At 42.1% G+C, this 70,100-nt stretch overlaps 5 protein-coding genes across 8 annotated transcripts in view; 2 read left to right on the top strand and 3 right to left on the bottom strand.

Annotated features, from left to right (window-relative positions):
- Positions 1-17,375, top strand: part of sec24b (SEC24 homolog B, COPII coat complex component) — a 21,443-nt gene extending 4,068 nt beyond the window's left edge. Inside the window, exons 4-24 of one of the 3 annotated variants that reach the window (XM_019255268.2) lie at positions 650-796; positions 4,419-4,502; positions 5,002-5,168; positions 6,165-6,349; positions 6,465-6,567; positions 8,465-8,591; positions 8,692-8,801; positions 9,031-9,143; positions 9,247-9,365; positions 9,653-9,708; positions 9,800-10,006; positions 10,740-10,863; positions 11,150-11,308; positions 11,412-11,585; positions 11,765-11,875; positions 11,961-12,136; positions 12,486-12,623; positions 12,754-12,858; positions 13,399-13,491; positions 14,051-14,154; positions 16,371-17,375. In XM_019255268.2, the coding sequence (XP_019110813.2) occupies positions 650-796; positions 4,419-4,502; positions 5,002-5,168; positions 6,165-6,349; positions 6,465-6,567; positions 8,465-8,591; positions 8,692-8,801; positions 9,031-9,143; positions 9,247-9,365; positions 9,653-9,708; positions 9,800-10,006; positions 10,740-10,863; positions 11,150-11,308; positions 11,412-11,585; positions 11,765-11,875; positions 11,961-12,136; positions 12,486-12,623; positions 12,754-12,858; positions 13,399-13,491; positions 14,051-14,154; positions 16,371-16,485 (2,717 nt within the window). In that variant the 3' untranslated portion in view covers positions 16,486-17,375. Of the gene's footprint in view, positions 1-649; positions 797-4,418; positions 4,503-5,001; positions 5,169-6,161; positions 6,350-6,464; positions 6,568-8,464; positions 8,592-8,691; positions 8,802-9,030; positions 9,144-9,246; positions 9,366-9,652; positions 9,709-9,799; positions 10,007-10,739; positions 10,864-11,149; positions 11,309-11,411; positions 11,586-11,764; positions 11,876-11,960; positions 12,137-12,485; positions 12,624-12,753; positions 12,859-13,398; positions 13,492-14,050; positions 14,155-16,370 lie in introns of all 3 variants that reach the window. The other 2 variants (XM_019255267.2, XM_019255269.2) reach the window with 2 other exon arrangements.
- A 12,690-nt stretch (positions 17,376-30,065) lies between these two features.
- On the top strand, positions 30,066-36,402 carry hopx (HOP homeobox). The gene is made up of 2 exons (XM_010739101.3): positions 30,066-30,424; positions 36,110-36,402. The coding sequence occupies exons 1-2, from the start codon at positions 30,275-30,277 to the stop codon at positions 36,185-36,187; spliced, it is 228 nt and encodes a 75-aa protein (XP_010737403.1). The 5' UTR covers positions 30,066-30,274; the 3' UTR covers positions 36,188-36,402.
- An 8,617-nt stretch (positions 36,403-45,019) lies between these two features.
- spmap2l (sperm microtubule associated protein 2 like) lies at positions 45,020-52,726 on the bottom strand. Its single transcript, XM_027285565.1, has 8 exons — positions 52,392-52,726; positions 52,281-52,311; positions 51,359-51,415; positions 50,846-50,980; positions 48,859-48,993; positions 46,435-46,576; positions 45,791-45,925; positions 45,020-45,575 (listed from the first exon to the last, which is right to left on the bottom strand). Exons 1-8 carry the CDS (start codon positions 52,408-52,410, stop codon positions 45,444-45,446), a joined length of 786 nt encoding a protein of 261 aa, XP_027141366.1. The 5' UTR covers positions 52,411-52,726; the 3' UTR covers positions 45,020-45,443.
- Positions 52,727-52,793: 67 nt separating this feature from the next.
- On the bottom strand, positions 52,794-57,208 carry arl9 (ADP-ribosylation factor-like 9). Of its 2 annotated transcripts, none has more exons than XM_019255198.2 (4): positions 56,828-57,208; positions 55,468-55,651; positions 55,210-55,385; positions 52,794-54,252 (listed from the first exon to the last, which is right to left on the bottom strand). In XM_019255198.2, exons 1-4 carry the CDS (start codon positions 57,038-57,040, stop codon positions 54,076-54,078), a joined length of 750 nt encoding a protein of 249 aa, XP_019110743.2. In that variant the 5' UTR covers positions 57,041-57,208; the 3' UTR covers positions 52,794-54,075. The 2 variants fall into 2 exon arrangements, with proteins under 2 accessions (XP_019110743.2, XP_019110744.2); XM_019255199.2 differs by having other exon boundaries at positions 55,468-55,645; positions 56,828-57,205.
- Positions 57,209-64,163: 6,955 nt separating this feature from the next.
- The window catches only part of slit3 (slit homolog 3 (Drosophila)), a 232,266-nt gene continuing 226,329 nt past the window's right edge, over positions 64,164-70,100 (bottom strand). Inside the window, exons 35-39 of the mRNA XM_027281844.1 lie at positions 66,581-66,735; positions 65,858-66,018; positions 65,602-65,759; positions 65,309-65,514; positions 64,164-65,217 (exon numbers count right to left, since the gene is read on the bottom strand). Coding sequence (XP_027137645.1) covers positions 64,964-65,217; positions 65,309-65,514; positions 65,602-65,759; positions 65,858-66,018; positions 66,581-66,735 — 934 coding nt within the window. The 3' untranslated portion in view covers positions 64,164-64,963. The remainder of the gene's footprint in view (positions 65,218-65,308; positions 65,515-65,601; positions 65,760-65,857; positions 66,019-66,580; positions 66,736-70,100) is intronic.

Raw genomic sequence — 70,100 nt, 5'->3', positions numbered from 1 at the left:
GCAGAAACAACAACAATACTTCTCTTTTCTCTCTCTCTGACCACTAAAATGTGAGCTATTGTCACGGTGATGTGAGCTTAAGGCAAGAGAAAATGTTGCACAAGAGAATAACAGGACACACTCCTCATTAGCATGCGTGCAGAGGCATGGTTTGAAATTACAAGTATGTTAATTAGTGTTAAATCAATTGGCCTAATGATTTTAGCTGGTTAAAAGCTTAAGGCAGTTTCCAAAGGGCCTGTCGGGCGTTCGACGGGTCGACGTCAACATATCTGCAAGCGCTCCAGCCAGTTAACACCTAACTGTGAAGTTTTAAGGCGTTTGTTTTTTTGTACCAGCTTCTCATTCAGCCTCCATAAAGCTCCAGGTTTCGTACTCGAGTGTGGATACGTGGTTAGCTCCACGCCTGTTGCGAAACAAGTTGTGCCTTGTCATTGCCAGAAAATGCAAAGTATCCAGGCCGGTTTAAATTTGACTAGACTATCGCTCTTATACACAAAGAGGTCATCAGTATTCTCAAAGGTAGCACCAGCTTCAACACACGTGGAGTGATATTTACTGCCTGACCGCCGCCGCCCTGTCTGCTGTCGATTACCCGCTCCTGACGGTTTTCTCATGTACCTTTCCCACCCCCACCCCTCTCCAACAGGCATGCAGTATGGATATGTTGCTAATAGTGGAGCTAGCTCTGCCTCTGCCACCACCTCAGGCCCAGCCGCAGCCCCCTCGTCATCCAGCTCTGATGATGATGAGGATGAGGAGGAGGAGGAGGAGGAGGAGGAGGATGAGGAAGCAGGTCTGCTTTAGCTTTTTCCTCCCCATAACCCACCCATTTTTTTTCCTCTCCATCCACATAAACTCCTTCAAGAAAACTCCATCCATCATGTTTATCGTTGGTGTGTTTCCACCCCCTCCCCACGCAGCGTCCTCTTACTACCAGCACGCTTAATCAGTTTGCCTCTCATCATTCGTCCCTCTCGCTTTCTAACGAGCTGCTCAGAATCTTCCCTCTCCTCCCCGACGCCCTCCATCTTTCCCCCCTCAGAGTCATCATCAGTCATCTCTTATATGTGCTGCTCCATCACTGAAAACTGATTATGTCTTTAAAGGTGAGAGGTAAGTGGGTTAGTGTTCCGGTTTCATCTTCAGCAAGCTTGTGCCAGATCCTGCTCGTCTTCATCGTCATGCAGTGGAAGGAGTCGTCCTCGCATGCCGTCTAGCTCTGTCCGTCTGCCTCTCTCACTCAGCAGCTTTTGTGCACCTCCGTTTACCAGCAGGCGTCCTGCTGTGGCTGCTAATGGGGGAAAGAAATCAATAAGTTCTGTTCTCTTCCTTCTGCTTGGTTTACAGCTCTAAAAGTCGGGCAGCATGGATCTTGCTATCTAATTCTGAGCTTGCAACGCTTCAGTAGACTTTCCCAATCAAGGCTCGAAGATTTGTTGTGTAACGACTGATTTTAGGACAATTTATTGGTTCAATATGGAACCTGGAAATAAGAATTATTATTATTATTGTCCCCTTTAGAATGAACCTTTAGTATCCAGAGAGGGAGCAGGTCCTTCATGAGTTTCATTCCCTTCTTTAAGGTTTTCCCACTCGCTTTAAAGGGGTATGGGGTGAGGTGAGGGGTGCCCAGTTGGTTGCAATCTGCAAGTTTCTCCACTAAATGCCACTAAATCTTACACAGCAAGCATTTGGCTAATTATTTATACTTACTGAGTCATGTTTCATGTTTCTAGGTCAGTCCAGCTCACAGCAATTTGAGTCAATGCAACAACTAATAGTAATAAATCGTCTGAAAACAACAGGTTTGCTTTGAACCTTGATACTCGTCAGTTGCATTCCATTAAAAAGCCATGACACTGATATTTTGCAGTATATTCTGTGTGGAGAACTTCTTATCACTCAGTACTGTGCTGAGCTTCAACAATCTCATGCATGTGTGTGTTATGTACCGCTCAGGTGTTCTGCAGATTAATGTCTCTGTGGAGCTGTGTCATCAGCCAGAGGTTAACACGTTTTTTAAATATAGCCGTCCCCAGCCGACAGGTCTGCGCTCTCTGAGCGCGTTTGCTGACTTGCCTTGCTCCCCAGAGAGAGAGCATGGGTGAAGATTTTCTCTTCACAGTTAGCGCTCATTTACACCTCGCACACCGAGCTCGTTTTAGCTTCACCCCCTCGTGATCTCTTTAATTCTTCTGCTGCAACAAAATAATATGATTGTTTCTGGGTGGAAGGAAACTTTTGACTCTTTAAACTCGTTAAATGTAGGAAAACAAAACCTTCAGTAATCTAGATTGTGATTCATTGTTACATTTAGGTTGAAATCACTGACACTGAAGCAGGATCTTAATATTTTGTAGTTCAGTCTGTTCGGTCCTTGTTTGGGGATTTAGAATATAAAATGTAATATTTGTCTTCCTAGGTTTTATTCACTAATGTAGAATGTAAGTTGGCTCACTTAGGGCTGCAAAGAATGATTATTTTTTATTTTATAATGAACTATAAAATGCCCAAATCTCGATTTTCAAGTTGCTTTTTTGTCCGAAATCCAACAAGATTCAGTTTATTCTGACATGAAACGCAGAAAATCTGAGAAAAGCTTCAGATGTTTTATTGTTGCCAGTAAAAGCAGTTATTTCAGTTTCAAGTAGCGCAGTCTCATTCAGGGCACATACAGCGTTTTGTTTTCTTGCGTCCTCCTTTCCCAACATGCTGAGTCACCCTGCCACTTGTGTCAAGAACGACGACGACGAGCGCCGGCTCAAATCAACGGCCTTGTTGTCATGGCAGTGCTGTGCCAAGCCTCAAGCACATGTTGCATCTTTTAACACATGCTGCTGTAGATGTGTTTGTCCCCGAGGAGAATCTATTGGCCCAAAGCCGCTTTTCTAGATTAGGAAGAGGGGCGCCGTCAACCGCAGCGTGATTGGACCTCTAATTATCGGTAATCAGGGATGGCAGCAGCTCTGGGGGCAAGTGAAGAGGGCATGTGACTAAAATTCTTAAAAGGGTTTAAAGAAAAAGGAAAATGAGGTGAATAATCGGCTGCAAGGGAACACTAAAATGAACAGTTTAGTTTATAATCTCTGAGTAGCATTGTTTCTATTCATCTATGAGCTGAAACAAAAAAGAAGAAGAGAAGGACGAGGTATCGGAAGAATCTTGGAAGACTAAGTTGTCCTGCGTCCTCCTCCTCCAGAGCAGATAATCCAGTCGTCTTCTGGTCCGATTAAATCCGAGATAATTGGATCCTGTTCTGTCCCGTCCAATCAGAGGCCTGTCGTCTCTTGGTTTGCTGTGGCTGATCCCTCCTTTTGGCCCACATGGATTAGTGGCTTCATTCAAATATTCTACTCTTCTAATCCGTCTGTGAAACCCATTTATTATTGGACATTAGAGGGAAAAGAGTAGCTGCAGTAACTCATGATGCTTAAGGCTTCTTCGTACAGTACAGTACAGTACTGTGGACAATGAGACAGGAAGCGAGCAGCACAGAGAGCGAGTTTCAAACCAGGATGTTGTGGTTAACGGTATTTGTCTTAGACAAACTGTACCTCTTTGCCTCCCCTGGTACGACCCCATATTCTCGAAACCACATTTGTATAAACTGTTTTCATAATGCAAACGTAATCCCTCACATCGCTGCTGTTGCAGATTAGTTGTATACAAACATCAATTCTAGGAGAAAGTGCTGCTCCGTAACATGAGCTCTAACATTAAAGTAACACTTCATCCTCCACCTCGTTTATCACGAAGCTCGGACACGCCGCTGCCGTGACATTGTAGTGATATGTAAAGCCGGGTTAGACATCAGTCTAACAGCTAATTAATATGCACAGTCAGCGCTCAGATTTATACACTCGTAAACACAACTGAACATTTTCTTGCCCCCTTTTCTCTCTGTAGGTTGTTAAATCACCAACTAAAGGTAAAAACGATGAAGCCGGTTTTGTTGCACCGGTCGTTAACGTGTTCGTTAGAGGGTATCAAAGGGTTAGAGGCAGTGGAAATGTCTGTGAGTGTGAATGAAGACAGATTAACTGAAGGACTTGAGAACTGAGAGTTGTAGAGGAAGACGATGATAATGACCCATTACGTAATCTCTCCTCATGTTTCTGTCCTCCATGTCATGTCATGTCACGCTCGCTTCTTCAAGACTGAAGTGCATCCATTCATCCTGTTCTCTCTGTTTTCTTCCTCTGAAGCCTGAAGGAGTCCAAACACAGCAACAAAGAGCGGCTTTAATGTTCTTTCCCTCTTTAGCTTCCTTCATTTTTATTGACTTCCTTTCCTTTTTTCATCTCCAACCTTTGCTTCTACAGCTCTTTTTATTTTGCCATCTCACTAGATCCTTCTTTAAATATATATAATAATAATAATAATAAAATTCTTGTTTTTTCTTTGTCCTCTTAAAGGTGGTGACACTTCCTCTTCCTCGACTGGCAGTGCCTCTCCGGTGCCCAACAGCTACGATTCCCTAGAAGGGGGAAACTATCCAGGTATGTTTTTAATCACAAACACACATTGGTGATCTGAATAATAAGCATCCACACAGATATGTCACATTATAAAGATGCTTCTTTGTGATTTAATAAAGTTGAGACATTAAATGCAGCCAGTTTGTGGCCATGATCACACGTACAACCCAAAATAGTCCCACCCGTCGTCAAGCGTCTCTCTGGGAGACACAAAGCGAAACATAAAGGATGAACAACACGGAACAAAACAAACCAAATCACTGAGTGTTTGTCTGCATGCTCACCAAACAGAAGAGATTTACTGAGAGGGGAGCTCATTCTCTGCAGTGAACAGATGATGAGATGCACTTCTCAAATTATGTAAAAGCCTGTGATGAAAATGGGACACGCACACACACACACACACACACACAAACATAAACATATTTCCTAAATGCACTGCACAGCTACGCTGATCTGTGCCCTGTCCTAATCATGTTAAAACACCGACTTGACTTCTTTTGAACTCTCTCCTTCGCAGATTCAATGCCGCCCTCCAGTGACATGACCAACCAGGCTGCGCCCTACGGTAACTATGGTTACCCCAGCATGCAGCCAGCCTATCGACAGGGGCCGGCCGCCTCGCGCACTGACTCTTCACCCTCTCACGACCCGTACAGCCAGTCAGGTTACCAGCAGTACTCCCAGGTGAGGCCGCAGCTCGAAGCGAACGCAGGCTCAGAGGTGGTTGTTAATATCGATCGATTATTTCGTAACATTTTTACCGTCGGAGAGATTCGAGCTGCTGCTCTTGTGTAACAAACAGAACCAAGCAGGACTTAAGTTTGACTGTTTTGTTTCTAAATCTGACTAAATCTGGTTTGTTTCATATATATCCAGATCACTGAAATGTGATTCCAGTCAGATTTCTAAAGATGCGCCGGAGTCCGTCTGAAAATCTGGCAGCTCGTATCATATTTCAAAGTGTCAAAGTGTGTTTATTTGTGGTATGCAGGTTAACGCAGTGTCAGCTCAGCACTAAGAGCACTAAGGTGTTTGTACAGGTGACAGGGTTGTGACAAGTATATACAAGAACTGAACGTATATGAGAATATGAACGTACTATAAAAATAGGATATACTACTAATCTGCTGAAATGCTGACAGGAGTAAATTGCTGTGTACACAGGGACGCTGTGACTACAGAGTAAAGCGCAGAAATAAATTCAAGAGTACAGCAGCAGATTCAGTTGAACCGCGTGATCCTCAAATCCAAACGTATCAGAGCTGTATGAAGTAGAGCGATGCTGATATTAGAGATTAAAAACACTGATGGAAGTGTCAAACTTGATCGTCCAACTCAACTGAGAGTTTAACGACACACACATGAATAACTAGAACATAATTAATACACATAAATTACCTAAAGCTGCTTCCATGTTGGAAAGCCGTGTCACCAGCGCATGTAGTTACTCGTACCTACCTCGTTACCACAGCAAGCAGTGCTATGTTTGGACACACAAATCTGACGTGATCACTTGCGGATAACAATCTGTCTCAAGATCTGATTTGAGAAACAAATCTGGAACAAAGACTCGAGAGAATTATGCCGTATAATTCTCGACAGGGTTCCCCACTGATCGTTTCATTTGCTGTATTGATAGATGAGTCCTGATTTGTCTCTCCCTCCCCCCCTCCTCAGCAGCCTTTCCCAACCATGTCCCAGCTGTCTGCAGCCCTGGGGGGGCTGAGCGGGGTGCCAGAGCTGGAGGTGGAGGCCCTGAGGCCCGTCAACCTGCTGCAGGAGAGGAATCTGCTACCACCCAGGCCCCTTGAAGGTCCAGAACCCAACCTCACCCCCGACCTCAAGAAGGTCAACTGTAGCCCACAGTAAGTAAAGTTAAGCAGGGTTTAACTATCGGATAGGAAGGTATATCTCTTTCTGTCGCTCTGTCATTGTCTTACCTGTGGATGTGTTCTTTTTGTCTCTCCTCGTGTTTCCCAGGACATTCAGGTGCACCCTGACCAGCATCCCTCAGACCCAGGCGTTACTCAACAAGGCCAGGCTCCCTCTGGGCCTCCTCCTCCATCCCTTCAGAGACTTACAGGTACGATCAGACGCCTAAAATTTCACACATACGATGGAATATCCAGAAACAACGTCTCGTTTTTCGTACGGAAGTACGTGATTATGTTATGGCTAAATAACCTGAAAGAGAGAAGAGCTTTGATTAGATTCATGTTGATGATTGAGTATTTGGTACGGGCTAACAATAGAGGATTGTGTGATTGCACAAAAGAAGACGGGGGAAGAGTGAACTCCGCTCATGACTGAGCTGTTGTAGACGTTTCTTTGTGACGATCAGCTGCAGCGACAGCAGGGCAGACAGGAGGAGAAGAATGATGAGCTTCAAGAAGACGATGAGTGTATTTATAGAGGTGTCAGTGATATGAACTAACAGAACAGAGATGCCACATGAGAAACAAAGAGGAAAACGACACCAGCCGGGTTGTTGTTAAAGATTGGAAGTGGCTGGAAACTGTAACGTAGATGTTGTTTGTCTTGTGAGCAACTCGCTGAATAAAGAATTCACAACCGTGAAAAGCTGCCGAATGCATCCACGGTCTCAGAATTCACAACCGTGAAAAGCTGCCGAATGCATCCACGGTCTCCAATGGCGACACAGACACACTCAGACTCTCATAGTAGATGACTGTAAGGCGTCACACTCGCCATGTGCCTCACACCGCAACGCTCGCCAGCTTCACACCACACACCTCTGCACTTCTGATCGTTTGTGTTTGAATTACGAATCACATTCGTTCTCCTCCACAGTTCCACCTCGAAATCCTGGCAATAAAACCAGCTATGAATATGCTTTGCTATCGATTCATAATATGTGCTAGACGGCTTCACTATCAAGTTTGTTTTTCTTGGATCAGATATTAATGTTGGAGCCTCCACAGAGACCATTTACTTTAAGTAAACACACCACAGTCTAAATATGCTCCATTATATGTGAAAGTACAAAAATATGCTCAGCAAAATGTGCCTAAAGTATCAAAAGTATGCAGAACAGTTCATTTCAAAGCATTATAGAGTATTCTATCATTAACAGTGCACTAATAAACACACGTAAGAGCATTTTAATGTTCTACTTTGTCAACTTGGGGCCAATTTTAGATCCTTACCACCTCAAAGTTTAACATGTAGTGGAGGGAACGCATAGAGTAGCATACTCAAGTACCTTTTTTGACATATTTGTACTTGGCACCAGGTGTTTGGGGTGTTTTCATGCTTTATTAGTGACAGCCAGAGAGAGAGAGAGAAATTCAGGGTGAAGGAATGACATGCAGCAAAGACTGGGATTGAACTCAGGTCTTGCATGGAGCGTGTACTCTTACAAGGTGAACCTACCAAGGGCGTCCGGGCTGGGAGCGTTTTAGAAGTGAAGCCTTTTATCCGCCAGATTTTCTACAATTCGTCTTTTTTTGCCATCTGTACAGGGCGTTTTTTAAATTTTAAAAACAGGATTCTCTTTGTCGATTGCTGGTGTTTGACTTCCAGCTAGCTCGATCTCATCTCTGCTGATTACAGCATCCGTCCAGTATTTTCCACAAAGCAGAGCGGAAAGACACTTATCAAACGTGCAGCATCACAACGATTGTCTTGAACAGATGATACGACAGTGAATAATTGTTACATACCACAACTGATGGTGGTGCAGAAGTCCTTGAGTTCACAGTCGTAGAAACAAAAGAGAGACGGAGACAGACACGTGGGTCAGTCAGATTGTACATTTCCAAAGATTCGTTCAGCTGCATTCTCCAATCAACTGAAACAAAGCTTCTCTTCAGTCGTCCGCTGAGGCAGGAGCAGAGGAATGTTTTGAAAAGGTCACAACTGAGACAAAAACTTGCGTGAAATGTAAAATATTCAGCTCACAAGACTCGTCTGTGCTGTTCTTCAGTATTTTACTCTCATTCTTTTCTTCCCCTCTGCAGCAGCTACCAGTGATCACGTCGAACACGATAGTGCGCTGTCGCTCCTGTCGCACCTACATCAATCCGTTTGTCACCTTCCTGGACCAGCGCAGGTGGAAGTGTAACCTCTGTTACCGGGTCAACGATGGTATGTGATATTACTGATCCTGTGTCCAGTCCTGTAAGTTTATCATCATTCCATCGTTTTGTGTTTCATGCATCTCTTCTTTTTTATCTTTCTCGTTCAGTTCCAGATGAGTTCATGTACAACCCCGTCACCAGGTCGTACGGCGAGCCCCATAAGAGACCAGAGGTCCAGAACTCCACCGTGGAGTTCATCGCCTCCTCAGACTACATGGTGAGCTGCCTCGTCTGTCCTTAAAGCTCAAGTTGCTTTCATGTGACTGTTTGTCCTCTAGAGGGCAGTCTGATCCAGGTGAAACAACATCTGGAGGCAATTTTAATAAACTTCAAACGGCAGAAACATAAATGTGTGGCGATGCTTTACTTCATTACACATGTATTAATGCATTTTCACATTATATCAGCTGTTTTAAGACCTTCCCTGTTTGTTCTCGTGCGTTCAGTTGCGGCCTCCTCAGCCTGCCGCCTACCTGTTTGTCCTCGATGTTTCTCACAACGCGGTGGAAGCGGGCTACCTGAAGTACTTCTGTGAATCACTACTGGAGAACCTGGATAAGTGAGTGCTCTGATAATCGGTGCAATAAACATAAACGCGGCTGCTTTATGAGTCAGTAAAGGCCGATTGTTAACCAGGTGGTTATGTTTGTTATTTGCTTCAGGTTGCCAGGGGATACACGAACCAGGGTGGGCTTCCTCACCTTCGACAACACCATCCACTTCTACAACCTGCAGGAGGGACTGTCCCAGCCGCAGATGCTGGTGGTGTCAGACATAGACGGTGCGTCAGCTCGCTGAAATCAGACGTTCGATCGGGTACTCAGGAAAAGAGCTTAACCAGAGGAGGCAGCAGGGTCTAAAAATAAAGTTTTTGGCAGACGTGCCAAGATGTTTTAAATCTTATTAGGACCAAACAAGCTGTGTCGGAAAGTAAAGAAGTCAAGAGGTTGGAAAGGTCCTCGCATGCATAAAGATTATACTTTATATGCAGAAGTAGAAAAGGTGTGATCTGATTCTGATGGATCGTCATAAATCTTTGTGCTGTGTTTCCTTCTTTTCTTTTTCCAGACGTCTTCATACCGTCTCACGACAGTCTGATGGTGAACCTAAAGGAAAGCAAAGAGGTGCACTGATAGTTCCTACAGCTCTCTTTGTTTCCATTCCTTATTTATTCTCTCATTAAACCCCTTCTCTCCTTATTCCTCCCTCCTCCAGCTGGTGAAGGACCTGCTGACGTCGCTGCCAGCCATGTTCAGCCAGAGCAGAGAGACCCACAGCGCCCTCGGCCCGGCGCTTCAAGCCGCCTTCAAGCTCATGTCGCCCACCGGGGGCCGCGTCACCGTGTTTCAGACCCAGCTGCCGACGCTGGGTGCCGGTGCGCTGCAGTCGAGGGAAGACCCCAACCAGCGCTCGAGCACGAAGGTACGAATGATATTTGATGATAACATTTGTGTTTCTGTGGTTGGTCGAATATAACGTGACTTCTCAGTGACGCTCGTGTGATTTATGAAGCCTAAACCAAAGCATGTGATATGATACGTGATATATAGCAAGAGAGTGACTCGTCCACAGCACTCATCATGTGGAAATATATATGTGCATATTGTCCTGGACATTCTCAGTACTGTTCCTGCCACAACTCATTTTTATTACAAGCGACAACATCATAATTGAATCTCACGTCTCAGTTTCAGCATCTGTAGACGGTGCTCAGCTGAAGTCTGTTTTTGTCATCCCAGGACTGATTTATTGATCATCTGTATTTTATTTTTAATCTGAATAAACTGCCAAGAAGTTCCAGCAACGGTGTCCAAAACTCCAGAAGTAAACGAACTCGCAACAGATGTGCTTTCTTTCTCCGGGAAAGTGGTTTTCTGTTCTTTGGCGTCTGTGATTTAAAGAGGATTTTAGGCTGAAAAAAACGTGGAAATGAAGGAAACTCTTCATCGGCCAATTAGGTGTACTCAGTCTGCATCCTTTCCATATCCTGCATTATTTAGTGGACACTTAAATCATCAAAACAAAATGACCCGAGCGTGCAATAGCTCAGGAGTCTGTAAGGAAAGTAAAACTCCCTGAACTCGATGATGGTTTCTTCCTCTACAGAGCAGAACTCAGAGTTTGTCTTGTTCTAACAAGTCTCCATGTTTTTCAGGGAGTCCAGCACCTCGGCCCGGCCACAGACTTCTATAAGAAACTCGCACTGGACTGTTCGGGTCAACAAATCGGGGTGGATCTTTTCCTGCTCAGCTCTCAGTACGCTGACCTCGCCTCGCTATGTAAGAACACCCGACAGATCACCTTTGTCTGACATGATCTTTGCTCCACAGCAGCAGCAACAATGAGTTCTAGTAGAGGCCCAGCATTACGGCACAAAGCGCATCAAACAGCTCCTGCAGCATTATCCTCTTATGCACTGTTGATCCCCGCGGTCAGTAGTTATGGGTACATTAAAACGGCTGTTAATCCAAGATTACCACTGCTGCTGTAAACCTTTGAAAATTCAGATTCAATTCAGTCAGCAAGACAGAAAATTAATACTTCTCTCCTCTTCTTCTTCTTCAGCGTGTATCTCCAGATATTCAGCGGGCAGCATCTTTTACTACCCCTCCTTCCATTACATCCACAATCCGGCTCAGTTAGAGAAGTTCCAGAGAGATCTGGAGCGCTACCTCACCAGGAAGATCGGCTTCGAGGCCGTCATGAGAATACGATGCACTAAAGGTAACCGGGTCGCCGACATTACAACCGAATGTGTAATCCTGCATCAGAAGTCGTCGTCTTTGCTCGTGTTTTATACACTTCTCATCCCTGCCCTCGCTCTCAGGTTTATCCATCCATACGTTCCACGGCAACTTCTTCGTGCGCTCCACCGACCTGCTGTCCCTGGCCAATGTGAATCCAGACTCCGCCTTCGCTGTCCAGATGTCTATTGAAGACTCTCTGGCAGACTCGTCTCTGGCCTGCTTTCAGGCCGCTCTGCTCTACACCTCCAGTAAAGGTACACACTCACACACAACACTTAGATCAGAGTAAGAGACTCTGCGTGGGTCAGCGAGCAGAGGAAATTCTGACTTTGTTGGCTGAACTTGAGGAGTTTCTTTGAAGCCACAAGGCTACAAAAGTAAAAATTTCATTGGACAAATAACGGTGTTTGATAATATTTATGACTCTCTGCAGGAAAACGACGAATTCGGGTCCATACCATGTGTCTGCCGGTGGTCAACCAGCTGAGTGACGTGTATGCCGGAGCTGATGTTCAGGCCATCACGTGTCTGTTAGCCAACATGGGTGAGTCTGCAGCATAAACATTATAAACAACCTTCTCTGTGCAGTAGAAAACTGCGGCTTCATTGTATTTCCGCTTGTGTTCCAGCGATCGACCGGTCGATAACGTCCAGCCTGTCGGACGCTCGTGACGCGCTGGTGAACGCGGTGGTGGATTTGGCGAGCACCTACAAGAGCAACGTGTCGAACCTGCAGCAGTCTGGCCTCGTCTTGCCCGCCGCCATGAGCCTCTTCCCTGTTTACATCCTGTCTCTGCTCAAACAGGTGTGGCTGCACCACACACACACACACACACACACACTAATAAAAGCTGTACAGTCATACACACTCTCTATATGTTCCATGACTGTATTCATCCACCCAGGACGAGTTCATTCAAACATGCAGGGCGTTTCCACCGTCACACCCTCCGCGTCATCTCAGACAAACACTCCTATAGTTTAGTCCACGCTCAATAAATCAAGTTTTTAATTAATGTTTGCACGATCAAGCAGTCTAATGAGAAGTTTGTCTTTAGCAGCTGTGAAGCTACAAACAAACAAATAAATGAAAACTAAAGTTTGACACACATTAAAGCAGATGTCTCTGTCTTTCTTTGTCTTTGTCTCTTCAGAAAGCCTTGCGGACCGGCACCAGCACCCGGCTCGACGAGCGGGTCTTCGCCATGTGCGAGTTCAAGACGCAGCCGCTGCAGCAGATGATGCGGATGGTTCATCCTGACTTGTACCGGCTGGACAACATGTCTGACCAGGTACGAACACGACTACGCTGGATTATAATTCGTGTGGAGACGTCAGCTTTAGAGCTACAAATGTACTTTGTACTTTACTTTTATATGGAAATTAAAAATGAATGAATCCAACTTTGTGTGACGCCTGCAGGGGGCGCTCCATCTGAACGACACAGTGGTTCCCCAGCCTCATCTGCTCCACCTGTCTGCCGAGAGGCTGAGCAGAGATGGAGCTTTCCTCATGGACTGCGGCTACGTAAGATTTTATGGTTTTTATGGTTATTCATTAGACGGGAAGTTCTTCAGCTATTTCTCTTTAATTCTCCACATTTATGTCTTTCCTACAAATACATCGTCGCCCTGTTTGCTTCTACAGATAATTGCTAACTTCTCTAATAATTTAAGGCGCAGGACAGTTTTATTTTTGGTCTGTTGGTAATAAAACATGAGGACGGCAGAGCTTTCGATTAATATGAATTTCAGGGGTTTTCCACCCTGACAAAAATAAAACGCAGACAGGAAACCGATCTCGTTGTGGTTCTTATTTTCCTTACAAGTAAATCTAAAGACACTGGAAATATCCGTTCTAAACAGTCTGATTGTTGGACGGTGATACTGCTGAAACTGAAAACGACTCCGTCGTCCAACTCTTAAAAAAACGATGCCAACGGATGTTTTTTCTATTCTTAAAGAGAAACACTTTTCATTCCTTTTCAACAGCGTTCAGGTCTTTAATCTGTGTCACCAGGAAGATTAGGAACTCTGTGCTGAAGCTGCTCTGTCTCTGTCTCTGCAGGTGTTTTATCTGTGGATCGGCAAATCCTGCAGCGAGATGTTCATCCGGGATGTTCTGGGCTGCCCTAACTACGCTTCGATACCCCCCAACATGGTCAGTAAGACGAACGATATGAAGAACAGATGAAAGTCGCGTCAGGAGGAGAGTTCACCCTCGTACACACACATCAGGAAATGGCACAGAATAACCAGCATTAAGGAAACGGCGGTTATTGTTTTGCATCTTGTCACACCCAACGGCCCCTTCGCTGCACGAATGATGCAATGCAGCTTTCTACATACAATATATAGAAAAATGAGGTTTAATTTTCGATGAAACAGCTCACAGAGCAGAACAGATCTGCTGGTGAAGCCTTTTAACAAACTCTGTCATGACCACAGCGTGGGCGTTTCAACAACACCCTGAACAAACAGCAGCTGTCAGCTTTGTTTATGCAGCTTATTGTATTTTTCTAGAAAAGGGGTCGATGCATCCGAGAGCCACCTCCACAAACGCCACATTCCACAGCGCAGGCACTTTTCTGTGTGTGAATCCACGTGATCCGCTTCCCATCTGAAACACACAGCCGTGAGGAAGAGGACAATGTTGTTGATGTTTTGGTTCTCCTCTCTCTCTCTTTCTCTCTCTTTCTCTTTCTCTTTCTGAATCCCAGAGTCACATTCCCGACCTGGAGACTCTTCTGTCCGAGAGAGTGCGAGCGTTCCTCGACTGGCTGCAGGACAACCGAGCGTTCAGCTCCATGATACACGTCGTCAAGTAAGCACCGCCGCACATCTGGATTAACATCCGACCACGACTAACGCTCAGCATCCAGCGTGATGCTGCAAGTCTCGCATCCAGATGTTGGAGTTCACAAAAAGAGGATGTCTCTTCATGTTTTGTTCTTTTATTTTAACGTCCGAAGGTTTCGCCGTGACATCAAATTTTTGTTTCACTTCCTCTTAACACCAACGCTACACCTAAAAGTAGGAGGGTGGAGGATCGGTGACAGTTTCTCAGATGGAAGGTCACTAGAAAAGGGAACAAATTCATCCCTTCTGCTGCTTATAATATACTCCAGTGTGGAAGGAGCAAAGAGGCGAGATGTGGCCGAGGAAATGTGAAATACCTTCAGCTTGTTGTTTATTTTTGTTTCCTTCTTAGAGCCGAAGCCACGCGGCGCTCACTTTGTTCTCCACTCCGCCCCGACAGGAATGTAAAACCAAAATGTTTTGTCAGGCTACAATGCCCAAAAATAAAAAAAAATGCATATAGAAAAACATACAGTGAAAGAAAAGCACAGCCTGCAGAGGTCAGAGGTCGGGCTGTAGATAAATAAAAAACAGTTTTATGAAAGCTCGATTAATCAAGATAAAATATGAAACCTTCTCTGGTTCCAGCTCCTCGGATGTGACAATTTGATGCTTTTCTCTTGTTACACAAGAAGTTTTGAAGACTTCAGCTCTGGGGAACTGTCAGATTTCTTCTTAACCGTAAACTATGAATCAAAAATGAGTCAACAGATTTATCTTATTATGAGGGAGTGATGACAGCACACGGGGGAGAGAGAGAGACAGAAAAAGACCCAAAAAATCCCAGAACAGATGAATTTTCCTGAACATATTCGTTAGTCTGCAGCCGTACTTTCACATCTGTCGGAAGTGGCTGCAATTCATCGTGTTTCCGAAGAACCAAACTCAGATTTTCAGCGAGCGATCTCTCGGCTACACATCCCAGAAACAGAAACAGAAACAGGGTGTGGCCAGTTTCATGTTTAAGTGGAATCCGTCTCTAGGCAGACGTCGGCCTGAGGTTGACAGAGAAATATTTCCAGTGTAAACACATAGTAAGCAGTGAGGTCACTGATTGACAGCGGTGGTAAAGTCTTCCAGAAGGGAACGCATTGTTTCTGTTTCCTCCCTTTCCTCCTCTGGGGCACGCCATTGTTACTCAACCACATGTTTACACCGCAGTGCTGTCGGAGGACGGCTGATGTCAGTGCAAATGGACTGAGCGGTATCTGAGCGGATGTTTGCACCACACGGACAGAAATACTCAGGAGGAGATTTTTTGAGACGCTTACAGTAAAGCTGATACAAGAAGTTCTCGTCCTGTACTCAGTCGATCATTTTGCCAATAAAATGTCAGAAATCAGAAAAGAAACTCTTAATAAGTGTCAAATGTCTAAAAAAAACCCAAATATGTTGAGTTAATTATCATAAATCACAGAGAAAAGCATCAAATCCTCACGTTTAAGAAGCTGGAACCAGCGGATATTTGGCATTTGTGCTTATCTGACATGATTAAATAGTTATTATTATAAGTTTCCTATCAAACGCAGAGTCAGTCTTTCTGGAGAAAGATGCCTGATTGTTGAGTTTCATTCTCAGGCCGTCAGCAGGAAACAGAACGACACAATAGGTGGTGTTCGTGCTGGGAATGAGTCCAACATTAAAATATCTTCCTCCCGTACGACTGGCCGCACCTTTGACTTCTCTTTTGATCCACTAATCCATGAATCATCTGAATGTTTCCGCTCTGAATAAAAGACTTGCCTAAATGTTTAGGAGTGCCTCGATAATTAATAATTAAACGGAGAAAGCTGCTTTAAACATTTTGAGAAAGTTTGTTTGTCTCAAGCAGCAAATATGAAGTAGTGACGGATGTTTCTGATGATCGTTTGTCCTTTTTTAAATCTAGTTAAAGAGTTTGGGCTTCATGTCGCTCGTCAGCACGAGTAAGGTTCTGAGGTGGTCGACGAGCGGGCCATCAGTCGAAGGCTTGGTTTGGTTTTTTACCAAAATACAACCCGACATGGAAGGAAAAAATTAAGTCAGACAAATCAAAGTCCAAAATATTGGCTTCATATATCAGCTCAGATTTGTTCCTCTCTTTACTACGATCAGAAAGTCCCTGAAGTTAAACAGTTTTATTGAATTCTTGAACTCTTCTTGGACTTTAACCCTCTCGTCTTTCTTTTTTTCCTCCTGCAGGGACGACACTTCAGCTAAAGCCACTTTCTTTCAGCACCTGGTGGAGGATCGGACCGATTCGGCTTCTTCTTACTACGAGTTCCTGCAGCACGTTCAGCAGCAAATGTCCAAGTAGGCTCCCATCACACAGAGACAAACATCCGGCGGCTCGAATCCTCAAACCAGGGAGCGATGAGAGAAAAAAGTGAACTAGCCAACGATGGACGCCCATCGCTCCTTCAGACCGAGTTTAGTGAGGTGGGTCGCCTCCCGTTCCTCCTTATTAAACATATCCACCCTCGGAGTTCATCGGTCAGTCTGGATTTGACCTTCAGAAACGGGAGGAAGGGGATAGTCTTAGAAAATCAAGTCCAGAAATGAATAAAAACGAAGAAGGAAGGAACATGAATTATTGAAACGCTCCTCCAGCGTCTCCGCGCTGCCTCGTAACCGCTGTCGAATCCCCTGTTTAGCTTCTGGTCCATCGCTGCTGAGAAAAGAAGAAGGGGAACGTCGAGCCAAGAAGATGCCACTTCAGCACGTCTTAGTTTGTTTTTTCGTGAGCCTCACATGTAGCTAGTGTTTTGTTTTGTTCATTTTATAATTTATTCCCCTCCTCACGCCCTCGGTTTTACTTTGAGACTATTTTTTGAATACACTGGAGAACAGAAACATTCCTCGTGTTGTTGTTATTTTTTGTTTTTGGCATGTGCTTTGAAATCCGAAACGCATGTCATCGTTTTGTTTGCTGCTAGTCTGAGGACAGACGGCGACTCGTCTGCGTAACAGGAATATAACTGGACAGTGTTTGGATGTCGAACCCCCCCCGCTCCACGTCGGCTCTTCCCGAGATCAAACTTCGAACACACCCACGCCATCACTGTCAACAATCTTCTTCTCATTTGTTTTATTTTTTTCCAGGCGCTAACTGAAGTTGCTATCCACTTTGTAACTATTGAAAAAAAAAATATCTTTTATGTGCGATAATTTATGAACCAGCTTATTAAATAAAAACCAAAAACAGAACTCTGCTTTGTTTCATGTGACGCTGCCGTGATGTTTCCATCCTCAGTCCGACGTCGTCGTTCCTTTATCTCTGAATCCGGTTGATGTAACGTCACCCGCTCACTCTTCTCAGACGTGATGTGACTTTTCAGGCTCTCGTGTTTCGACACGTTTACATCATCCGTCACTGCCTCCACCCTCGCCTCATGTCAATGGATCTAACGACTCCTACACACGGTTTACACCTTTTTAGCAGTGTACGGCCTCAACTAGGAGTGTCATGGGAATTTTTTAAGAAAAACCCTTGAATAAGGAAGACTGAATTCAAAGTATCAAATTCATTATTCTCGTACAAGAAGGAGCGTTTAACAGTGGGTTACAAAGAAAAGGCTCCTCGAGGAGCTCTAACCGTTGGTTCTTATACATTTTTTAACTGATACAGTTAACATCATAACGTCCTTTTTCGGTTTTCTCCTCAGTAATAAACATTATGTTCCTTATTCAAATGATACTCCCCTAACCCGTCTCTCCTGTCCTTGTACTGTTGATTCATAATTATCTCTCCCTGCCAGCTTCAGTAAAACACATAAGGGAAGTGCACGAGATATGCAAAAGACAGGATACACCCACACTATATGAGTTAAAACACCTGACACCCAGTATCATCCTTATTTTTATAACTAGGAGGAATTACTGACTACATAAGATGAGTTTCTTCTAAGCGTTGTATTGTAACAGTTGAAGTACCGATCCATCCACCCAATCCTCCTGGAAAATCAACAACTCCTTACAAACTCGACGTCTACTACAGTCAAATATCTCTCATAACTTTGTGTCCAAATAAATAAATAAAATCCATAAAAATCCAGCTCATAGAAACGTGTTAACACAAGTTAAGCTGCATCTTTTCTGCTTCGCTCTTCACTCGTCAACGCGACACTAGATCCAACGAAAGACCGAAACTAACTCGAGAACATCTTCTTCTTGTTGCACAGTCACTCCGGCTCGGCTCCGTACTATGAAACCTTCAATCTGTTCCGTCGTTTATAGCAACAGTCTGTCTGTGTGTTCCAGCAATCAAACGGGAATCACATGTTAAGACTGCAGCACGATTACATCTTCTATCGATCAATCTGTGAATGTTTAAGACTCAGTCACGGGTTATAGGTCCATGCTGCAGCTTTAATCTGAAGTAGATATGTTTGATTTGATATGAAGTATCTGTAAATGTAACATTCTCTCCCATGTTTGATGGGTGCCGCTGTGTGGTACGTAGACATAATTACAAAGTCTTTCCCAAGCTTTGTCAGACTTCTCAACAGCAGGAAATGATTAAAACTGTTCACAGTCCTGCAGAGGAGCCTCGTCCGAGAAAGAAGTTTGTTTTCTTAGTCGAGCTCCTTAAGAAGGAGCTGTGAAATACTGTGAAGCTAATGGCCTGTAGTAAACACACAAACAGCCAGAGGAGCTGGTCTCTGCTCCATTTGCGAACAGATCTGGCTCCCATATGGCGAGCACTGCTGTTGTTCTCATGGAAAACTGCACCCTGGACCTCAAATATTTTGAGCTGGTCATGCTTTTGGTGCCAGGCTAGGCAGAAGGCAAAAAAAAAAAAAGGTTGCAGATGCTGAAAGTCTCACGTTCTCAGTTTTGATTTTTTTTTAAAAACATAGTTAAGAGTCTAAAATATAAGTAAACATGATGTGGAAAGTAATGACCACATCCAGCTGGAAAGGGGCGTTGGAAATGTCATTTCAAGCCCTTCGAAAACTTCAAAGCGTCAGTTTTTTTTTTATTACATTTCACTCGACAAATCTAAAAAGTGATTCGACTTGTGATGCCAGATGTTCGTGCGTAACAAATCAAGCTCTGGACGTTTTCTTTGCATTTCAAATCCATCACCGTTCCAGTCAACAACAAACTGAACCAGCTCTCCTTTCTCTCTCTCTCTTTCTTTTTTCACCCAACAAACAACAAGCGAGTCCTGTTCTGCCAGCTATATTTAAACTCCACTTTTCACTGGTCCAACCCTTCACACTCCCACTTCCAACAGTCCAACCCACCCACCGGCCCCCTCACCCACCTCAGCAGCAGCTCTGGTCCAACTTTCCTTCTTACTACAGACCTTCTTTGATAAATTCATGATCATGAAGTCACAGTCTCCCCATCTGGCTGTACATTTTACCTCAAGTATTTTACTCCGCTCAGATTCCTGTAATGACGAGTAGTGAAAGAGTAAAAGCCCCGATGAGAGCAGGAGTAGATAAAAATCCATCATCTTCCTTTATTCTGATTTATTTTGGTAATAATTTTAGTGTTTCACATCATGTGGAAAGGTTTCAGAGATTGGAAACAGTTCCATGATTGGGACCAGTTCAGCTCAAGACTGACGATACAGCGGGGTTGTTATCTTTGCATTTCGCTCACTCGAGGCATCTTTGTAGTAGTTGTTTCAGGCACAGATGAATTATTAAGTGCACAGATGAATGTAGTTCCTTAGTTACAGCTGTGACTTGGCTCCTGAACGTCGCCTTGGTTCGTATTACCGCTGTAATTCTACTCTGTAATTTACCTGTCGATCACACAGAGCCAGCAGTGATCTGATGTCTTCGTTTCTGTATCATGCGTCTACAAATTTTGAGGTTTTTTGTAGTTTTTCAATCTCTTCAATTGCAGCTCAAACTACCTACATTTCTTTTGGCAACAGACAACAAGCCATTCCCAGAGGAGTACGGATTTTCATCCTTAAAATATGTTTTTGCAGGATTAGGGAATTTCCTTCTATCATAATAAACTCTCGGGTTAAATAAATGATGAAGATTTACTAGTGACCATGGAAGTGGTTTTTAGCTTGTCGCCGCCTTCAATTAGATATTTTTAAAATCACATCAGGACTCTGTGAATCATCAACGAAATGTCCAGATAAGGTCACGTAACCAAAGAAAACTGCAGGACACTTTGTTGTTAGTTTGTATTCTGTTAATCTGTATTTTGTTTTATTTGCTATCTAATAAATAATACAACACTTCTAGAAGCCCTCACTAGGCTTTTAACAAAGTAGTTACAAATCTCTAAAGTTTTCATGGACTGTCTAAGTCATAAATCACTAAGGTACGGTGCTGTATCATCAAGAAGAGAAACTTTGTAAAGAGTAATGTCACTCAAGGCAATACACCAGCACGCTGTGATTTATTTATATGGAATACACGTGTATCATCTATATAGAAACGTACCAAAAATTGTTAATTTTCCTGTCGTTAAAACGTTTGACCATGACGAAAGCTGCCGCGGTGTTAAGGTGCGTCATGACTAACTTCGACATAGTTCAGTTTTAATCAGAGCCAGCCGTTAGGCGATCACCCCCCTGCCCGGGAGTCCACGTCTTCCTTTTTACCCGCTCTGAAATCCCAGCGAGATTGTGAGACACCTCACCTCCGGTCTTGTTCACTCTGAGGTTATCTGCCACTGATACACTGCTCTGCAGTCTGTGGGAGTTTCTGTGGGAGTCTCCTCTTGGCTTCACTCGAAAGCAGTTTCTGTGTCCGTCCTGTAAGCAAACAATGGGGTATTGTTGCACCGGATGTAGTTCAGATAGTCGCGGGCAGCAGTCAAAATAGAGAGAGGACTTCTTTTTGTAGTTGGCGGAGGGGGGGAAATATTTGAGTCTGGAGCCAGATAAGGACCTCATGTGCCTTGTTTTCATCCCTGTGGTTGAGCAAACCTTGCTTCTCCTACAGGGTTCTCACAGCAGAAGACACAGAAATGTGGTTTGCTTAACTGTGGTGGCGTGTTTTGTCTCCATGAAGGAGATCTGTATCCTATTCCCAAAGATATTTGGTTTATTACTTGAGGTTCAAACCTGATTTCAAGTCCAGAGCTTGACGTTTCCAAGCCTGGTTTCATAACACCTGCCTGTCAAAGCATCATTAATGTTTCCACCTCTCTTTATCACCGCACCACTCTGCGACGAACAAACACTGTTGTTTGTTCAGCTTCTCTGCAGCTTGACTGTGCAACACGCCAACCCTCTGCAGGATAACCTCTCATCCTCCTCGTGGAGCTTTGCAACTGTCTGCAGGAAGAAAAGGAGACCCAGCTGAGTTTATTTGGATGAGCATTCCTCCTCAGAGTCTTCAACTTGAACCACATGTAGAACGACTTCAGAGGAGGGAACGCTGCTGAGGCCTCAAAACACACCGCAAACCTGAGCAGTGTGTTAAAACTGGTGGGACTGTCTGTAAAAACAACGTTTTCCTCTCATCCAGTGGGGCGCAAATAAACTTCACTTTACTTCCACTTACATTAATGATCTTAAAGGAATTATTAGTACACATCTTCCAGTTTAAAATTCGATTTCTTGTGGCTTATAAGGTCTTTCTCTCTTACGTTACTGATCATTTCGTATCTTTAGATTTCGATCTGTTGTCTGGACAAAACAAACTATTAGTTGCAGCCCTACAACTGTTGCAGTATGTTCAAGTCTCAAAGACAACAAAATTACCCATCACATCTAATATCTAGTCATGTACTGGACTGTTCTGAGTTTTATAATAACTAAACACATGATTCAGTTGTTCTTACTTACTATATGAGTATGGATTAATGATTTGATGATAATGATTAATGATTGACGTTCCCAAGCTGCCTTACTACGCAAAGTTCTACTATTTGAGTTCCTTCAGCTCATTGTTGTCTGCATTTCCACCGTGGTGGTGTGAAGATGATGCAAATTTAGTCTGCTGATGTTTGAAAAAGCGACAGCTGTGTTTACACATCGGTGTTATGTCTGTCGTATGGTTCTTCTGCAACTCCATGTTGACTATCGAGGCACGATGAACAGAAAAACAAACCTGATCGTGAGTGCTGCGAGTACTCGACCAACCAGAAACGCTCAGTACTGCAACCTCCAACCCCAAAGTTCCTGTACTTTTGGAAACTAGTCGACCCCAAGCTAGGACTTTTTGGGGGGGTAACGTCACGTCACCAGGAACTTAATTTAGATCCTAGTCCCTGCGATGGAAACGCACCAAGTTCATTGAAAGGTTCCTAAGCCCTGGGGAAAGTTCCAGAGCTGGAAATGTCGTTATAGTGTGCCGTCACTGGTCCCCCAACCCCCCCTTGGACAGGCTTCCATCATCGTTTGGCAAAAAAGTACAATTTTTCTTGTAGGCTCACAATTGCAGAGCTGACGTTTTTGCAAATCTCTAAAGACTTTTGTACTCTGGAGAGTTTTCTCAGTGAGAAAATGCTGAGTTGGTGAGGACAGAGGGCTGAAATGGAGAGAGAAGGTTGTTAATCTGGATATATAACTGACTGTAGCTCCATCACAAACCTTCCGTCTTCAAGTTCTACCACCATAGGTCTCATGAGGCCATTTGCAAATTCACAAAAACAACTAAAAATGTGTGAACAAGGCATGGCAAGTTGTGTGTCGGGTTCAAACAATACTGTTGAGGTGCAAATACTCAGGATCGGCTCAGCTTTTCAATGCTGCCTAAACCAACAAAAGTTGGTTTAACTGCTTTGTTTTTGGAGCTCACTTTAATGCTCCTTTATGGAGGAAAAGAAAGTTCTTCAATCTGTTGCTCTTGACTGTTGTATTTGGCCAGCAGCACCTGTAGGGTTTCAGACTCAACCCTTTCCCCAGAGAAGTCCATTACCTACTGAGGGCCCCCCTGTGTTTGACGTGGAGCGTACAAATCCACCCAGTTATGTAAGAGATCCTGTCGTTATGCTGCTCCAAGTACAGCTCCTCTAAAGCTTTGTGCTTCCTCTGTATTGGTTGGATCCCCAAAACGACTCAAGTTGTTTCCTGCTGTCAAGTCTTGGCTTCCCGTTCTGGCTGCCTGAAACGTCTTTAGCACTTCCTCTATGAAGGCCTGCCTGTTAGAGAGGAACACACGGGGAATCTCTCCGTCGCCGTCCATGTTCCTATATGACTCAACATGGCTGCTTTACTACCACGGTAAAGAGTTCCCATCGCAGTGTGGAAAACCATGCTAAAAATATATCCACACATGTTGATGAAAGGCAGTTTGGATATGAAAACAGGCCGGATCTGCTGTACAAACATTTAGAGCAGAGCTGCAATGAAAAAACTTGAACCTATGAGCTAAAGTTTGAATAATTAAAAACACAGTCCAGCAGCAAAATTCAAAACACGGGACTGGATCCTTCGACAAACTGCTCCTCTTTCATGTTGATGGGAGTAGTGGGTTTGATCGGTTCATGTGTTGGACCACAATGTGGAGGTGGTTTGAACAACCCGGCAGCACTGTCGTGACAATGTTCGTCCCATTTGTACGACCCGAACCTCTCGGTGACGGCAGGCTTTTCATGCCACTCTGTAGCATGGCCATTGGCAACTGTGTTAAGAAGTTTCCTAGTGTCGATAATCTTCTGGACACCTCCTGTCTCAAGTGGGTGGCTGTAACTCGACGATGACCATCAGTCTGTAGGGTTGGTGGTCCGTTCCCAGCTCTTCCTGTCTTAATATTGAAGCATCAGAACAAAGCATGTCTCTCTTGTAATGTAATTGCCAATGCAGTCCCTTGCCTTGTTGTTTATATTAAATGTGGCTTTAGCGGTTTTTAGTTTTGGGTCTTTTGTTTTGCTTTTTTTTTTGGCTAGTTAACTTGTCTACCGGCTTTCAAAAGGGCCTAAATGTTCTCTTGTATGTAAGCTAAAAAAAAAAAATTGGATCTGCAAAACTGGCTTGTTCCGATTTGTTCAGATGTCATTCAGCCAAAGAAATAATTCACCGCCCACGAACTACACGTGTCTCTCTCGATCAACAGTCTATTGAAAGCACTCCATAAGGCATCAGCCAATCCCAGGTCAATGTGACTTTGATTCTTTGTTCCCAGATGTTTCTGTTTGACGAGGGAGTGGGTGAGTGGGTGGGCAACTGGGAGCCGAGATTAATGTAAGGGCCATGTGCCGACCACGAATCTCAGCCAATAACGAACTCTGTCTTCCAGGCGTCAGTCCTGACTCGCAGGCTCTCTTTAATGAAAACAAGTCTCTGTGAATTACGAGGGTTAAACGGTGAGGACAGAGGACACGGCTGGTGAGACTACCAGAGGTCTGTTTTCCCTGTTTCCCACAGGACTTTGAGATTTATTAATAGTAACCTACAGCACATATCAGATTCTCCATGGATTTACTGTCTCGTGAGGAGGATGAGGCTCCTTTTCTGAACACAAAACCCAGTGTTTGTGTTGGGTTTTCCTTTTTCCGTTTCTTCAGAGTGGTTAGTTGGCTGGTTAAACATCCTCTTTGCTTTTGTAGGCTTATTTCTTGACATGAATTCCTATTTCAGTCATCTTTGGAATGATTAACTGTGTAGATCTTTTTGAGGTTTTTGTGGCAACCAAAAGCTGGTTGGTTCTCCACTTTGGTCCAGACTGAAATATCTCTCTCTAACAATAAGATGGATGGCAGTGAAATGTTTGTACAGGCAGTTATGGTCTGCAGAGAATAAATCCTATTGACTTTGGTGGTCTTGTCCTGTTTCACCATCATGAGGCTGACTTTTAGAGTTTTGATGAATTGTAATACGTTTGGTAATCAGATTACCAAATGTTTTCTTGCTAAGACGGTGCTGTAGATTGTAGACATTAAACATTAGCCATCCATCCATTTGTTTCCTTCCGCTTACCCGGGGTCAGGTCGTGGTGGCAGCAGGTTTAACAAGGGCGTTCCAGAAATCCATCTCCCCACGAGTGTATTCCAGGAGGATCCCGAGGTGTTCCCAGACCCAGTTCTGGATCTCCTACCAGTTAGCAGGCCAAGAACACCTCCAAAAGAAGGCACGGAGGCATCCTAATCTAATGTCCTTGTGAAGGAGCAGCAGCTGAGCTCACTACGCATGTCAGAGCTCCTCACTATCCAAAGCTTGTGACTGTAGGTGAGGGCTGGAACTTCCAACTCAGCTCCGTCTTCACCACAACGGTCCGGTACAACATCCACAGTACTACCAAAAAAAGGGAGTTATTTGAAAACAGTATTTTGATTGATTGATAGATTAACAGGACTCCTGTCAATGTCTTATCTGTCTACTGACATCATGACATCAGCCTCTGACTCAAGAGTCAACATCTGGATGTGACGGAGCATCTGACTGTGAGAAATCACAGGAGCTGCGTGGTGATGAGAGTTCGTGGCGGGACTTTGACACTTGTACCTGTAATTATGTGTAAAAACAACACTTTACTACATGCCTGCATGGTGCAATAATCCGTCTCACCTACAGACTTGTGAGGAGGTGATCCCGTGTCCCACACGGAGGGATCAGTATGACTCAGAGCTCGTCATGAGTGAGATTACCTCAGGGCTGAAAGGAACAGAAGTCTGCTTTGGATCCAGACCGTAATACTTCGATGCACACAGATAATTATTGAACTGTCCCTGAAAACGTCTCCTCTTGTCCGTGTAGAGTTCAACATGGCTAAGATCTGAGTGCCTACCACTAGTCAGTGTGGAAATGTGCCTCTTCAACAAAGCAGAAAAAACCACAGATAATAAGAACAAAGCAGACTCGACGTGTGGAGTTTCTTATCAACAGCTAGTGAGTGAAGTTGTGAATCCAGCACAGGGTGTTTCAGACTTATCTGGACACTGTGTGAATGAGACAAGTTTCTGAGAATACTGTCACTAAGAAAAAGATTGTGTCAGATAGAGATGATTTATATTTGAAAGTGGTGAATCACATCCTCATGTGAGCGTACATATCTGATCAGGCTCAGCTGCTTCTTCAAAGGTCCAGTGTGTAAGATGTAGGGAGCTCTAGGGCTGGGTATCGGTACTCGATACTCTTCAGGTATCGACCAAAACAACCCGGTAGCAAGTAGTATCGAAACTGGGCCTGTCAAACGATACCTGCAATTCTTTTTGTACCCAGATCAAGAAAAAAACTACAGTTTCTATGATTTTGCACCACAAGCGTTCTTCGATTCAATGCGCCGTGTGATTGGTCCACCAATAGTTTGTATGGTGGTAAATCGGGTTCAAGCCGTGCGAAGTTGGCTGGTTATCATTACGAGATGCCGGTGACATTTACGCAACCGATTTGCTTTCTTTCCACATGATTAATATTGAATCAAGCTGAAAAAAAGTATCGAATGAAGTACTGAAGTACTATTTCAGAAATGGAATACAATATTCATAAGTATGTTTTTGTTACCTTTTTGTATCTATAGATAAGACTAAACGCTGGCGCTAGATAACGATATTCACATTTTTCGCACCTTTCACGGCCTCCATAGTTTCATAAATTCAGCGATCAGCTAGATGCCATTAAATCCCACACACTGCTCCTTTAATACAATTGTACTTTGAGTATAATACACTGTAGGTGTCTACAGGGCAGCGGTGTCATGTGAGTCAAACCACAAGGAATGTAAGTGACATCAACAAAATAACTTTCTCGACACATTGAGGTCGTCACTGTGGTTGTTGTCTTTACATGTTCTCATGAGTTTACTGACCGTCAGAGCAGAGAGACGTCCACAATCATCCGTCCTGTCACAACCTGTGATATTTTTACTGTCACCGTGGGGCCACAGCCACTCACTGTTATCTGTGTTTCTCTATTTCAGGCCTTGTTATCCCACAAACACACACACACGCTGACCTGTTCAGTGTCAGCAGTGTGTCCGGTATCTGTTTATATATCTGAGGATTCACAACAGTTTCCTCAGTAGCTGCAGGAACGCCGATAGTTGCCAAAACAAACTGATCCTGTGTGACACCAACGCTGAAATTCTCTTTTTTTCTGTCGTTCTTAGTCGTGAAAAAACGACGAGAAGTTTGTCTGAGGTTCATAGATCCTCATTCTTTACTCATTACGTAAGTAGTTACATAATTATTATTAGTTTTATTTGTTACAACAACTTCCTTTAAATGTTTTTATCCTTATCATTTAATAACTTTCAATGACTCATTTATTGTTTCACCTTTATCCAGATAATAAAAGTATTAATATTAATAAATTCACAGATTTTTGTGCCCGTTTTTTAAAAAGACACAACGTGAGAAAACAAAAGCAGCAGGTAGAATGAATCTAAAGCTAAAATCGATATCAGACAACATTTTGTTTTTTTATTAATATTATATTATTTAGAATAATATGACAGCCAGATGATCATGTGTACAATCAGAGTGAACTTTGGATCTCCTGGTTATGATTGAGCTTCCTTATCATTAAAATACGACCCGGCTGATCGCCGGCAGCCAATCAGCTGCAGCGTCGGCTGCGTTACGTGCGGGATATAAATGTATACGATGTTTGTCTGTGTCATAAACGGACAGCTCGTTGTCAGCACAATCACCACATCCTGTCGTTAAAGGTACACGGTGCTCTGCCCATAAAGGACAGTTTCCACGAGTCAAGACGACGTGAACACGTGGTGGTCTGATGCTGGTGGAACGTCCAACATCTGGTAACAGCTTGAAGCAAAAACAGTTTTGTATTTATGTTTTGTTTCTAATAGAAATACACAAACTGAAGGTTGGGACACGCCGTATTCGTGATGTTTCCGTACCGCCAAGCACAATATCTGGATTTTTTATACAACCGATTTGATCGATCAAATCCATCATATCCAGTTTGTTTTGTGTCGTGCCAAAGCAGGACGGTGGGTGGCAGAAAGTTCCAAACAAACTGAGTCGGTATTCTTTGCCTCGATCCTTTTCCTTGGTTCACTGGCACTAAACAACAGCAGCACAATCCTGTTCAATCAAACCTAATGCGTGTAAATAAACAGTTCCGAGCATGTTCAAACACCCCAAAAGAGTGAACACGCCGAAGCCTACACCCTAAACAACAGTGCTAATGAGAGTGCATTAAAGGAAACGCAGGGCTGAATATGTTTGGACTAGTCGTAGCAAGAGGAAATCACCCAGCAAGCTTTGCAGTCCATTAAGTCGAGCTTTCAGTGAGAGCGCCACATAATTATGGGTCTAATCAAAATCCAAAGATAGCATCAAGAGAGTGTGTGTGTGTGTGGGAGCATTTTCAGGCCTGTATTTACTGTTTGTACCATTTAAATATCCATCCTCTGTCAGGATGTTTCACCGCGACGGTCCGATCAGCTGATAGTTCACTCGTCAAAGTTCAGCGTGGTGATATTTGTATAGGAGAAAAGCATTTAAAGGGTGTGTGAGAGAGCGGGGAGGGTTAATTAGATTTAAAAAGGAGTATCTCGTCTTCGTAGTCATGCTTGAACAGGTGCCTCCCCGAACGTAATGAGAGCAGATGAGACATTAACAGAGAGAGATTAAGCTGCAGTCTAAAGAAACACGGTTTGTTGTTCTTAACAGCAGTGAGTTATTAAGTTATTTATGTTTTTAGGCAACGTTTAGTTTGAATTGTGGCACATTTATCACTTTGTGTAACACTTATCGTGTTCTTTTACATTGCAATATGAGTTTTTCTTGTTGATTATAAAGCATGTGTCACTTTTAAACACAGAGCAACCTCCAGCTGACAGGAAGCCAGGCATAGAGAAGCCGGTGGATTTTCAAAATAAAACACCCTGTGTAGACTGCCGGTTGTAAAAACAGACAAAAGCGAAACAAAAGAACTACACAGCATATTTAGAAGCACATAAACCAGGAAAATTACCAAATCTGAGCAAGTAAACAAAGTCTGACGTGATGAAGCTTTAACACATCTTTATTTCCTGTTATGGAATATTACATTTGTTTGTTTTAGACTTTTATTTTACGTAGTAATTCCTTGTTAAACCAGCACAGGACAATAAGGTTGTTTTTGTTTCCGGATGATCATTATTAGCGGTTATTATCCTTTAATATTTCCATAGTGTTCCTTTAATATTTCCTCAGTGTTCCTTTTAATATTTCCATGTTTCTTTAATATTTCCATAGTGTTTCTTTAATATTTCCATAGTGTTCCTTTAATATTTCCATAATGTTCCTTTAATATTTCCATAGTGTTCCTTTAATATTTCCTCAGTGTTCCTTTAATAGTTCCATAGTGTTCCTTTAATATTTCCATAATGTTCCTTTAATAGTTCCATAATGTTCCTTTAATATTTCCTCAGTGTTCCTTTAATATTTCCATAATGTTCCTTTAATATTTCCTCAGTGTTTCTTTAATATATCCATAATGTTCCTTTAATATTTCCATAGTGTTTCTTTAATACTTCCATAGTGTTCCTTTAATATTTCCTCAGTGTTCCTTTTAATATTTCCATGTTCCTTTAATATTTCCATAATGTTTCTTTAATATTTCCTCAGTGTTTCTTTAATATTTCCATAGTGTTCCTTTTAATATTTCCATAATGTTCCTTTAATATTTCCATAGTGTTCCTGTAATATTTCCTCAGTGTTCCTTTAATAGTTCCATAGTGTTTCTTTAATAGTTCCATAGTGTTTCTTTAATAGTTCCATAGTGTTTCTTTAATATTTCCATAATGTTCCTTTAATAGTTCCATAATGTTCCTTTAATATTTCCTCAGTGTTCCTTTAATATTTCCATAATGTTCCTTTAATATTTCCTCAGTGTTTCTTTAATATATCCATAATGTTCCTTTAATATTTCCATAGTGTTTCTTTAATATTTCCATAGTGTTCCTTTAATATTTCCAGTGTCCAGGCTGAGTTGTTTGGAGGAGGGCTCTGCTGGTGGGAACGGCCTCATGACGTATGTCTGTTGACAGTAGTAAAGCCTCCACACTTTCACACCCACCCACACTCACTCAAACACACACACGCTCCCGCCGAGCTGCCAGTGAGCCTCCACCACCGCTGCTGCCGCTCCACGCTTCTCCATCTCCGAGTCCTTTACGCACCGCGGTGCCGTTCTTGCTTCGCGCGTCCAGCTGTGCGCACACCTCGAAAGCTGAGCTCCGTTTAAAAGCCCCGGGCAGACTGGACACAAGGAGCGGATAAGGAATATGGCTTCTACCGCGATGGAGCGTCTCAATCTGTCGGAGTATCAGATGAAAGTGCTGGAGGACAATTTCAAAAAAGTCAGCAAGCATCCGGATGGCACGACGCTCCTGTTGATCGCTGCGGAGTGCGGGCTGTCAGAGGAGGAGACACAAGTGAGTACAGACCTGTTTATACTCTGATATTATCCGGAGAGGATGGAAAATGTGAGGAATGAAGTGTTTTTAATATGACTTTAGTCCTGATATGCAGATTTTTAAAAATCCTGTGGAGACGAACAGCATGTCTGCTGCTTAAAAGTTGTTAAAAGTTTGTAATTAATTATGATTTCATGTGGAACCACTTTAATTTAGATCTATTTAAGCATACAGGTGTTTATTTTATAGTTTTAGATTCATCTATGTTCTATGATTTATCAATTTATTTCCATTTTCTCTCAAGTTTGCACCTAATTGAACAATTGAAATGACAAACTACAGATTCTCTTAACTTAAATATTCTCTATTAACCATGAGGTGTGTCCTTTCCTTTGAGAAACCTGCATTTTAAACACATTCGGTAGTTTAATCAAAAGCAGGATGTAATATTTTATCTGTGAAGTAACTAGCAGAAGAGTAAAAAAGTACCATAAATCTGTCCTGTACTGCAGTACTTTAGTGAATGTACTGCAGTACTTTAGTGAATGTACTGTCTGACGTTGTGATTTGAGGTTTTTCTGAAGCAAACCTGCAACCTCGGCTCGGGAAACACGACTTTATGGTGTCACAACTTAAAGTGTTGAAGTCATGGGTGTTGTCAGTAACTGTCAGGTGACTCGTGAAGAAATAAAAACATGTTCACGTGCAAAAATGTTCAGTTTTTCTACAAGTAAAACTTAAAAATCTGCGTTCCACTGCAGCGGCATGGACATGTTGGACAGGGTGATCCTGACTAATACTTCAGCTTGATGAAGTGTCCTCATCCGAGTGTAAACACTGCCCACAGAGGCTGCATTGATGGCCGGTGGAGCATGTCCAGGTTGTTTTTCCTGATGAAGTCACGTCACAGTTTCCCGCTGATCTATCTGCACAGGGTGACCTGAAGTGTAAAGACTTCAAGGACAGCAGTCAAACAGTGAGGGCGTCACATTGCGGTCGCAGTCGTTGGTCTACGCGTTGATGCTTCTTTCCTGTTTGGTCGGATGTGGCAAACACACTTTACATGTTGCAAGAGTCACCAGTGTGCGAAAAACAGCAGCTGGTTAAAGTGTTGGAGGAACTTTAATGCACATTTAATGCAAATAACTGTTGCATATCTTCATCTGATGGAAACTGAATTTTTTGTTGGAGTTTTGGACTGTTGGATGGACGAAAGAATCAATTTGAAGACAGTTTGAGCTCTGGGACATTGTGGTGGACATTTTTCAGTATTTTATACAACAAAAAAAAATGCTAAATTGTCATTAATTGGTTGATTAATGGTTAATTGCAGCTTAATTTACTAATATAAGTAGTCTTAAGGTCTGCTCACGAGCTTTTTCCGGAGCTTTCAACCACATTTGCTCAGACACCTCAGTTCATTTAGAGCCTGTGAGGGCTGCAGCTAATCATTTGTATCAGATTTTATTTTAAGACAAACAGAAGAAGCAGAGCTGAAACCATTAATTGCTCGTTAAAATGTTCTTGCCGTCAACTAACCAGTTACTAGTTTGATCATGGCAGCCCGGGAGCTTGTAAATGAAACAGCCGTCGGGCAGCGGTTGTTGAGCCAATTGTTGTAGTCGTGAAGTGAAGTAGAAAACCCGCCAATTATACAAAAAAACATGGCATTATTACTGAGGTATTTAATCAGTACCACTCCCCTCTCTCCCACTTGTGAACACTCCCACCATCCCTCTATCTGAGGAATGTGTTGGGCCTGCTGTAAAGTCTGTACAACTGTCACATCAGGAGCCAGATGTGAAGCTTCAGAGCGCCAATAACAAACCAACCACGACGAGCGCGCTCCGATTCAGGCACCTCCGGCAGCATTCCTCTGATAGATAGATCATTGGAAAAGCACACGTAATGAGACTTTTTGAGGAATAAATTGATTTATTTCGGAATAAAAAACACCAGTTGGTTATTCCTCTTTAGGATTTGCCAAGCAAACGACATTGACTATTTGCTTAGCTGTTAGCAAGGAGGGAAGAACCCTACATGTAAATTCTGTGATTTGAGTTGACGCAACATCAGGTTCCTTTCGTAGGCAAATTTCGTCTCTTCCTCGTGTTCTCACATGGCATAGAGCCTGTGTCCTTTTCATAAGTGGCTCTTGCAAAACACTGAATCTGGTTTTTCCTCTTGGACTCCACAAACCAGTTCCTCTAGATTTTTCAGAGCTGAAGTTAGGCGGGCACAGCCTGCAACCGATCCGATCATCATGTGCGAACAGGTACGTCAGATGACTGGCTGATTTGTAGCCAAATTGCAGCACTCATAGCCCAAAACACAAATCACTGTAGCACTTGAAGCCTAAAAATAGGCTTTTGGTTGCAGTTTTGTGCAGATAGACTGAGTGAAACGTGTCCGTTATCTGTTCTGTCAGATGTGTAGGGACCCTTTCAAAGCTGAAATAATGCTTCTGCAAACATACTCCGCAGAGAAATGGTGTTACGGGTAACTCTCAGCCAATGTGCACAAGCCACGAATCTCAACTGCGCTTAGTGCGTTGATCCAACCAAGAATAAGTTTGTTTGACGGGTTCAAAACACCCATTATACGACTTTATCCAGTTTGTACATACCCGTATAAAAGAAGCAGCTATGCCAACATCTCCCAGCGCCCGTTGCACGTACATTTATTTTAAGTTTCAGCCTCAAGGCTTAAAGGGATACTCCAGTGATAATAGAAAAAAGGTCAAAATGAATGAGATATCCGGACGTTTAATCCCCAGTAACCTTTAAGTGCTGTTCCTATGATGTAACCCCATGCAACAGGGTTTAACAAGGTTGTGCAATACTCCTCCATTAAAAGTGAACTGTCATGGATAGGTTCCAATGTTTTTAAAGTATGGATGTACTTGAGTAGAAAGATGCAGTCCAAACTCTCCAGTCCAGTCCTCAATGTGCAAAACTGCGTTGCGTTACATGCAACCATCAGGATGTACTCCCCTGCTGAAAACTGGAGGTGGAAACACAAAGAGGCAGCTTAGTTCAAGGAAACGTTGCAGCTTTGGAAGGTACCCACTTGATTTTTTTACTAACTTCCCTTACAGCCGAGCCCCAGCTTCAGCCCGTCATTACCAAAACGGCACACGTGTTTCATTATTTGGCTCCGCTGAAGTTCATAAATCAGCCCTTTCTGCCTCCAGAGAGGCTATGAAAATGTTTGCTACACTCAAACTACATCCTAACTCCACTTCCAGCGTCTGTGAGTGTTTCCATTCATCGTATACAAAGGTAGGGGGGGGGGGGGGGGGGGGGGTAGAAGAAGCCAGGCCAACCCGACATGGGGAAGCCTGGTCCAAGGAGGTGAGGTAAAGGTTTTGGCCCCTCATCAAAAAGACCTGCCTTCATTTCCAGCTGATGTGGAGGCTTTTCTTTCTTTTCTTTTTCTTCCCGCCGCCTCCACCCCTCCCCTCCACCTCTTGTCGAGTGTTTTGGATTTGCTAACGAAGCTCCCATTGGAGGAAGGTTAAGCCGAAAGAAACACACCCCGGCTACCACTCCCCGTTTCTCGCATTAACATTTACAACGTGCTTCAGGCTTCCGTGCGGCATGTTTGAGCTCCTTTCACGGGCCATTTTGATTTGTTTTCAGTCGACGGCATAAAGGTAGAGTCGAGTCTGAAAGAGCTCATTATGTAACGCAGCGCTTGGTCAAAGGGAAGAAATGACACAAGCAAGCATTGTGCGGGTCAGGGGGACTATAAATCTCGCCATTATTGTTTTGAAGTGGCATGTGTGTAATGCTTTACAAGACATTCAAAGACCTTTTTGCTCTTTGAAAACGGACCAGAAGCAAAACAAAGTACAAAACAACTGACTTCCATCCAAAACCCAGAAGAGAAAACGACATTTTTAAAGACTTATAGACTTGTTTGGCTGAGAAATATGTAATAACTCTCAGAAACGATGTCCTGCATCATAAAAACTGAGCTACACGAGTATAAAATCCCAAAACACAGAGCGAGCATAGACAGCCAGTCCTTTAATTGATTTAGTCTCTGCATGCAAAGCCGGGTGACTGCAGATGGAGATGTCATGTGTTTTCAGTATAAAACGTGGAAACCGTCCCTCCTGCCAGGGTCTTGTGTCTTAAGGCCTGCCCGTCCCCCGAGTTCCCTCCCTTTTCCCCCCTTGGCGTTATCAAGATGATGTCAGCACTGTTGTGAATCCCATGACAACGCGAAGCCGCAAAACAGCAATGTGCTGGGTCACGGGTGTGTGTCGAGGCGCTCGGCGCAGTCATCATCTGGGCAGAGTTTCAGCGTAGCGGTTATTAGTGGAGCGGTCAGAGAAACAGACTCGGGCTGCACTCTCCGTTAAAATAAATCTGCATGGAAACATTCGTCTTCTGCGGTTTTCCCCCCTCCCGATACAACTAAGCCTCAAGGTCACTGCTGTGTCTGTATGAGTCAGTGACCACATTTACATGCACCAAGAAATGTGACTGTAATGTGTTTATGAACATAATGAATGGAACAGAGCTACATGTAATGACTCTAATGTAATTATAGACTTTATATGTGGGGGGTTTTGTATTGATGATTGTAATCCCATCCCAAACTAAAAACAGCTGGTATGATATGTCCATGGTCTTTAATGATATTCACCTTCAACTTTAATATCTAACCTGACCAAAACCTTAATTCTACGTTACGTTGCCAAGTTTTAGATGCCAAAACAACTTTAAGCCATGCTCTGAATATTTGTGTAACATGCTCCCATGCACGCTTCGTATGATATCTTATACAAAATGTTACACAAACATTAAAATGGTTTATGTGCCAAATCTAGGCACGTACATGGATTTCAACATGCTAAGGTTAGGATGCTGAAATGTCGGGGTGTCGGCCCAGGGTTCGAATCCGACCTGTGGCCCTTTGCTGTATATCATTCCCCATCTCTCTCCCCACATTCCTGTCACTCTTCTTCTTCTTCGTCCATCTATCGGCTGTGAACAAGACTACAAATATATATACGTCCATCTATCGGCTGTAAACAAGACTACAAATATATACACGTCCATCTATCGGCTGTGAACAAGACTACAAATATATACACGTCGATCTATCGGCTGTAAACAAGACTACAAATATATACACGTCCATCTATCGGCTGTAAACAAGACTACAAATATATATATATATATATACACGTCCATCTATCGGCTGTAAACAAGACTACAAATATATATATACGTTCATCTATCGGCTGCAATGCTAGTGTGACCTCAAAACAAACTAACAGACACCAGCTGAAATGTCTCACAGGTCTTTAGGTTGCACATTAGTAGTACTACAGTTGTGTCATGTGTCATTCCTGAATAGTCACAACAAACACAGGACTATCAGGTTGCCTGGTTCAGAATCATATAGATAGCTGAGCTGAAGTGTCAGCGATGGTTACATAATTGTTGTGTATGTAAATATAACCAGTGGCCTGAGGATAAACAACAGTGTAACAATGAATTCGGAGATCCTGGTGTTTTTGTTTGAATGATTCCTAACAATAAAGATCTCCACCTGTGTACCTTCTCAGGAATATTCATGTCAGTCGGAGCAGATACCTCATCGCTCTCGTGTTTCAGGATTGTGCTGTGTTAACTCCTGTTACCTATTCTTAACGCCTCCTTTTTTTTGTTCACTTGTTTCCTCCAGAAATGGTTCAAGATACGTAACGCGCAGTGGAGGCAGGCCGAGGGTCTTCCGGCCGAACTGGGATCAGTGTTGGACTGAAGGTGGAGGAAGAACCTGCTGGATGTTCGAAGCTCTGTGCAGACCTCGTTACCTTCCCTCATACGCTTCCCCCTCCCCGTGTGTCCCTCTCTCTCTTTTTGTATCTATGAAGCTATTTTAACTTACTGTACGGAATGTGAAGGTGTTTGTGTGTCGTTGCCAATATAACCGCCATGTTTACAGAAATAAACGTATTGTTATTATAAGTTAAAAAAGACTCGAGTGTGTTTTTCAGGCGTGCTGTGCATCCGGGGTTCAAATTCACTGAGGGGGCAGAGTTACACAATGGTGGGATGAAGTTCAGAACGGGTGGTGGGGTTCGGGACAGTGTGCTTTTGTTTTCAGGCTTTGTTTACATGTATGTCTGTCAGCAGAGGGAAGCCGAATACATGCTGCTGGAATCAGCTGCCGCCATCCAGAAACTTTCAGGGGCCGGACCTGGAACAAATCCAGTAGTACAGCAGGGAGGTAGTGCGGGGTGGACATGTGAGCCGACTGAGCTGAATGGCATCATGGGCTAAATAAACGACAGGTGATGTCATTTCATTGTCCCTTTTTCCCCGTGACCGCTCTCTCTGGAAAAAAAAAGGATGTGATCTAAGCAGCCGGTTAAAGCTCCACGTCTGGATTTTTCTTTTTATCAATATTCAACCTGAGCAAAACCTTCATTCTATGATTCACAACAACTACACAAAATGTTACATGCTAAACATGTTAACGTGCCAAATGTAGGCCCATTAATATGCCACTGTTAAGACGAGTAACATTTCATGTTTATTGTACTTTAAATATGCTGATGGTAGCATGCTAAAATGCTAAATGTTACACCCTAAAGTTCAACATATTAAATTTAGTAACTGTTTACATGGATGTGGACATGCTAACATTAAAAAGTGTGTTTTGTGTTACATGCTAAATTTAATAGCAGTTTGCGTGAATGTTAACGTAACAAAATGTTATATACTTAATGAAGTAGCTGTTTAACGTTTACGTGAACATGTTAATGTTAGAATGCTAAATTTTACATCCTAAAGTTCAACATATTAAATTTAGTAGCCGTTTAAATTGATGTTAACATGCTAACGGTAGAAAGCTAAAGTGTTACATGCTAAATTCAATAGCAGTTTGCGTGAATGTTAACGTAACAAAATGTTATATACTTAATAAAATAGCTGTTTACGTGGATGTTAACATGTTAACATTGGAAAGCTAAATGTTACATCCTAAAGTAAAACATTTTAAATTTAGTAGCTAACAAATAGTTACATGCTTAACATTAACATGTTAACTTGCCAAATGTAGGCCCATTAATATGCCACTGTTAAGTCGAGTAACGTTTCATATTTATTGTACTTTAAATATGCTGATATGCTAATAGTAGCATGCTAAAATGTTAAATGTTTCATCCTAAAGGTTGACGTTTAAAATTTAGTAGCCGTTTACATGAATGTTGACATGCTAACGTTAAAAAGTGTGTTTTGTGTTACATGCTAAATTCAATAGCAGTTTGCGTAAATATTAACGTAGCAATATGTTATATACTTAATAAAGTAGCTGTTTAACGTGAACATGTTAATGTTAGAATGTTAAATGTTACATCCTAAAGTTCAACATTTTAAATTTAGTAACTGTTTACATGGATGTTGACATGCTAACATAAAAAAGCAAGTTACTAAATGTTAAATTCAATAGTAGTTTGCGTGAATGTTAACGTAACAAATAGTTACATGCTTAACATTAACATGTTGACTTGCCAAATGTAGGCCCATTAATATGCCACTGTTAAGTCGAGTAACATTTCATATTTATTGTACTTTAAATATGCTGATATGCTAATAGTAGCATGCTAAAATGTTAAATGTTTCATCCTAAAGGTTGACGTTTAAAATTTAGTAGCCGTTTACATGAATGTTGACATGCTAACGTTAAAAAGTGTGTTTTGTGTTACATGCTAAATTCAATAGCAGTTTGCGTAAATATTAACGTAGCAATATGTTATATACTTAATAAAGTAGCTGTTTAACGTGAACATGTTAATGTTAGAATGTTAAATGTTACATCCTAAAGTTCAACATTTTAAATTTAGTAACTGTTTACATGGATGTTGACATGCTAACATAAAAAAGCAAGTTACTAAATGTTAAATTCAATAGTAGTTTGCGTGAATGTTAACGTAACAAATAGTTACATGCTTAACATTAACATGTTGACTTGCCAAATGTAGGCCCATTAATATGCCACTGTTAAGTCGAGTAACATTTCATATTTATTGTACTTTAAATATGCTGATATGCTAATAGTAGCATGCTAAAATGCTAAAGGTCGACGTTTAAAATTTATTAGCTGTTTATATGGATGTCAACATAATAACAATAAAATGCTAAATGTTACATCCTAAAGTTCAACATATTAAATTTAGTAGCCGTTTACATGGATGTTGGCATGCTAACGTTAAAAAGTGTGTTTTGTGTTACATGCTAAATTCAATAGCAGTTTGCATGAATGTTAACGTAACAAAATGTTATATACTTAATGAAGTAGCTGTTTAACGTGAACATGGTAACGTTAGAATGCTAAATGTTACATCCTAAAGTTCAACATATTAAATTTAGTAGCTGTTTACATTGATGTTGACATGCTAACATAAAAAAGCAAGTTACTAAATGTTAAATTAAATAGCAGTTTGCGTGAATGTTAACGTAACAAATAGTTACATGCTTAACATTAACATGTTAACTTGCAAATGTAGGCCCATTAATATGCCACTGTTAAGTCGAGTAACGTTTCATATTTATTGTACTTTAAATATGCTGATATGCTAATAGTAGCATGCTAAAATGCTAAATGTTACACCCTAAAGGTCGACGTTTAAAATTTAGTAGCCGTTTAAATTGATGTTAACATGCTAACGTTAAAAAGCTAAAATGTTACATGTTAAATTCAATAGCAGTTAATTAGCTTTCATGTTAGAACAATAAAATGTTAAATGTTGAATTCAAAAGCTGTCAGACATTACTAACTTTAGTCATGTTAACATACTCAGTCTGTTAATTTGTGAATAACATGTTGCTTATCAACTTCTTAGCTATGGTTTACGTCTTTAGTTAATAGGCTGGAAGCACGGGGCACATGCTAAGTTACGTTATATCTTAATCGAGCTCCATTGTTGTGAGTCACTGTTACACTGAGCCATAAGTTCCTTCATCAGTTTATTTTGACTCAATCTCTCAAACATCGTCGTCATCCTGCTGCCTCAAATAGGCGGAGCGCCAAATGTGGATTAATCCACCGCTAAAAATAGTCCCCCCCCATTTCCTCCTGATTGAGTTATGTTTGCCAAAACTACTGCGAACAGCTGTTTTAGGTGATTACCGAGCTGGTTTTTCAAAATAAAATGACGCACTTTTGGCCTGTTTTGGTGTCAGGCAGGAAACGGAGAGCTCGGGCTCACAACAAGGAAAGTTAGGAATAAAATAAAATAAAGAAAACTTGTATATCTTATCACTTCCTTTCTGTTTTTTGCAGTTAAAACAACACCAGGAACAATTCTAGATCTGATTTTAGTTGACTCAAGACTATGAATCATGAAATCTACTTTTTGGTATTTTGATGCAGATCAGATTCAAGATGCATAATTAAACATTTTATATGAATTAAAATGAAATTTAGAGGATTGTTCAGCCTTGACAGAGGTATGTCTATGTGCTCTCTGGTATTTTTCTTATTCCTGTAGATGATGTGATTTGAGAGTGCAGGATTGTTTCTTGAGCCGCCATCAGAGAGAAAACACAAACCTAAACTGTCCAGTTGAAGTGAGATAAAAATGAATTTTGAGTTTAAACTGCAAACGTCTGGGGGAGTTTGAATTATGTCTGTTTATTTATATTTCCCGTACGATTAAAGTAGTATAGGAAGGAGTATATCAGATAACTGTTGCACAAACCCAGGCTGAAAAACCGGAGCTGCAGTCGCTCATTTTACAGGGACAGAAAAGAAACTTTGAATCGTGACGACGGTGGGAGAGACAGAGAAGAGAGAGAAGAGGTGGGGGTGAGGTTTCCTGCCAAAGAGCCTGGAGTGAAAACACTGAATGTGGGAACTGTCTGCACAACAAGCTCGACAGAAACCAACACAGAGCCAACAGGTAGTTCAACTGCTCATAAAACACACACACACACACTGCTGCTTTTTTACAGGCTGCTGTGTTTACACTGGCATCTCACACACACACACACACACTCATAAAGTATGAACATATTCATGTTTACTGACTTACTATTAATTTTACAATTTAAACTTTGCTAAATTCTCTCGTCCTCTCACGTTGGAAGTTATTTTTAAGTCTTTGTGTTGACACAGACACACACACACCGGTCGGTGTCTGTTTCCTGAGCCTGGGGGTGTTTTCCTCTATTCAGCTGAAAAACAATGTGTTTATAGTGCACACACACATTGTGAACTGCTTAACGCTGTAAACAGGTTCATCATTTCATCATATGACAGGTTGTTACTGCCTCCTATAGGATTCAAAAGCAGCTGACAGGATTATGTATGAACACAAATAAAGATGTTCGGCCCTGCGCTGTCGTCGTCATTTCAGTTTCTATCCTCACGACGCCACAAAACCAAGAGAGAATTCATCTTTTCAGGCTTCAAGCATAGACGCTATAAAACTTGGACGTCGTATCTGTGACGTCGCCCTACCCTACCCCACGTCCAAACATCCAAACATTCATCCGGGCTGAATGAAGCCTGGTTGCTCAAACAAGTCACCTGTAACGACACACACCTGTCATTCACTGCAGCCAGGCTCTTACAGTAAATATGCATCACATTAAGCCTTAATATAATGTGAACAGGTGAGTTGTATATAAATTCACCCTCAGTACAGTTGTCATGAACGGGGAAATTAGCTACAGAGACCAAAACTGTTTTTTGTACCAGGCTGTAAACATGTTTATTTCTGCTGTGAAGTTGGACATTTGGACATGGGGACTTATGGAGACTGACAAAGTACACATCACGCCAACCACCTGAAGGTGAGTTTGCGTTGGCCGTGACATCACAACCTTTAAGTCCTGACGGCTCATTTAAAGGTACAGGTGTAATGGATGTGGGTCCTTTCCACGCTTAAGTCACAGAAATGAGGATATTGATGGGAGATTTGTTTACACTGTGTGACAATGTTGGAGATCAATGAGGAAAATGATTTGTCTGCAGATTTGACTTGAAGGGAAAATCAATAAAGGTTTTAAACTGATAAATACCTGGAACAATAAAATAGGACGCTGGCCTTTGATCAAATAACCTGATCGCAGTAACAACACGAAGGAAATCGACACGTCTACATGTTCTGTGTCAGGGTAAAATTTAAAATAAAGATTTACAGTCTTGCCAGTAAAACTCGATCTGACTTGACTCTCGAACGTCAAATATCACGAGCAGCGACGAGCGAGGAGGCGGGAGGTCACAAAGACGAACTGATCTCAGATCTGTCTCTCTCCGTCGTCGAGTCACTCCGAGTGAAAGGACGATGCGAGTGTTCAATGCCTCGCCATAAGAGCCGATGAGGCCGTGCGCAGAATCTGAATGCGGGCTGGTTTTTGTCTGTTGCTAAGAGGAACTCTGCAGAGCTGCGAAGAATCTGCCATTTAGAAAGTGCCAGGCTCGGCAGTCCCTGACTTTGTGTTCCACTTAATGGGACTCTGATCTGATCGGCGCGTCGCTCATAATTTAATTTGTTTTAACCTCCTGATGTCCTGATTTGAGTCCTCTGTGCTCGGCTGACTTTTAGTTTTGTGTTTATCTTGAAGTCATTCTCCAAATTCTCCAGCTCTAACGCAAAAGTATTTATTTAAAATGCAAAATAAAATCATTCAGATGTGAATATTTGCTGGTTTCTTAGTTTTACAGGACATTAAATTGAATTCCTTTGAGCTGGAGCTTTAATACATGAAGACGGGAATTTTTCACTATTTTCCAACAAGACTTGCTCTTAAAAAATAGTTTTAAGAAGCAGGATAGAGACTACAATCCAGCACCAACTTAGGAGAGACAAAGCTGCTGTGCCACCACATTTCTAAGAAGTAGTTTGATCAATTAATCGAGGTAATAATCGGCTGATTAAAAGCAGAAGTTCACAGTCCAACCACACGATTGAGAGTACACGAGGTTTAAAATTCTAAATATTTGCGCAGCTATTCTGCTTGCAAACCCTCTCGAGCTCGGCGCTCTTCCCTCTGGCAGGCTCATCATCCTCGTTGCTGCCAGAATAGTTGTGTCTGGTGCACATATTTTGTTTCTCTGTGTTGTCACTTATCTGTTTCAGAAGACGCTGTCCACTGATTTTCAAGTTTCTCAGGTGGACACGAGGAGGCTGCGTTGAAAATCAACAGGATGTCACGCTTGATGCACTTGAACCTATTACACATGCAGTGTTTACATGTGCTATTAATAATTTACAGACAAACTGATGTGCCGGCGGTCCTCTGAAGTGCTTTTAAACTAAAGTTTGACACCTCTGGATGAACTCGAACTCTCTGGCCATCCCTTAAGCTGCTTTCCCCGAAAAGTCGACACGTTGAAGGAACGCTCATTTTTCACTCGTCTGTTTCTCCTGTTCTAGACCATTGACTCAGACGAATAAACCAAAGTGGAACCACATGGATGTTCTGGTTTTACCTCATCTCACACAGCACAAATGGTGGTTTAATTAAGTAAATACTGAGATCGCAGAGTGAAATCCAGCAGATATTATTACTGGTCCAACTGGGCCTGGTTCAATACCACAGCAGCATCAGTCAAGAGTGCTCGCAGTGTGCTCGCAGCTCAGGAAACATTTAGCACAGAGTTTTTTGTTTGGAGAGAGTTCCTGTAACTCCACCCTGACACGGTTGTTTGCAGAGTTACACCATGCAAAGGTACAAAGAGAACATCCTGAGTATGGGTGATATCACTCAGGTTGAAATGTGCATGCCTGCATCGTGCATCATGTCATAAAGTGATTGTGTCGGATGGAGCAGCATGTTGGTATGAAAATGTCTTATTTTAACTACTTCCTGTGTTTAGCTGGGTGAAGCTGCTGGCACAGAACACGTGACAAGCCACAGTGTGATCAAAACACCAACACACACAGCGAGGCGGCGAACTGAAGCCACGAGTACAAGGAAGAAAATAAGAACTCAAGCCTCCTGATTATCTGTACTGCGACTTATCGAGTGATGATCTGTGTTTGCATACAGGGCGGGGACGCAGTGAGAGTAACATCCGGACACCAAAGAGGCAAAACAGCAGCTGTGTTCATCAATTTAGCTGCAAAAACAATAATTTGCATTATAAATGAATCTTGTACAGTCTTTTTCAGTTCATCACTGTGTTAGAAAATAACAAAAAATGCCAATCACAGTGTCTTACAAACTGAGATGATGCCTGCAAATGGTTTGTTTTGTCCAAACCAACAAATATTTAACGTACAACCATTTAAAACTGAAGATTTTCACATTCCTGAAGGTAAAACTGGAGAATATTTGACATTTTTGGTTGATAAATGCTTTAAATTAATGTCAAGATGCTGTTGATTCATGTATTATTGATCGACTTTAAAGGGAAACTTCACAGATTTCCAACCAGCTGTGTATCATTTAAATGTGGATAGTATGCATGAGCAACATTTAGCTATGTTTCTACAGTATCCCAGAATGGACAAACAAAGAAAACCGGCTCTAGATTTGCGTTTCTTAGCCACCATAGCTAAACCTTCATGCTAGGATGACGAGGGTGAGGCGAGGGCCCACTACAATAATAGATATCTCTAAATCCTGCACACTCCACCTTCAACAAACTAGATTTACTGACTGCAAATTGATAGACTAATTGTCTAAGCATCACACAAACAGCCCTGAAATAAATTATAACGTCAGAAAGGTGTGGACTATTTGTCAAAATTAAGGAAAAACTCAAATTTCATCAGCAAAAACACCAAAATCAGCAATCAGAGTTCCCTTTAAAGGTGCACTGTGGAGCTTTTGACCACTGGTGGTGCTATAGAGCAATGTTTTGCTGCTTGTTGACCTTAAACAGCAGCTGTAACTTAACAAAGATCATTTAGTTCTGCCTGTTTACTGCAGATGAAACGCAACCACAACTTCCACCTCTGAGAAATGTTCGTTCCTGCTTGCTACCTTGCGGTCCCAGGTCACGATCGCGGCAAGGCTAATCCCAGATTACCCTCGCAGCTGGTCGTGGGTTCAGTATCCTTTGATGTCCAGCTGAGCTGAGCCGGAGCCGAGCCAGGCCGGGCCAGGGCAATAAACGCGTGGATCTACAGCGTTCACCGGTTGCCACGCTGCAGCTCTCCAAATCAAACCACAGCACAGGGGCCTCCTCCACCTCTGAGCACATCAACCGTGGCTATTTTTCACCCTAACACTCTCTTACAGCCACCGGCAGACTAAGTGGGATTACAGTGGATTTCCAGGCAGCCCCCCTTTGTGAACTAAACTGTGGGCAGACTGTGGTACTTTCTAAAAGTTATGACCTCCGAGAGCTTCTGGAAGACGTTGGTGTGTTTTCTCACACTCACAGAAGCCTGAAGTGACACTTTGAAATATATAAGAGTGAGAAAGAGTCGCAGATGAAACAGAGATGGAGAGGAACCGGTGGAGCTGACAAAGAAAACGCAACGTCGGCTAAGTGGATGAAATATTTCACCAAACCCAGCTGGAGCGTAACGGAAAAACTCTGGATCATCGTGTCAGACCGAGGAAGGGAGTGAGACACGTTATTCACCTTCTCCGCTCTGATTCGGTTTCAGAAAGTTTGGAGAGATTTAGGAGCAGTGATATTTCATGAACTCTAACATCGCAGTCCAAACTTCTTCTTTTTTTTAATTCAAGGTTTTGTACACATGGTAATGATATCAACAGACAACCAGAATAACACAACCGTGAAGACACAGACGGAGGAATTCGAGTTTGTTTTCCCGTCCAGATGTTTCAAACTTTGGTTGGTCTTGATTTTATGAAAATGTTCTTTTATTATTTGTCTTGGTGTCTTTGCTCATCTTCATTTTTCTTTCTTTTGTTTGAAATTTGTTTGAAAAAACTCAAAACTACTCGAGTTCCCTCAAAAGAATTCGAGAAAGATTAAATTTGAGGATCTTTAGACAGGCTGAACGTCCTCTCTGATCATCGTTACAGTTTATGTTTATGGACACAAAACTGGATGAGCACTGACTTTGGTCGTGACGTCGAGGGGTTCAGCTGGACAGGACGTTCTTCCGGCTCCACGTTGGTTCTCGTGGAGCGATGTAGTCCTTGGAAAGCTGCTTCGGTGTCGCCAACCTTTCAACACGAGTGCTCGCCGTGGCTTTCCTTGCTGCCCTGGGAACCTGATTTTAGAAATTCAGACATTTAGTACAAAAACTATTGGCTGTTAATCATGTTCCAACAGCTCAAGCTCATGTCATTCTACATCTCTGTGTTATTCAGTATTTCCTCTTTTATAAAATGGTCTAGACTGAAGACAGGAAGATCAGGAAACCGTGTGAAAGCACAAGTCACAGAAGACGAAGTAATGAAATGAAACATCAGTCGGCGCTCTTACAGTCCAGATTGATTCCTCCGGGCGTCCGAGCTCGCAGCAGATGTTGCTCTGCTTCAGTCTGGGCAGTGACAGCTGGACGAGTCGCTGAGAGATCTGAGCCGTCGTGGAAGCAAAAGAAACGACGGACGCGACACTCTGCGAAGACAAAGAGACGTTCAACACGTCACGCACCTTTGTGGTTGTGATCAGGTTTTCAGAAAACTCAACAATCTTATAATTGAACTGAAATATTCAGAAGAGATACTTAGAAATACCAAACAACAAAGTGATATTTCTTTCAGTGATCTAAGAGAATCGCACACCTTCTTAAACATCAAATTCAAGGACTTTCCAGGCCCTGATTCCCTCAAATTTAGCACAGTTTGAAACACAGATGAATATGAACATAACCTATAATGTTAAGTAAAAAAATATATATATATATGAGAAGGACTTAAATTTCTATTCTTGCACAAAATATATAAATCCAAGCACTTTTTTTGTCCATTTATGCGTATTTTCAAAAACTTTCAAGGATCAAATTAACAAACTTTTAAGGATTTCAAGGCCCCATAGGAACCGTGATTAAAGGACTAAAGGGACGTTTGTTTTGCAAAACATCTGATGGTCTTTCAGTGCATTGCACATGCACTCTGATGTCTCACCTGTCTGTTGCTCTGGAAGTCTGGATGGTTCAGTTTGGGCTTGGAGAGCTGCAGCAGTCTGAGTGAGATCACAGACGTTTTCATTTTGGGATCGACGTGCCAGACGGGACAGTTATTCTCACACTGAGGTGTGTGAGGAGGCCTGTGGGAACAGCACAAACATCTTTGAATAAAACTGAACATCACTGAGCTGAACGTTTGTCTCACTGAATGACTTTTGTTTTTGTAAAAATATTACAAGTTCTGGACACTGTTTGTAGACCATGTTCATCCTGAGAAGGTCAATGCAAACAGAAGAAAGCTCAGATAAGTTCAGGACATGTTCCACAGACAGTGATTAAGATGCACACCATGAATCTGCTGCAACATTCCCGCGGTGACTCCTCTCTCTCTCCCCAACAATCCAATAAAGGCAAGATGGCCCAAAAAAATATGAATAATTTACCACAGATATGTGCGCTTTTGAAAATCGTGTGTTTATGAAAAATAAGACAAGATGACACCAAAATAAATGTCTGTTTCAGGGTGAATTTTCATTTTAAAAAATGGGCATAAATGCGACATGTAATATGTGAAATATCGGTTTAAACTCTCTGTAAAGTGACGCCTACACACGCCTACATTACATCCACTGTTCCCGACACAAGTGACTTATTTGTGAGGTCTTGGGAATACAAATAAAAATGATTATCAACCCATAAAATAGATGCTTTATTTATGTTCTTCACTCTCTGTTGTGTTGTTTTCTTGAGAGGATTAACCTCCGACTGCTGCTGATTATTATTTTTTGTGTGCAGGGCATTAAAACAAGCAATCACTGTAATGTCTCCTATTTAAATCCCAAAAGCAAACATTCATTCGGTGTATTGAATTCAGTAAACCCGTGTTTAAATCTCCTCTTCGTGCCCAACAACATGTTCCACTTATAAAAAGACTTCCGCGGCTGTCTGCGAGCGTCTCAGGGGTCCTGAACTCTGGACAATAAGCTCTATTGTCTCCGCACGTCGCTCTCCCACAGTCTGACACTGAAACAACAGATGTCCAAATGTTGGCTTCCTCACGCAGTGTGGAGATGTTAGTGTTGGACCGCAGGCCTCTGTTTGGCCTTCTCATATTTAACTCTGCGATTAAACTCCAGACTTTGGTTTGAACGTGGACCCCCTGAAGGGAGGAGGAGAGTTTTGGAGCTTTGAGTCACAAATCTGAAAAATCTGGATGTGGACTAATGTCTAAAACAGATAGTTGGAGAGTTTATCACGGTGCTGAAGTACATACGGGACACATTTATGAATATCAAAGCAGGAATGAGATTATTGCTGTCAGTGGACAAAATACAAAACATAACACTGTTCTCTACTTAGTTACATTTCAGGCTCCAGCTACTAAATATTTTACAAAATTATGAAGAATATCCAACACAAATTGTTTTGTTTTTTTTGTCTGATTAGGAGTTCAATACCCAAAAATATTGAATATATTTAATTTCCATATAAAACAGCAGAAACGAGAAGATGGAACCAAAATTAAAAAATTTTAGGATCATAAAAACATAAAGGTCCAGTGTGGGAAAATGTAGTTTATTACTATTAGTGTATATTCACCTAAAAATAACAATCACCATGTGTTTGCTACCTCTGTCACCCTGTGACATCAGTTCCCTCTCAGATATCTGCAGCGCTGAAAGTGTTTCAAGTGTTTTCCAAGAAAAAAAATCAAACAGAAATATTGTTATCGTTTTAAAAAAAACCTTAAATCAGCAGGTTTCAGTCTGTGGTCCTCCCCTCCGATGAAGCTTGGATTAAAGTTCCCCGTCACCCTCTTTAGTTTACTTTCTCTCGTTTCATTAAATTCCTGGATGCCTGCGGGATCACGATCGTGTTATTTTATCCCATAGTTTCTTTACAGTCGAGCCAAGATGGCCTAATATTTCTGTTTCCCAAACTACTGGATCTCTGAACTGATCCCTTGAATCAAATCAAACATGTTTGTTCTACGTGATCACCTTTTGATAACTTATGTCATGGTTTTTCACTTCATGACCTCTCATATTGATGTCGGGACACCGTGTGTGCTCCTGAAACTAAGATTGGGAAGTTGGGAAGTGATTTCTGGACAAACCGTGAACTGAATTGATGAGAAAACTTTTTGTATCTACTGAGCTGAGTTTGTAAAATCCATCAGCTGTTCACAGCCTGTGACTTCTAATCATTAAAACAAAAAAAACTTCATGTTTCTTTGGACCTCTGGGTTACAACAGTCCATTTCCAGTGAAGCACATCCTGTTTCTGTGATGACTTCCAAAGAAAATCGATGAACTCAACTCCAGATAATGGACTTCCAAACACTTCAACCTGAGTTTGTTTGGTTCAGCTCCACTTGTGCTCACTTTCCTGCCTGTGTCTGATGTCTAATGAGGCTTTTTACCCGACTTCCTGGGAGCCGCGGCTTCTGGTTCTGGGTGTTGACAAGCGGACAATGTGCTCGTACTGGGAAGTCCTGGAGCAAGGACGCTGGGTCTTCCTGAAGAAGCTCGCCTCCTCCTCCTCCTCCTCCTCTTTCCTGCAGGAAAATGGAAGCTATTATCACATCCATTATATGTTGTGTTCGGGACAAAAGAATGTCTTGAGCCAGAAGGAAAGAGGAGGCAGGGACGGGGAGGGAGGGGAGATACAGAACAATGAGTGAGTGTCAGAGCGGCTGATGACGGAGGTACGAGTGGAAAGTCATCTGCACCCACAAAAACATTTAAATTTGTTCAACACTTAGCGGAGACAGCGGGATGTCACAGAGCTGAGGTCAGACTGTTTCACTTTGACGTTCGAGGAATGCATCGGGATGTCTCACTTTGCATCGTCTCTGGTTTGTTTTGGCTCAATCCCAATAAAAACAGCTCTTTTGTTTGTGTAGAGATCCACTTGGCTGAGTAAACGTTGCTTAAAACTACAGTGTGCAGAGTCTTTTATTTTTATTTTTTTAATAAAATATATATTTAAAATTTGTTTCAGATTCGTGTCCTCGGTAGGAACCAACAGGTTTTGTGTAAGCGCCACAGAAAGACGTTAAAATGTTTCTCATATCTGTGAAACTATCGTCAACAAATGTTTGTTTATAAATGACTTTAAATCTTATTATCATTATTTTTATTTTATATTTTTATTTCATATTTTATTTATTCTATTTTATTTTATTTTATTTTATATATATGTTTACATCTTTACGCTTGGACAGAGAGAAACGTAATTTCAATTCTGTGTCTGTCTTGTACATTTGCAGTTTTGACAATAAAAACTTGAAACTTGAAACTTTAAATGTCCATGTATTGATTCACAGTCTCACTGAATCTGCAAATATTCTAATAAGAATAATGAAATAAGTCAGTTTAAGTCAGTTTAAGTGATTCTTTCACTAGTTCTAGCTTCTCAGTTCTGAAGATTCTCTGTATCTTTTAGATTCGGACCGTTCATCAGACACAAAAACACATTTCAAGACGTCCGCTCTGCTCAGTGGCGGCTGGCTTGTGCCCAGAGCGACATCAGTTGGACTGGTGGGTTAGATCTGAAAGTTAAAGGCTGAGCTCATGACCACCACTGAGCAAGACTCCACCAGGATCGGGCTGGTTGTACTGGAAAAGCTGCCAGGTGTGAATGTGCTGGAAAAACATAGATAGACTTATTAAAATGTATTAAATGAATTTTCCAGCGTTCATGCTCCACATTCAGTCACGCTGTTGATACCGAGGTATCGGATAATATTGTGATATTTGATTTTGCGGTAATGGAGCAGAACCAGACAGTCTGCCAGGTAATTAGATTAGAAATTAAGTGCTGGACTTCTTGACTGCAGAGTGATGTGATTACAAGTGTAATCAACAAGCCTCAGACTGTATTTATCATCATTTAAAACCAGCGTTCGACCAATCACATGCCTGCGCTCTTCAGCCTCGCAGCTGTCGTTGTTATTATTTGTTGTGCGCTTCCTGTGTGGGCGTCTGATTGAGTTTCACTGGCATGTTACTGTGCTTTTATTCTGACAGCTGAGAGAGAGGGGATGGAGGAAACAATAAACATGTCAAAATAAAAGCCTGTGGAGCTGTAACTACAACCATCACGGCCTCTCGCAGACTAATGGAGCCTGGCAGCTCTCAGGGAAGTGATCAGCTCTGATCGGGATGCAGCTGGCATCAGTCCTGAGCATCACTTTGTAGTTTCTGGGTTTTTTTGCACTTCCTGAATGAACTCTGTGCCAAAAAAGGCATCGAGTCGATTCCCTTCAGCTCTGCAAACATTTTCCTCAGATATGTCGATGCAGCACAATATAAAAAAAGCTTGTGTACGGTCCTCCACCCCCAACCCCAACCCCCTTCATGCCTTTTTGATGCAGTCATCAATAATGTTACTCAGGCTTCAGTTACCTCCGGTGGTCCTCCCATGCTGAGAAGTCTCTTTTGTGCCTGGATAGGTATTGGATTCTTGGACTTGGAACGGCTCCGAGCGCTGAAGCAGAGACGGGCCATATCGGCTCCTGGTTGCCCCAGTTCAGCTTCTCACTGATCAATGAAAAGATGGAAAGAAAAATTCCAATGAGCAGCTGCGATGATGATGATGATGATGAAACAGAGTAAATATATTTTCCAAGCAGGTGATTACCAAATTAAAGAATGACTCTGTTCATCCTCCCATTGTTTTATGCCAAACATCTGACTTTTATTATGTAGTTTAGTGAAATTACACTCAAGGAAGGAAACCACAGAGGCTCCTGAAATCTTGGATTCAATTTCACACCAGATCAATGAACAAATGTGCAATTTCATATGATGACACAGCTGGAACGTGTCCTGTGAGCAGAGGCCACTCTGATACTTAAATATATAAAAACATTTGTTTACATATGTATGAAAGAATCCCATTTTAATCAAGCTGCTCACCAAGGAGTCGTGGCCCAAACCGTTTTTGAGGTTTTGTGTTGCGCCAGATCCAAGATTCTGCCAAAAAAGAAAAACACAAATCAGCATTAAATACGGGTGTAATTCAGAAACTTTGGGCCCACGAGGGAGGGATCATGCGATCACTCAGCGGGAGCTGTGACGTCCAAAAACTTGGTCTTAAAGTTCGAATAGTTGGCCTGTAATCAAACTAAAAGACGCAATTTTCAGAGTTTATTTAAGAGTCATTCAATTTGGGGCTTTTCTTTATTCCATGGTGACGTCGTTAAGCCGATTAGAGAGACATTAGGCTATATACATATTACAGTATCTACAGCCCAATCATGAGCTCATGCACCACAACACTCTGATGAATAGGTTGTAAACTGGATTAAAAGATGCGTTCACTACTTTTATCTACAGATTGAAATATTTCCAAAATTGTCTCACACCAACCATCAGATGTTAATATTTCACAATCACTATTTAATTTAATTATTATTGTGCTTTATGCATTGCTTTTGGCTTACTACATATGATATGATGAAATATGTAGAAATGACGAAGAGAATAAACTTTCTATGACACTGTGGCGATCGTCTGCTGGGGAGGGGGAAGCACTGAGATCAAGAGGTCCAGCTCGGTCCAGCTCGGTCCTGGACTGCCCCCTAGACTCCACAGAGGAGGTCGGGGAGCAAAGCTGACATCCATCATGAACTCCTCCTCTCACCTCCTGCATGAGACTGTGGAGGCCTTAAACAGCTCCTCCCAGCATGACTTCACAACTTTATTCAGTATATAAAGTCATTTCTTAATAACCTTGTGTATACATGCTGCTAGGACAAGTAAATTTGGATCATTAAAGTCTAATGTATCTCACCAAACAAGCACAAAACAAGTAGCTTATTGAAAGTAGTTACTTCACCTGTTTGATGGACCAAATCTGGGTTTGATTCCTGCAGAAATAAACAACAAAAGCAATGAGTGAAAACAGTCAGCTGCAAATATTTGAACACATAAAAGTTGGTGAGTTCACCTTGTTTTCCAGACACCATCTTAACTCGCAGCAGCAGGGATGTGTCGGCTTGCTGCCTGTCTGTCGATGCTGTCACACTAATGTTTGTTGCTACGGAGTCCTTAGCAACCAGCTCCACACCTGAGGACTCCTTGAAACTGGAGTCAGCACACTCAAGCCGTCCATCCTGATGTCTCAAGATTTCCGTAGCAGGAAGTCAAAAGGAAAGTGATACACCGGGGTCAGGGGGTGAGGGCGACTGCTGCGGTATTTGTGGAGAGCCGCTGTGTGTTTTGGATCAGATTCCAGGTACAGAAGCAGTTTAACAGGAGAGTGAACGTCAACAGCTACGATAGGACAGCAGAGAAGTCAGTCTGCATTCCCAGTTATTATGAGTTTCATACATGACAATTCACACCAATCAATTTAGTGGAAACTATTTATTTAAGTGTGAAAACCCTGCAAATAAAACCAGATCAAACTGTTCACACAATACTGCACGTTGGAAAAAAGTGGAACATTTTTTAAAAAGGTACACATGAAGTCTTTGCACACATCGACAAAGACGTTCATCATCATCCCAAAGTTAACAGACGGTGAATTAAAACAGAGTTCATCAAATAAAACAGTATTAAGACAAAATAACATGAAGCAGTGCACAGAACAGCAACGACTCAAAGATAAGTCTGTTTTTATATTCCATTTGTTTTTAAAAAGGTCCAGTGTGAGATTTAAGATTTAAGGGGCTTCGTGAACAGAACACAAAACATTGATTATTACATTTTATTTTTTTATCTGCCCAAAATGAACAAAATAACTCATAAAATACATATTTGTGTCTTTGCTGTGCGTCAGGGTGAAGTGAGGGGGTTGTAATTATCAACACACCGCTTTAAGATATCATAACTCCCTTTTTAACACAATCGAAAACGCACATAATGAACTCGTGTCATAAAAAGCATGAATGTTTTTAAAGCTGTAATCCGAAAAGGACACTCCTGTCGGGTAGTGTTACAGTTTGGTGACTGAATATATTCATATCAACAAGTACCCGCAGGTTCAATGTCTTCTTCTTAAAGCTGTGAAGAGTCGAGTTTGCCTGTTGGCGGCCCCAGCTGGCACAAAGAGGTCACTGTTTGTCTCGTACCATCACTGAACTCCTCGAATCTTGTTTTGCTTTAAAATTTGAGTGAGAAAAGTCGACAAACAGTGAGTGAACGTAACAGATCTTTATTAGCGGGGATGGGAGCCTCACTTTGTGTGTTTGAGTTGACCTGACAGGTTCATTTTCTCTCCCAGTACAGCTTATTAAATACTCTGTGGATAATGACATGCAAAGAAGATTATGACGCAGTCCAAATTAGAAAAATAGTGTCTGACATTAAACCCTGAAGGCAGCACCTGAACTGCGTCTCGTGCTGTTTGCACGTTGTTATCCACACGAGCAGAAAGAAGCACGCAGACACAGTCCTGAAAAGTGAAAGCTTTACGGCTCTATTGATTTATCACCTGCTTTGGATGAGAAGAAATCTTTGGTGACACATAAATCTGAACATGTTAGCAGGAGTGTCCTGTAGGCAGCCAGTCAGACGAGGTTTACACCTTTACATTCAGCTAAACAAACCAAACCAAATAAATAAAACAGTTCCAGCCGAGCTGGTGTAGTGAGAACAGTTCAGAGAAAAGATGAACAGAGCAGAGCGTTTTATCTGCTGTCACAAACCATCTCGACGATCAGGTCCCGAGCGTCCTGGACGCCGGAGCTGAGCTCCGCCTCGCCCTTCTTCACGTACGTGCCGATGAGGAACAACCTGCGGTCCCCGACCTCAGACAGAGACAGGGCCTCGTGGAGGTCAGTGATGCTGCAGGATCCTGGAAGGTCCTGGAAAACATGGAGCTTTAAGAATTGAATCATCCCAGAGGATACCTGCTCTGCTTTTTTTAGTGAAAGTACCTCTGAAAATAAAGCCCTATGTACGGAAAGCATCCTCTGTTGGTGACTTACGTCTGATTTAAAGGCAGATTTACGACGATGTGGGATGTATTTCATGTTCCAAATCTGTAGCTATCACATCTGAACAAAAAATAATATCTAATTAAACATTTTCTCTCAGTCATAATCAGACATTTGCCTTGATAGTCAAATGTTTTTAAAAAGAGCTGCACAGCTGCTTAGGTCCTGTACTGACTGCTGTGTTGATTATCTGTTCATCAGACACCTCCAGTGTTGACGGTCACACCGTAACTCTTTGGATTAAATACATATCATCAAACTGAGAGAGGACAGCAGGTTACAATCATGTGATTTAGATTGTAGTTGTGGTGCTGTGACTCACATTTGGACGATACTTTACAGATTATAGAAGGAAAAAACAAATCAGTGACTGCTGACACAGTGAGAATTTGTAAATTTTAAACTAATATAACTGAAGAAGTGCTCAACTTCATTAAATTTAATTAAAATCTCTGTCTCTGCTGTTTACTACAGTACCATGAAGCACTGAGCTCTCTGCTGGATAAACGTGGCAGTGACATGTGACCACAAACATTTTTCTGTGACGTGTTTTTTAGTCAGTTTTGAAGCAAAAATGCCAAAAATTCATCAGCTACAGATTCTGATCTGCTTGCAAATGTGAGTTCTTTCCATCTTCTAGAATAACAAACTGAAGATATTTTGGATAGATTCTGAATGACGTCACCTCGGACCTTTGGAAGACCAAATGATTCATTGATTGATTGAGAAAATAAATGATAATGAAGCTGTTTGTTGAAGCTGGATTGAAGCGTCTGTGGGATGAGAGGCTCTGCAGAGCGTGGAGTGTTCTGCTGTCACGCTCACCTGTTTGTTGGCCAGTACCATTAAAGGCAGGAGGGGGTCGGACGCCAGCAGCTCGTGTAAGTGTTTCTTAGCGACGGGGAAGAGCTCAGAGCTGGACGAGTCGACCACAAACACCAGAACAAGAGCTCTGGACATGTACTTCTGCCAGTACGGCCGCAGCTCCTCTTTCCCTCCGACTGACAGACAGACAAAGAGACAGACAGACGAGTGTGACACGACTCAAAGCAGAAGTGACTCGTGTGTTTTCCTGTGACTCACTCTCTAAGAACTCGATGTGCAGGTCCTCCTTGTTGATGGAGACGGCGTTGAAGCCCTGCGTGGGCTGCATGTCCTGCTCCAGGCTGCCGGTGGCCAAACAGTGCAGCAGGCTGGTCTTACCGGCTCCATCCAGACCCAGAACCAGCACCTGTGTCCCAGCTGACTCCACGGGCTTCGACTGCAGCTGACACAGATTACACATCAGATTATGTCTTTTACACCTGCAAAGCAAAGCCTAACTTCTCTTAGAACATTTGTCCTGACATAAAACAATTTAAAATCAGTCACACTGCAACAATTTTGATAATCAACCAGGCTGATTTAGTCTTTCTTCTCAAATGTGACAATTTTCTGTTTTATCCACATAAATTAAACATCTTTAGGGTTAAACTGGACACCTCAAGTCATCACGTTACAATCTATGAACTGTAATTTCGACTTTTAGACAAAACAATTATTATTTATATAAAAACAATTAATTGTTTCATCAGAGATCATGAAAACAGTCATTAGCTATGTTGTATTCTTAGTATTTATCAATAAATCTGCATGTTATGTTATAAAAATTAGGATTTATACTGGGGTGCAGATGTTTTAACTCATATAATGTGTGTTTCCTGTTTTTTGCATGTCTCCCTTATTTTGGACTGTGTTTTACTGAGATAATTATAAACCAACAGTTCAAGGACAGGAGAGACAGGCCTGAGAAGTGTCATTTTGGACAAGAAACATAATGTACATCACTGAGCGGAAAACCAAAAAAGGAAATTTTAAGAAAACTGTATAAAAACTAACAGTTAGAGCTCCTCGAGGAGCCTTTTCCTCTGTAACCCCTTTTGTGTGTTGCACTGTTAAACGCTCCTTCTTGTACAATAATAATAAATTCAACTTAAATTTTGATACTTTGAACCCAGTCCTCTTTATTTTCTTTTATTTATTATCCTATTATTTAGTTATTTGACTAAAATCAGAAAATAACGACAGATTTCCATCTCGGACTAAAATATGTGAAATGCAGCAAATAATAAATCACAGGAAACTGTTTGATATTAATTGATTTCAGTAATTGATGCAGGTCGTTTAATTACACAATTTAAAATCACCTGTAGTCTAATGCAGGCAGTGGTGTACTACATTTCCCAGCATTCCCTGCAGAAGACGCGCTTGAACTTTTTGTTCTAACCTCACAAATAAAAACGTTTCGCTGGTTTTTACTGCAGGTTTTATGAAGTGTGGGGGTTATTTAAAGTTAGACACAGACTTAAAACATTAAACATTTTCTCTGGCTGCTCTTTAATCTGATTTATTTTTGGTTTTCCACACAGGAAGGTGAAGGTGTGTCCGCCTGACTCCTTCTCACCTGTGAGGCTTTCTGAGCTTCAGCAGCAGCCACAGGTTGTTCCTCCTTCTTCTCTCCTTCCTCCTCCCTGACACTTTTACCATCTTTCTCCTCCTCTTTCTTCTCCTCCTTCTTCTCCCCGGAGGAGGTCGACTGGCTCCAGATGAGATATGCGACTCCGCCCGCCACAACGACGGAGAAGCCGAGCACCCCGGCCTCTCTCAGCCCGAACATTGCTGCCTTAACTCTTTTTATTTTACCGCTGTGTCTCCAGCATCGTCTCCTCCTCCTTCTTCTCCTTCTTCACCTCCTTCTCCTCCTCAACAAGTGGCTCAGCAGACAGGAAGCTCCGGAGGAACTTCTTCAAACGAGATTTCCGGGCTGCTGTTTGTTGATGCAGTGCTGCGGTGCGGCCGCTGGGTGGCGCCAAATCACCCGCAACAGAGCCGATAAACAATAATAAACATTTTTAATATTTAGGGTTCAACAGTCCAGAGCAAAGAGTGTGGAAAAGAGGTGAAGAAGTGTCAGGTGTGATAGAAGAGTTTCAGCTAAAATGAAAGGAAAGGTGAGACCAGCGATGCTGTTCAGGTCTAGAGACACTGAGGAAAAGACAGAAGGCAGAGCTGGAGGTAGCAGAGATGAAGATGCTGAGGTTCTCTTTGGGAGAGAACTCCTCCTCCTCCTCTTCCTCCTCATAATCATCATCACCGCAGTTCTTGGTTTTGTGATGCCCTTTTTCAAGGAGCATGCATTAAGTGATAGAGAGTGCCATTTTTTGTCTATCTGCAATTTATTGCAGGAAGTCTGTGCCTTCACCAGACAAGGCACACATGTCCCAGGAATGGAGCTGGGAACTTGTTCTTCTTGTTCTTGTTCAAATAATTATTTGTTTTATTTCTTGTTAAGGATTACCTGATGTTTTAATAATTCTGCTGCCTTTTTAAAAAGGGTTCCCCATGGTACCTTTTTTTATTTTATGTGATATTGTATATTGGGAAATTAAAGAAGAGTACTATAATTTGGCATACAGTGTTGTACTTTTACATAAATTGATGAAAACTGTATTTTATCCAGGATATTATATCGTTATGGTGTTATTAATTTTAAGGTCAGTGTTCTGGGGTTAATTACCTTTAACTGGACTTTAAGATCATAAACCAAACGATGCTGTAAAAAAGTTGTGGTGGTAGAAATACTAACTGCATTCAAAGTGTTACTGAAGTAAAAGTACTCATTATGGAGATGATTTTAATATATTGCCAGGTAGCTTAATCCATAATAATAGTTATTTAGTTTACCTCTATGTAGCAGCCCTTGGATCCCCAAAGAGAGTCTCGACTGATGCTTAAGGTGTTCTTTATTTTAGTTTCAGCAGAATCAGGTTCACCATAGCACCGTGAAAACTGTGTGTCAGGGTATACAAACATAAAAACAAGTCACCATACAGTCTTCACAGTACAAACATAATTTTGCATCAATATTAAAACAAGCGTTCATTCAATCAAAGTATTGCATACATAATAATACAAACTCACGTTACAAAGATACAATATTTCAAATAGACAAAATAACCAAACAAACATACCTCACTGCGCTCACCAAGGATGCTTAAATGTTCATGATGTTTTCTTCTGTTTAAACAGGCGTCACAGTCCCTTTTTGTGCAAATTAAGTAAAAGTTTAAGCTGGAGTCTGGAGAACAAACTTTTTGTGACTCAGGCTCAAACAAAGCAGCTTCCTAATTACCAACACCTGTGGGTTTACCTTTACCTGTCTCCCTCTTCTGGAGCTACGGTGTCACTCAAGGACAAAATTCATTCAACACCCATACCCATCCAAGTCCATACAAGATTCATACACACAACATAGCAATTATTTTAAGCACACATAAAATAGAAGCATTATTTAATAATTTAAAATTTGATTTTTCTTGAGACATAATATGAACAAGACAAATTTAAATAGTTTTACTCAAACAAAACAAAACACCTACAAAGGACTAGTGTGGTCCTTTACACTCTATTTTGTATTGATAATCTGTGTCTGGACTGTTGTCAAACAAAGGGAGTAGTAGTAAAAGTAGAGAGTAGTGGAAATATGAAGTAGCATAAACTGGAAATACTCAGCGTACAAATACTACAAAATGTTACTTGTTTACTGGAAAGACACATTTTACTTATTACTTTAGAGAAAATATGTTTGTGTAACAAGTCATGGGGTGTCATATAAGACACTGAATGGAGTTTATCTTGTGCAAACTGCACATTAAATATTATTTTAAAAAGATTACAGGTTTGATTCATCTTCACCTTGTTCCAGTGAATTTATTCCAGAATATTTTGGACCTGTTCTTCTGGCACTGTTTTTTAAATGTTTTAATGTAAACTTCATAGTGAAACAGAACTTGTTACATTTTAGTTTATTTGTGGCTCTGTCCTTTTGACTAACTATCATTTGTCTTTATCTGTAAATTAAATTGTAAAACATGAATTTCTGTAATAAAAAATAACTTTTGGCTTCTCTGTGGTACTTGACCTGATTATATAAGTATCGCTTTATGTTAAATTACTGCAGTATTTTGTGCTTAAAGAAGTTCACAGTGATTTAATTCTACTTTTTCCCCCTTCATGTTCATGTTTTCCTGTGGTTACCTCCTCAGTTAACACGTTTATTTTTCATAATTTTCTCTCTCATGGAACTTTAAAACTCACTTACGATCCCTCTGGCGGTGTGTAGGGAGTCACTAGTCATTCCTTATCCGTCATAAACCTTATTTTACATTGAAAGGCAGAGGGACAGGATGCAAATATGTTTTTTGAAATACAGAATACAAGGTTATGTTGCACAGACAAACGCTGTAAAGGTCAAATCAATGAAGTAACATGCAAGAAAAAAAGCTTATTCCTACATTCAAACAAGTAGGTTGAACATTTTAAATATATTTATTAACATAACGATGCATAATGAGAGAAACTTAACTCAGAACTGTTCCTCAGAATAAAGAGTCATTATTTAAATGAAGTGAACTTGCTTTAACCTGAAGGACCTGATCACGGTCTCCTTTTTCGTGCCTTGGCCTCCTCATCAGGAGCACTCAGGAGCCAGATCTGGGTGATATTCTCCTCCGTCATTGGGAGATTCTTCGTGGTCCGAGCTCGCAGTGAGACTGGCCTCTTTCTCTGCTGAACTGCCTCCTGGACGTGCTCCGGCCCTGAGCTGGAAGACTCCACTGCCTCGGCCTGTCGGTGCCTCCTGGACTTCGGCGCCTCCTGGACGTTTCTGTAGCTCTTCTGCTTGATGGAAGACAGGAGCCGGGCCCTGCTGCTGCTGGCTTCAGCTGGTGTCTCCTCCTCCTCCTCTTCCTCCTCCTCATCATCATCACCGGACTTCTTGGTTTTGTGATTCCCTGAGTAAGTCTTCTGCTGCCAGGTGAGGAACTCGGACATGCAGCTTTGCAGGCGGGTGGAGAGGTCTCGATGGGTCATGTTGACCTGGCTGCTGACCTCCGCCGTGGACTCCTTCAGCTTCTCGTACTGGCTCTGGATGTTGGTCAGCTCCTCCAGCATGTCTGAAGAGGTGAGCTCCTGGATTGCCGTGGTCCTCCCAATGAAATCTGCACACACAGACTCCTTCTTTGGTTTCCTCTGCTTCTGGAAGGAGAGGAAATGTGGCATGGCAGTGTAGTGTATGGCTTTGATTGAAATGAGCTTTTTATAGATGTAAACCACATCCATGTGCCCAGAATCCACAGAGTCCTTGAGGAACTTCCGAACCTGAGCCCAGTCCCTAAGAGGGACTCTGATCTTCACGGGTGGAACGGCAAGTTGTGCGTGGTAAAAAGCAAACATCAGGTACAAGCCTCCTACTCGGATCTGGTAGCTGTACGGAGGCAGAAAGTACTTCAAGGCCGTGGCCAGCGTTACTCTGCAGAACCTCTTCAGTTCACCAACACGGGTGACACCATGAAAGACATCCGAGAAGCCCATCTCTCTCCAAACGGCTGAGAAGACCTCGTACCTGATTGAGTCGGTCTGCTGAAAGCGAGCCAGCAGCTGCTCCACATCTTCTGTCAGAGGAGTGTAGAAAAAGTCACAGTACACAGACTGAAACCGAGGCATGCTCAGGTCACTCACAGTGAAGCTCTGTGGAGTCTGAAGGAGGCCCGAGCAGATTCAAGATTCAAGAGCACCACCTGACGCTCGTCATTGGCTGATTAACAAAACAACGCCCACAGGTGTGCTGAAGGTCACCAGTTAACACGGTCACTCGTTAAGCTGCAACACCGTCTGAGAAACGAGAGGACAGAAGAGTTCCTCCATCAAACAAATCAGTATTCTGTAAAGCAGATTATTAAAATGAACGTGCAAAATAAATGATTAAAGTCTTAAAGTTGATCTTTATACATGCATTCAATGTACAGATGTGTTATTTTTATTAAACAAGGGAAAGTCATGATCAGTTTGATTTCCATCGCTCCATCTATATTTATGAATATATTTATGTTTAAAATAAACAAATACAGTTTTATTTCAATGACTCGGTTGTGCCTCTCTGTCTGTACACTGCTGCCATCTACTGGCGGAAAATACAGATAGTTTGATGATTTAACGTCATTGGTCCATTGATACATATGCTCGTATCATGGAGGCAGCAGTCATAGCAGCAGAGATGTATAAAGTACTGGAGTAAAGGAGTGGAGTAGAAGTACAAGTGCTATATCAAAAAACTGACTTGAGTAGAAGTTGAAGTGTTCATTAAACACCATACTTAAGTAGAAGTACTAAAGTATTCAAAATGTTTTGTACTTAAGTATTGCAAGTAGAAGTATGTAAAAAAAATTGCTACTCAAGTACTGAAAGTAAAAGTACAAGTAAAAGTACAAGTACTGTTGTTTATATTATTTCAAATATTTATTAGGGCACAACTTCTAATGTTACAGTGTTACAATGTTCATGGTAGAGTTCTGTGATTTCCCATGGTCTGTGAATGACAATAGTAACGAGTAACGATTCAGCACATGAAAAATGTATCGGAGTAAAAGTATTAAATTCATCAAAAATATGTAGTGCAGTAAAAATGGAAGTTGGGGAAAAAAATAATACTCCAAAAAAGTACAGATACTGCATTTTAGTACTTAAGTACAGTACTTAAGTAGTTCCACTTCGTTACTATACATCTCTGCATAGCAGGAATATCATTTGTTTTACATGTAAGTTTTATTAATCAAGAAACACTTTAGAAAGTTGTTCAGAGCGTTATTAAGCTGTTGAACGTCGCTGACATTGAATCCTGCTTCTCTCTCTGATGCTTCACATTGTCTGTTCAAACCAAAGACAACACACAGTCATTGTCTTTGTTGTGAATATTTAAAATGAACCACATAACCTGTCATAAACATCCCATAGCAGGTCTTATTATCAGACCTCAACAAGCTTTTACTTTACGTTGAAAATGTCACCTGCACATAACATTAGAACTGTGTCATGAATATTTCCAAGTAAAGTTTTGGACTTGTCATGTGGATGTCATTAAATGTTATAAGGTTGTGTCATGGCTGCATAGTCAGTCTATGTGGAGTTTGAGGAGACGTTTAAATCTTTTTACTTCAACTGAAATCAATGAAAATGTGACTGAAGTAAAAGTATCCAAGTAGAAGTACATTTCCCCTGCTGCTGTTATACTATCACATATTATATCATTACATTATCATGACTCATGCACACAGGCGTCAAACAGCTGCTCTGTTCTGAAGAAGCAGCAGCGCCGCCTGCTGTCTGTAAAAAGAAAGTGTGAAGAAGCAGCAGCGCCGCCTGCTGTCTGTAAAAAGAAAGTGAGAGAGTTTAAACCCAAAGGAAGCTTCTTGGTCTCACTGCAACCCCGGCTGCTGTTCTCAGGCCACCTGACATGTTCAGATGTTTGACATTTACCATATCCTCCACATGCTGGTGTTCACATCATGTCTGCTGTAAAAAGAAGACTAGAGGAATCTTCAATGGTCCGAACCACCTGGATAACACATCAGGCCGACTGTTAGTCACCTGTTTCACCTCATGACTTAAAAATCAACTTCTATTTAAACTTTACAAGTGAAGCGTCCCTGTCACTGTAAACTAAAAGAAAGAGTTAATTCATGAATAAATATTGAAGCTTTGCAACATGAAATCAAACTGCAGGTACACAGACCTGAAACAAACTCAAAGACAGAGAGTTTAGTATAGTTTCAATGGTAGTTTAATTTTAACATTCAACATAAGTATCAATTATCATCACTCACATATTTATGTGTTGTTGTTGTTTTTTAACCTAAAACCTGAAAAATGGAAACGAGTGTTACTTTCTATCGCCGATGACCGATAACTAACGGTGTTTTTATTCAGTTCACGATGAAGAACTGAACCTTGAGGATCAGCAAAGGAGGTGATGAGTAAAACGAAAGGAAGAAGAGGAAAACAACTGTGGCAAAGACGAGAGGAGACATGATGGACCAAGAGAAGCAGGGAGGGGAAGGAGGACAGACGAGGATAATACTGATATGTCTCAAACCCAGAATAATAGATTAACTGTGAAAGCGTGACAATATTTTGCACCTGTTGTAAACAAAGCAACAATGTATGAAGTAAACAATACAGTAGTAGTTACATTATAGTCTTTTGTTATACTTTTAATCATGTTAGTCATCTATGGAAAAGGTTTGCTTGTTTGTTTTTTTTTCAGCTGTGTTGTGGCACCTCGATCCAGATCTGATTTCTGGTTCACATGACAAAGTTACGTAACGTGGAAGGTTTGCTGTGATCAGACTGGAGCGCTCTCGTCTTATTTTGGTCAATAACAAATCATCGAAAACAACAAAAACAATCAGACCTGTGTTATATAATGTGATAACACTGTAAAAAAGGCTGCGATTTCACATTGAAGATATGGTTTCTGCAAACAAACGATTCAGCTTCTCTTGTTTTTTTATTCACACACAACCTGTTTATCTGTTGATGTAGGAAGGAAGGCCACCATTTGGATTGAGTTGTCATGGAGACAGGGTGTAAACGATCCCTTCATCCCCAGAAAAACCCAAAAAAGCTTGAACGTTCAGTAGCAGCCAAACAAATGATTTTTTCAAATTTCAGAATAAGTACAGCAAAGGCACTTGAAGTTGTCATCTCTGACTCATCCGTTAAGGCAAATGCAGTTTGACTTCGGCGTTTCCACCTGACTGAAAACCGATGGGATCGAATGGGACTTCCTGTTTAATTCAGATTCAAACCTCACGTGGCTCCGAGTCTGGCCGCGCAAACAGCAAACAACACAATATCAGAACAAACTGTTATAATAAACCGTCTCTGTGGAAAGAGTCTTTATGTTTTTGTTTTTGCTCAAAAGGACTCACGTGTGAGGAAGATGTCCATTATATAGTGAAGCAGGTTAGCTGGGCACGAACAGTTCCCTTTTTATTTTGTCTCCAAGAGAGAGAGGCCGACAGAAACTCTGCCACCTTCTTTCCTTTGTCGTGGATCGGAGCTCTTCTCTCTCAGTGTCCAAAGCCTCCCACACATCAGCACTCACATTAACATCATGCAAATACACTTGGAAAATATAAAATTCATTGGGTTAGGGTATATATTTATATAGATTTATACATACATATAAATTCATATACTTTTTAAGGAATGTTAATCTATTTTGCTGTGTATTTTTACTCCGTACAAGGTACAAAATAACTTTTCATACTATGTAACACAATATATAATCAACATATTAAAAAAAAACAACAACTTATCAGTCCTTTTATCATCTTTTAGAAAAAAAAATCCATAATAAAAATAAGTTCTATGTTTTTTCTCACTTATATCTTACAATATATTTTCTCTCTGTCAAAAAAAAAAAAACACGCACACATCCACGTCCCATTTTTGTTTTTCGTTTGTGGTTTTCTTCTTGGCAGCAAATTGGCGGCGGTCAAACTGAATGTGTGAAACAAAAAGATTTTAAAAAAAACAAAAAAATCACATAATGTTGGTGCTCGTCAGCGTGGAGGAAAAAAACAAACCAAAAACTCAGAGCGACGGCCTCGTTGACGTGTAGAATTCACAAAACGGCAGCGGTGGGTGTTGCAAAAAAAAACAAAAACAAACTAACAAGGACAAACTGCTGCTGGTGCTGTTACAACGGGCACTTGGAGCAGCCACATTCCAGAGCGGTTTCCATCTCCTCGGAGTACGAGGTGCCGTCGGTGCAGCGGAACACCGCCTTCCTCCTCCTGGTCTTGGTGACGCCGCAGCAAATGCCCGAGGGTACCGCCGCCTGGCAGGACCGGGGACAGTCCATGCGGGGGATCTTGCTGGTGGACGTGCACGTTCTCGTTGGCTGGTGGCGCTTCAGCTGCTCCCTCACCATCTCCCCTTGACATTTAAACTCTGCATGCGAACAGAGATGAAACACACACGTTACATGCACTGATATTTGTCACATTTCAAGACCGTCTCTTGATCTCCGTCTCCGTTTTACCTGCTTCACAGGTGGGTCCGGTGTATCCTGGCTGACAGAGGCAGACAGGCTCTCCTCCTTCTGACACGCGACACTCCCCGTGTCCACAGCGCATCCCTCTGCAGGCTGGAGGCTCCTGCCGTCGATCGCAGTACTGACCCTGGTAGCCTTCGCTGCACTTACAGCTGTAGGACTGACCCTTCGGCACACACGTGCCATGAGCACATCTGAAACGAGGAGGCAGTAGAAAGGAAGACGGGTTAGAGGAGGCGGGTATGATGGGCCGGATGTGTGTCTGTAGTGATAATACTGACCTGCTGTTCTGACAGGGGTTCGGTGCTGTTGTCTGATCACAAAGAGCCCCGCTGCGTCCTGGTGGACAGTCACATGTGACCCCCGTCTCTCCGCCCTCCCTGCACGGACCCTGGGCACACACACTGCAGGAATGACACCCTGGAAGAATGGCATCAGCCTGGAGACAGAAGAAGAACGGGAGAAGAAACAGTTAGGCCACAAAGTGATGAGACGAGCATGGACGTCTTCAGGTTCAGATCTTCCTCATGTAGTTACCTTTCCCTCGAAGCCTTGTGTCCGCGCTCCTCCCGCCGCTCGGTAACTCAGGTCTTGAGGCTCACCGTTTATCCGGACGTTGTGGATGCAGCCGTTAAAAGTCTGAGGGGAGCGCTCAGGGCCGGGTCGCAGACCTGAGGCCACCACCTGGGGTGGTACACCTGGGTGACGAGAAGACAGGAAGAGAGGGAGGTTAGTCAGGCTAGACTATTTCCTGTTTAGGTCCGAGGAATGCGACACATCAGCCCTGTTCTCGCATCCTTACACTTGGACATTATGCAGGCTGATGACGCACTTTTATGTTATATTTTCTTATTTTTTATCTTTTATAGTGTCTCAATCTTTGTGAAGTGCTTTGGTGCAAAAAGCTGTTTGCCATATAAATGAAATAAACTTTAGACTTGAAGAAAATAAGTAGAGGATAAAGAGGATCACTCGAGTCCCTGGATTCACTCTCGGTTGACATTCTCACTGTTGCACAATAACGTTTCTTTATAGGTCTTAAGAAAATAGACCGACTGTCCTCTTGCCCCCTTTTTTTTAACGGAGGAAAAGTTGAACAGAAACAGTTCTCCATCTCTCACCACATCCCTCGCTGGGACTTTGTGTGTATTTGCATGTTGTGTCTGTATGTACCCATGCATAGAAAACATGTAGGGCCACAAAAAGGAAGCAGAGGACAGACAGAAGCGTTCAGAACACTGTGCGTGAGCGTGCACGTACCTCCGATGTAAAGCTGGGTGTTGTGGTCGACGGAGGGCTGCCGTGCGAGCTTGCCCATGCTCTTTGGGGCACCGTTATCCACCACGAGGCTCAGCGAGCGGTTCTGAATCAACAGCTCGACCGTGTGGAAAAGCCCGTCGTTCACCGACTCCACGCTGCAACAAACACACACACAAAAGAGATTTTCAGTATGGTTCCTATTACGATAAATTACTGTTGAATTCTTCACCAGACGGGAGAATTAGGGAAGAAGAAAAAAAAAACACGATAGAGCAAAGTGGAAATGCTCGACACAAAACAGACTTTCATGTCAAACTTTTTGCTGTTTTGTTGTGTTTGCAAATCGACCAAACCGAATGAAAAAGAAATCTGTGTTATTCTCAGACATGAAACAGATGATTACATCCTCAGTGCACTGTTCTTCTGGACCGGGATTAAAAAACGAGGTCTTGATCTAGGCCATAGTTTCCTAACATAGGGGTGGAGGCCCACGACGGGTCCACTATAGTAGCACACAGGGGTAGCTAATTCGGATGAGCTGGAGCTCCTTGGGGGCTCTACTACCAAGTTCAGACCCTTGAAAGAAGCTCTGATATTTCTTTGGAGGGGATAAATGTTTCCACTGAAATGAACCAAGATCGTGACCTTTTGCACCACGTCTGACCCTGGAAATTAAGTGTGTGTGTGTGTTTGTGTGTGTGTGTGTGTGTGTCTGAGATTCCCCACTAAATGGTTTTTGCTGGAGGGGAGACAGACAGCTATAGAGACAGTGGTTTGGCACAGCCGAAAGAGGGAGAGAGAGAGAGAGAGAGACAGCGAGAGGGAAAAGAGAGAGAGGTAGATGGCGGGGTGGTAAAGTTGACTGTGCCTCCGTTCACCCACAATCTTCCTCCCCTGAACCCCTCCGGAGGAGAAGAAAACATCAAAAGCACAAAAGAACAAGTGAAGCCACTCTTTCCCGTTGGTGGTCCTGCTCCCCAAAACTCTCGCAGCTAAACATGAAGACAATGCGTCCCTTTGTCTGCAGACGCTTCTCTCGGCGTAACTAGCCGAGGAGCCTCGAGTGGGCTTTGACTGACAGCTGTTTATAGAGTGTTCAGATTACAGTGATGTTACATTAACGGCCAATGGAGCGGGGGTTGTGAGTTCTGGAGGCGGGCCAAGCGCGACTTTGGTAGAAAGAAAAAACGCTGAGCGGACAAAAGGAGAGAGGGGAAACAGAAGGAACAGAGCAGGAGGAGGAAGAGGGATGATTAAAGAGATGCAGCATGATGATGGAGATGTAGAACAATGCGAGAAACGAGGAGGAAGATAACGAGGAACAGCGATGAAGGGTCTGTAAGCTGTACGTAGGGGAACATTTGTTGTTGTCATATAAACACGTGAACTGGCTGAAAGCTTCAAATCTTTTGGAAAAAACTTCCCAAACTCAAACAAAAATGAAATTACCGACATGATCGATGAGAAACAAAGTGTTCATTCAATCCACAGAGAAGATGCACGCTGTTCTCCTGGACATCAGGCTTGTTTCTACAATAAGAGACTGCAGACCTAACGCAGACACATTCATGGTTTCCATTAGGAAGCATGTAATTAAATAACGATCTCAAACAGGCCCGAGCGAAATGATGGTCTGCTAGTCTGAAAGATTAGCTTCCTGTCCTCCTATCTGCACTTTGTGTTCCCTCCTTTCCTTTTTCCTGATTTCTCCTGGTATCTTCTCCTCTTTTCCTCCTCCTCTAACAACAATCACTTCCACTCCTCCTACGCTTGCAGAGCGTCTCTGCGTTCACCCACTCCTTTAAGTGTCTGGAGAGTCAAATCAAACAAGCGGCTCACACGGTTAAAGACACACGTTTGAACTTCACACACTCATTTTGGCACACACACACACACACACACACACACACTCTGTGAACCTGCTGTGACACCACAGCTCCACCAGGTGGCAGTAGATGACCGGTGGTGGGCTTCGACGTGCTGAGCTGATGCCAAACCTGCAGCAGCAGGAGTGCCAGCATCATGTGATCATGTGACAAATACATAAATGCATCTTCATCTTTAGTTGTATATTTCTGTGAACGCTGCGTGATGAGTGTGTGTGTGCTGACGTGTGCATTTCAGCCTCTTTGAAGCCGGTTATGGACTTCAATAAAAACAAACACACGGCCTCTCTCTCTCTCTTTTATTCTCAGTTTATTCGACCAAACCCACAAGGGGACGTCAATTTCCTGTCAGCTCAGAATCAAATACACCCTGAATGAGCTCCCACACACACACACACACACACACACACACACACACGAACAAACTCCACTAAAACTTCCTAAAAAACCAAAAATGCTGTTTTTTTTTTTGTATTTATAACTGAATCAAATACAAACCCAGAAGTAATTACAGGTTGTTGACGATATTTAAAAGAAAAAAGAAAAAAGAAGAATATTTGGATTAGAAACAACCGCTCAGATCAGCTTACGCTGTTAAATCTAATTAGGCACTGCTATCGTTTACTCAACCGCATTTGTGGTGACGGCGTTTTTGTTAATATATACTCGTGTGTTCACGTGTTTGTCTCCATGTGCATGCATGCATGTGCAGTTTTTATACGCTCCATGTATGTATTTGCATGTTTGTGTGTGTGTGTGTGTGTGTGTTTAGCAGCCCAATCTGATTAAAATGATGTTCAGCAGACAGGCATCCCGGTCCCATATTGCCGTGGTAACCTCAATTAGTCATTGCTGAGACGGCAGCTGCTGAACGGCGAGCTCCGTCTTTGTTTTTTTTTTCGCCGGTCAGTTCAGATGAAATTTGTACTTTTCAGGATGTTCGCGGCGTTTTGATGTCGTTTCAGCACTATAAGGTTTCAGTATTATAATATCTGAATTGCCTCGGAGCGTTTTTAAAACCTATAATGTCGGAGGATTGTCTGATTGTTTGCTTTAACCGCAGCCCTGTGGTTTTTCTTTTGAAAGCCAGAGTCAGGTCAGGCGTTCTGTCACTTCACTAAACTTGTTTTTTACAAAGGCTGAAACATTTTAAGAGCTGAATAAAAAAAACAAAAGCTCGTGTAGAAGCTGTGTGATTCTGACAGTCTAAGTATGAGTGGATATACAGATAGATTAAACCTTTTCGCACAACTACCGTGATGTTTTTATTCATTTTATGGGCCAAAATCAGGAGGACCTGTGTGGCTCTCCAGGTGGATACAAAGAAAAGGAACACCTGTATAATGTTACGTTTCCCGTATAAACGTATTTTGCCTTCTTTGAGGGTATCTAAGGGTTTATACCATCCATCAGATGCCAACATCTTCAGCCTGGGCACCTCGATCAAGTCCTGGACGCCCTTTTCCGCACATGATCCCTCACTGGCTTCCCACCTGAACCAAACTGCCAACAGTGCAGCCGAGGATTTGACCCCGGGATGCCGCTTGATTTCAAACAATTATGATTGTTATATAATAATTGTTGTTCTGTCTTTAGAGGATGTGTGTGATTTCAGATTTTAAAGACTCTACTCT

The sequence above is a fragment of the Larimichthys crocea genome, chromosome I (genome assembly GCF_000972845.2).
Source record: "Larimichthys crocea isolate SSNF chromosome I, L_crocea_2.0, whole genome shotgun sequence".
In the NCBI taxonomy this organism is placed as follows: Eukaryota; Metazoa; Chordata; class Actinopteri; family Sciaenidae; genus Larimichthys; species Larimichthys crocea.
The sequence above is the reverse complement of the archived record's forward strand: the minus strand, read 5'-3'. Positions and strand labels throughout refer to the sequence as shown.

What these genes read in the sequence shown, in the direction of transcription:
- hopx (XM_010739101.3), top strand. Translation starts at nt 30,275, where the DNA reads ATGGCTTCTACCGCGATGGAGCGTCTCAATCTGTCGGAGTATCAGATG. An exon ending in TGTCAGAGGAGGAGACACAA is followed by an intron (nt 30,425 to 36,109) that starts GTGAGTACAGAC and finishes TGTTTCCTCCAG; the next exon opens with AAATGGTTCAAGATACGTAA.
- arl9 (XM_019255198.2), bottom strand. Translation starts at nt 57,040, where the DNA reads ATGTTCGGGCTGAGAGAGGCCGGGGTGCTCGGCTTCTCCGTCGTTGTG. An exon ending in AAGCTCAGAAAGCCTCACAG is followed by an intron (nt 55,652 to 56,827) that starts GTGAGAAGGAGT and finishes AATCTGTGTCAG; the next exon opens with CTGCAGTCGAAGCCCGTGGA. An exon ending in TGGTACTGGCCAACAAACAG is followed by an intron (nt 54,253 to 55,209) that starts GTGAGCGTGACA and finishes CATGTTTTCCAG; the next exon opens with GACCTTCCAGGATCCTGCAG.
- spmap2l (XM_027285565.1), bottom strand. An exon ending in AGATTTGGTCCATCAAACAG is followed by an intron (nt 51,416 to 52,280) that starts GTGAAGTAACTA and finishes CTTTTTTGGCAG; the next exon opens with AATCTTGGATCTGGCGCAAC. An exon ending in GCATGGGAGGACCACCGGAG is followed by an intron (nt 48,994 to 50,845) that starts GTAACTGAAGCC and finishes ATTTTCCTGCAG; the next exon opens with GAAAGAGGAGGAGGAGGAGG.